Here is a 72,089-nt window from a genome sequence, read left to right on the forward strand (position 1 = left end):
GCAATTCATTGCATAACAGCATTCAGACATGGTCAAGAGGTTCAGTTGTTGTTCAGACCAATTACCAGAATGGGGAAGAAATGTGACCCAAGTGACTTTGACCTTGGAATAATTGTTGGTGCTAGATGAGGTGGTTTGTATCTCAAAAACTGCTGATTTCCTGGGATTTTCACACACAACAGTCTCTAGAGTTTACAAAGAATGGTGCAAATAACAAAAAAAAAATCTCTTAAGAGGCAATTCTGTGTGCAAAAATGCCTTGTTAATGAGAGAGGTCAGAGGAGAATGGCCAGACTGGTTCAAGCTGATGGGAAAACGATAGTAACTCAAATAACCACGCGTTACAACAGTGGTGTGCAGAAGAGCATCTCTGAATGCACAGCGTGTTGAACCTTGAAGTGATGGGCTATAGCTGTCACAACCATGGATTCAGTAGTGCAGTTGATACGGCAATTCTGCTTGTGAATTTGCACGTGTCAGCTAATTATTATTTAATTGTGATAGTATTTAACTCCATACTTGTCGTCATAGTGCTTGTCGAGACTTAGACAGAGCACAGCAACGCTTCGCTGCCTGTTTGCTTTCAGCCTTCCCTGAGAAATTAGACTTTTGAGTCAACTGATTTTGAAGACTAGTAGTATTCGTTTAATGTTTAGATTTTCTTTTCAGCTGCAGTGTAGGCTTCGTTTCCCATTTGGGAGTTTTAGTTAATGGCCCTATCTGGCCTAGCGTTTATTGTTTATTTTCCCTTTAACACTGTCCACATTAAAGTTTGTGAACTATCGACCTGCTTCAGCGTCTCTCACTCCGCACTTGGGCCATATCCAAACCTGGTAACAATAGCAGCTGAAGAACATGAAGATACACTCAATAGCCACTTTATTAGGTACGGGAGGTATCTAATAAAGTGGCCTCTGAGCGTATCTTTCAATATTTCATACTCTGATTGCCAGATATCACACAAAATGAAACTCCTGCAGACTCTAATCCTAAAGTTTGAATAGTTATCCAGTCAGTTGTTGTTCAGTAATAATCACAAATAGATCAAGGTTTTTGTTAAAGTATCATTTGCCTTCTATATTTCTGAGAGACTCTCATTACATGTTCACTTTTAGCCTGTAATACATTAATCAATGGTACTGCAGCAAAGGCTGGCATTCAGGAGGTCTGTGTTGGACACTGTTAGCCTTTCCCTCTCATTAAGGAACAGTAAGTCTCGTATTTTGCAGTTCAGATATATACAAAGCCACTTGAGCTAAAATTCTCAGTAGGATGGGATTTTACTGAGGTTGCCAAATAATCCAAAATTCTTTGTGGCAGGCCAGAGAATGAACTAGAACATATAATATTTTAAGGATGCTAGTGACCAAGATCTTGGAAATCTCAATGTACACAACCAGCATATTGACATGGTAATTACTTGCTTCTTCAGGTGAAGTCAAAACTAATGAAATTTGCAAAATCAGGAAAATGTAGGCATTTTTCTAAAGTATTACTCAGAGTTGGTAAAAGCTGTAACTGAAGCCTAGATTTTTGAGCTGTCAGACATAATTTCCAAAGCAGCCTGCTTTTGGCCAAGGCCAAATCTGCAGAGAATTCCTGACTGAAATTCCTTAGATGCACTGCCCAAGATTTCCAAGCATTAATTTTGGAATGAAAAGTAAGGAAGGGGTCTTTAAATATCTGCTCTTATAATAGGAGTGAATAATTATTTAATCCCAAAGGCGGTGGAAAATAAGACAATTTAAAATCCCATTTAAAAATACATCTTCATCCATTTAGACAAGTATTTTTATATCTCAGTGGTTGTGGGTTTTTCACCTCTAAGACATCATAGGATAAAGTAATTAAAGGAGCATTCCAGTTACAAATTCCATTGGAATAATTTAAAGGAATGTAAGTGGCAAATTGCACATGGATTGCAAGCCCCCTGTACGTGGGCTTTATGGTAAAAGAAATAAAAGTATATATTACAAGAACAATATCCCCAGAAATATCATTTTATTGCGGTCTTTTCATAAATACTGTGGTTTGGTGTCTCAAATTAATTCCAACTTCCTGTCAGTGGTAAACCATGAATATACTCCATTATGCAAGTGCAGTGCTCAGAGAGAGAACAGTACCTCCCATGTATTCAGGCCTTGCCAACTGATGATAAGCAGCATGAGACTCCCATGAAGCAAACTCTCAGCGTGAGGGCGAGGAGAGGTTGTGTGGAGGTTACAGGTGCTTTCATACAGCCACGCAAAAAGCTCCAACACCCTGCTGGTGGAAATTTGTCCACACTGCTGCCAACAAAACTTCTCTCAAAAGCCAGACGCTAAAGTCTGTGACTGGGGGAGATTTGCTGATATGATAACTTGATTAGTCCTGGACAGATGACACAGTGGCAGAGAGCCAGCTCAAAAGAAGCTGCTTCAGCTCTTAACCTCTCCTCTGGATATGACACGTTGTATCAGGGAATCTGCTCGCAATTTGACACTTAGAAGATGCCTTTTAAAAATGACAAGTGGAAAATATATAAAAGCCTACATTTAATTTTATTCAATTATCAATTGTGTTAAATCTTTATAATCTTAAATCTTGGTAATCTTAAATCTCTGAATCAGAATACATACTTTGGGTTAATTGTCTGCTAACAAGCTAGTCTGCAAAGATTTGAAAAGCCTGGTGAGATTTTATTTTGTCTAGTCAATTAATTGAGATAATCAGTACTGTAATCAGTGAATGGGGAAACAGTAATAATTTTGGTAAATAACATCTGGAGCAGGAAAGCATTGTATTTACACGATATACTTATTGCAATAAAAAGGCCCACTTCATTTCAAGTGATAATCAGACAAAATGGGTGTCATACTAAAGAAGGCAAGGCAAGGAGGGGTGGGTGAGATTGGTGGGTTACAGAGGTGAGCTTTGAGGAAAGCAAGGTCACATCACGCCTTGAGGAGGAAATTTCCGAGTGAAGTTAAATTTCAGGCAGCTGCATCAGGGGTGATGAGAAGGTGGACTGAGAGAGCAGGGAGGGCTCAGTGGAGGGGAAAAGATGCTGGTGCAGAGATTGTACTGAAAGAAGTTTGAAAGAAATTTCCTCCATTTCAACAAAACTCACATTATATTATGAAAGATTAAATAAGTATTACGTTTATGCATTAACGTTTGATGGCTCTGGGCCTGTATTCACTGGATTTAAGAAGAATGAGGGGTGACCTCATTGAAAGCTGTCGAATAGCAAAAGGCCTTGATAGTGTGGATGTAAAGAGGATATTTCCTATATTGGCGGAGTCTAAGACCAGAGGACACAGACTCAGAATAGAGGGTCGCCATTTTAGATCTGAGATTAGGAGGAATTTCTTTAGCCAGACAGTGATGATTAAGTGGGATTCTTTGCCACAGACAGCGGTGGAGGCCAAGTCTTTATGTATATTTAAGGCAGATTCGCGATTGGTCAGGACATGAAGGGATACAGAGAGAAGACAGGAGATTGAGGTTGAGAGGAAAGTTAGTTCAGCCATGATGAAATGGTGGACCAGGTCCGATGGGCCAAATGACCCAATTCTGCTTCTATATCTTATAAATGATGTTTAGATTGTACCACTTCTGTTTTGTGGTGATCGTGAGGTTTCTCATCTTCTCATATCACAACATGAAGCAGCTCTCATTCCCAGCAGAAAGTGTAAAACTGGTGCAGAAATAAAAGATACTCGGGGTATTAGATCCTTTCCTTATTTAAGTGGGGACCTGTGAAGTATCATACACAAAATGCTGGAAGAACCCAATAGGTCAGTCAGCATCTATGGAGAGGAGTAAACAGTTGATGTTTCAGGCCAAAACCCTTCATCAAGTGCTGATGAAATTGGTAAGCATTTCTCATTTGTCAAAGTTCAGTGACAAAGCAAAGATTACACTTTGGAAGAAGTTGCACCCCAGAACAAGACTTTGCACATCACTGGGCACAGGACTTCTGTCATTAATGAAAGAGTGCTTTATTGAATTTATCACTGACAGTGTCAAGGAAGGTTTAATACGAATGAAATGCTCCATATTAGATTTAAGGTGGCTAACATACACTTACTTAGGTTAAAATTCAGTATGATTTTGGTCAGAACAATAGTACATTTTGACATGAATGCCTTCATCTAAATTACTTAAAATGCTAGGAATATTGAGCAAGTTAGACAACACCTAATGATGAAGAATCAGACTTGATGTTTTCAGGTTGATGCATTTCAGATTTCCTCTATCTATAAAATTTTCCTTCTGCCATTTTGCAGTTCTGCTTATATTTGAATCATTGGCAAATTGAAAATGTGACCTTCTATCCCTTCATCTGTGTTATTAATGAATATGGTGATTAGTTGTGGCTGTAACATTCCTCCTCGGTCACATCCTGCCCATTTCCTTGCACTCTGTCACTAGACACTCAGTTAGTTTTACAGCCAATCAACTAAATTGTCTTCAGTTCCATGAGATTTAACATTTGCAAATACTCCGTTTAAAGGAACTTTATTAGATTCCTGCTGAAAAACTCATGCATCAGAATCAGGTTTAATATCACCAGCATATGTTGTGAAATTTGTTAACTTTACAGCAGCAGTACAATGAAATACATGATAAATAAATATGGAGAAAATAAACTGACTTACAGAAAACACGAGGAAATCTGCAGATGCTGGAATTTCAAGCAACACACATCAAAGTTGCTGGTGAACACAGCAGGCCAGGCAGCATCTCTAGGAAGAGGTACAATCGATGTTTCGGGCCGAGACCCTTCATCAGGACTAACTGAAAGAAGAGCTAGTAAGAGATTTGAAAGTGGGAGGGGGAGGGGGAGATCCGAAATCCGTCTCCCCCTTCCACTTTCAAATCTCTTACTATCTCTTCTTTCAGTTAGTCCTGACGAAGGGTCTCAGCCCGAAACGTCAACTGTACCTCTTCCTAGAGATGCTGCCTGGCCTGCTGCGTTCACCAGCAACGTTTATGTGTGTGACTTACAGTAAGTACAGTATATTTGTCTATTAAATAGATAAGTTAAATAAGTAGTGCCAAAAAAAACAAATAAAGAAGTGGTGAAGTAGTGTTCATCAGTTCAATGTCCATTTAGAAATCAGGTGTCAGAGGGAAAGCTGCCGTTTCTGCAATGCTGAGTGTGTGCCTTCAGGTTTCTTGTCAGTAACAATAACAAGAGGGCAGGTCCTGGCTGGACATCATCATCATAGGCATCAGTTAGTCAAATGAGACCATGGATTTGAGCCTTGGAAGGTCTCCAGGGCGCAGGCCTGGGCAGGGTTGTATGAAAGACCAGCAGTTGCCCATGCTGCAAGTCTCCCCTCTCCACGTCACCGATGTTGTCCAAGGGAAGGGCATTAGGACCCATACAGCCTGGCACCGGTGTTGTCGCAGAGCAATGTGTGGTTAAGTGCCTTGCTCAAGGACACACACGTTGCCTCAGCCAAGGCTCGAACTAGCAGCCTTCAAATCACTGGATGAACACCTTAACCACTTGGCCACGCACCTGGCTGGTGGGAGTCCTTAATGCTGCCTTCCTACGACATAGCTCCTTGAAGATGTCCTGGATACTTTGGAGGCTAGTACCCATGACTGAGCTGACAAATTTTACAAGTTTCTGCAACTTACTTCAGTCGCGTGCAGTAGCTCCCCAACACCTCCCATTCCAGACTGTGATGAGCCAGTCAGAATGCTCTCCATAATCTCTTTATCACTGATTGGCCGAATCAATTCTATTAAAATGAATATCTTACCTAAATTTATATACCCTTTTCAAGCTGTGCCTGTTTTTATTGCTGATTCTTTTTTTGACTCTTTGGATTCAATTCTTTCTTCCTATATATAGAAGAATAAAAAACCTTGTATAAATAAAGCTCGCCTTCAAAAAAAAAAAAAAAGAATGGAGGATTTGCCTTAGCCAATTTTATGTTATATTATTGGGAGTTAATATACGTAATATTACGTTCAGGATATATTACATTAACCATGAGAATTGCCCTACATGGGTTTCTCTGGAAGTCAACTCCGTTATAAAATTTTCCATTATTTCTTTACTTGGATCCTTGCTTCCTTTATCTATAAATAAACTAATTGACAATGTGGTGATTAAACATACTGAAGTGGGAGGGTGTGGAGCCAGAGGTCATGGTACATATAGGTACCAATGACATAGGTAGGAAAAGGGATGAGGTCCTGAAAGGAGAATATAGGGAGCTAGGAAGGGAGTTGAGAAAAAGGACCGCAAAGGTAGTAATCTCGGGATTACTGCCTGTGCCACGCGACAGTGAGAGTAGGAATGCGATGAGGTGGAGGATAAATGCGTGGCTGGGGGATTGGAGCAGGGGGCAGGGATTCAAGTTTTTAGATCATTGGGACCTCTTTTGGCGCAGGCGTGACCTGTACAAAAAGGACGGGTTACACTTGAATCCTAGGGGGACCAATATCCTGGCGGGGAGATTAGCGGGGGCTACTGAGGTGACTTTAAACTAGAATGGTTGGGGGGTGGGAATCAAATTAAAGAGGCTAGGCGTGAGGAGGTTAGTTCACAACAGAGGGATGGGAACCAGTGCAGAGAGACAGAGGGGTGTAAAGTGAGCGTAGAAGCAAAAAGTACAAAGGAGAAAAGTAAAAGTGGCAGGCCGACAAATCCAGGGCAAGCATTAAAAAGGGTCACTTTTCAACATAATTGTATAAGGGCTAAGAGAGTTGTAAAAGAGCGCCTGAAGGCTTTATGTGTCAATGCAAGGAGCATTCGTAATAAGGTGGATGAATTGAAAGTGCAGATTGTTATTAATGATTATGATGTAGTTGGGATCACAGAGACATGGCTCCAGGGTGACCAGGGATGGGAGCTCAACGTTCAGAGATATTCAACATTCAGGAAGGATAGACATGAAGGAAGGGGAGGTGGGGTGGCGTTGCTGGTTAAAGAAGAGATTAATGCAATAGAAAGGAAGGACATAAGCCGGGAAGATGTGGAATCGAAATGGGTAGAGCTGCGTAACACTAAGGGGCAGAAGACACTGGTGGGAGTTGTGTACAGGCCACCTAACAGTAGTAGTGAGGTCGGAGATGGTATTAAACAGGAAATTAGAAATGTGTGCAATAAAGGAATGGCAGTTATAATGGGTGACTTCAATCTACATGTAGACTGGGTGAACCAAATTGGTAAAGGTGCTGAGGAAGAGGATTTCTTGGAATGTATGCGGGATGGTTTCTTGAACCAACATGTCGAGGAACCAACTAGAGAGCCGGCTATTCTGGACTGGGTTTTGAGCAATGAGGAAGGGTTAATTAGCGATCTTGTCGTGAGAGGCGCCTTGGGTAAGAGTGACCATAATATGGTGGAATTCTTCATTAATATGGAGAGTGACATAGTTAATTCAGAAACAAAGGTTCTGAATTTAAAGAGGGGTAACTTTGAAGGTATGAGACGTGAATTAGCTAAGATAGACTGGCAAATGACACTTAAAGGATTGACGGTGGATATGCAATGGCAAGCATTTAAGGATTGCATGGATGAACTACAACAATTGTTCATCCCAGTTTGGCAAAAGAATAAATCAGGGAAAGTAGTGCACCTGTGGCTGACAAGAGAAATTAGGGATAGTATCAATTCCAAAGAAGAAGCATACAAATTAGCCAGAGAAAGTGGCTCACCTGAGGACTGGGAGAAATTCAGAGTTCAGCAGAGGAGGACAAAGGGCTTAATTAGGAAGGGGAAAAAAGATTATGAGAGAAAACTGGCGGGGAACATAAAAACGGACTGTAAAAGCTTTTATAGATATGTAAAAAGGAAAAGACTGGTAAAGACAAATGTAGGTCCCCTGCAGACAGAAACAGGTGAATTGATTATGGGGAGCAAGGACATGGCAGACCAATTGAATAATTACTTTGGTTCTGTCTTCACTAAGGAGGACATAAATAATCTTCCAGAAATAGTAAGGGACAGAGGGTCCAGTGAGATGGAGGAACTGAGTGAAATACATGTTAGTAGGGAAGTGGTGTTAGGTAAATTGAAGGGATTGAAGGCAGATAAATCCCCAGGGCCAGATGGTCTGCATCCTAGAGTGCTTAAGGAAGTAGCCCAAGAAATAGTGGATGCATTAGTGATAATTTTTCAAAACTCGTTAGATTCTGGACTAGTTCCTGAGGATTGGAGGGTGGCTAATGTAACCCCACTTTTTAAAAAAGGAGGGAGAGAGAAACCGGGGAATTATAGACCGGTTAGCCTAACGTCGGTGGTGGGGAAACTGCTGGAGTCGGTTATCAAGGATGTGATAACAGCACATTTGGAAAGCGGTGAAATGATCGGACAAAGTCAGCATGGATTTGTGAAAGGAAAATCATGTCTGACGAATCTCATAGAATTTTTTGAGGATGTAACTAGTAGAGTGGATAGGGGAGAACCAGTGGATGTGGTATATTTGGATTTTCAAAAGGCTTTTGACAAGGTCCCACACAGGAGATTAGTGTGCAAACTTAAAGCACACGGTATTGAGGGTAAGGTATTGGTGTGGGTGGAGAATTGGTTGGCAGACAGGAAGCAAAGAGTGGGAATAAACGGGACCTTTTCAGAATGGCAGGCGGTGACTAGTGGGGTACCACAAGGCTCAGTGCTGGGACCCCAGTTGTTTACAATATATTAATGACTTGGATGAGGGAATTAAATGCAGCATCTCCAAGTTTGCGGATGACACGAAGCTGGGTGGCAGTGTTAGCAGTGAGGAGGATGCTAAGAGGATGCAGGGTGACTTGGATAGGTTGGGTGAGTGGGCAAACTCATGGCAGATGCAATTTAATGTGGATAAATGTGAAGTTATCCACTTTGGTGGCAAAAATAGGAAAACAGATTATTATCTGAATGGTGGCCGATTAGGAAAAGGGGAGGTGCAACGAGACCTGGGTGTCATTATACACCAGTCATTGAAAGTGGGCATGCAGGTACAGCAGGCGGTGAAAAAGGCGAATGGTATGCTGGCATTTATAGCGAGAGGATTCGAGTACAGGAGCAGGGAGGTACTACTGCAGTTGAACAAGGCCTTGGTGAGACCACACCTGGAGTATTGTGTGCAGTTTTGGTCCCCTAATCTGAGGAAAGACATCCTTGCCATAGAGGGAGTACAAAGAAGGTTCACCAGATTGATTCCTGGGATGGCAGGACTTTCATATGAAGAAAGACTGGATGAACTGGGCTTGTACTCGTTGGAATTTAGAAGATTGAGGGGGTATCTGATTGAAACGTATAAGATCCTAAAGGGATTGGACAGGCTAGATGCAGGAAGGTTGTTCCTGATGTTGGGGAAGTCCAGAACGAGGGGCCACAGTTTGAGGATAGAGAGGAAGCCTTTTAGGACCGAGATTAGGAAAAACTTCTTCACACAGAGAGTGGTGAATCTGTGGAATTCTCTGCCACAGGAAACAGTTGAGGCCAGTTCATTGGCTATATTTAAGAGGGTGTTAGATATGGCCCTTGTGGCTACGGGGGTCAGGGGGTATGGAGGGAAGGCTGGTGCAGGGTTCTGAGTTGGAGGATCAGCCATGATCATAATAAATGGCGGTGCAGGCTCAAAGGGCCGAATGGCCTACTCCTGCACCTATTTTCTATGTTTCTATGTTTCTATACATTGAGGATTTGGTTGCAGTTTAGAAAACATTTTGGTTTATTGAGATTCTCCCTCTTTCGATACTTAGAGATTAGAGATTCTTTAAGATCTCAATTACTTACATTTTCTACAAGTCCAGATAAGAATATAATAGGTACAATTTTTAATCTGAAACCCTTTGGTAACGGTCCAATATCTTACAATTATGGTCTACTGTTGAGACTGAAAAAGGCCTCTTTAGGTAAAATTAAAGGAGATTGGGAAAAGGATTTTCACATTTTCATACCTGATGAGAGCTGGAAAATTATTTTTAAATTGATTAACTCTTCATCATCATGTGCTCATCATTCATTATTACAATTCAAAGTGATACATAGAGTTCCTATGTCTAAAGACAAGCTTTCCCGTTTCTACACAAATATTTCCCCTTACTGTGATAGATGTACTAATGGAGTGGCCACACTAATTCATATGTTTGGGACATGTCTGAGCCTTGAAAAATTCTGGAAAGATGAATTTGAAACTTTTTCTGCTCTTTTCAATGTCAGCTTTAAGCCTAATCCTTTGACTGTCATTGTTTGGTATTGTTGAGGAGAGTGCAACAAAACTGAAGCCATCTAATTTGCAGGTATTGGCCTTTATCTCTCTTATGGTCAGGAGGACAATCTTGCTCAAGTGGAAGGAGGCCGCCCCACCCACTCATGTTCAATGGCTATCTGACGTTATGTTGTGCCTTGATCTAGGGAGGATTCGTTGTTCGATTTCTGATTCTAAACATGATTTTCTAATGTTATGGGAACCCTTTCTGAATTATTTTCACAATCTTTGAACTGTTATTGAAGTATGAATCTGAGACATTATTATTATAATATCATACGGTAAGATATTCCGCTTTTTTCTTCTTTTTTTTTACCAACCAGCTCATTTTGGTAAAGGGGGTAGATTTTTTAAAATAAAATACAATTATTTTATTCTATTTCATTTCGTAATTCAATCTTTTTTTTATACATGATTGATTTGGAATATGGGATACTGTGATCATATTCCCATGATTTAAATGTAATGTAATTCGTATTATTTACTTGTATCCTTATGAATTTTGTATTTGTATTCATGTAATTTATATAATATCAATAAAAATATTGAAAAAGAATGCCCTCCACACTACATCTGTGGATGTTTTCGGGTGTTTTAGTTGACAAACCAAATCTCCTCAAAGTCCTGATGAAATATAGCTGTTGTCTTGCCTTCTTTAAAGCTGCATTAATATGTACATCCAGGTTAGGTCCGCAGAGTTATTGATACCCAGGAACTTGGAAGTGATCACTCACTTCACTCTGATTCCTCCGTAAGGATTGGTTTGTGTTCCCTCGTCTTGCCCTTTCTAAAGTCCACAATCAGCTCTTTGGTCTTGCCTCTGGGCCTCTGTAACTCCCTCTGCAATTGGATCCTTGACTTCCTAACCGGAAGACCACAATCTGAGCGGATTGGTGATAACATCTCCTCTTCACTGACGATCAACACTGGTGCACCTCAGGGGTATGTGCTTAGCCCCCTGCTCTACTCTCTCTACACCCATGACTGTGTGGCTCGGCATAGCTCAAATACCATCTATAAATTTGCTGATGATACAACCATTGTTGGTAGAATCTCAGGTGGTGACAAGTGGCCGTACAGGAGTGAGATATGCCAACCAGCCCCTTGGTATGAACATAGAATTCTCCAACTTCCGGTAATTCCCTCCCCCTCCCTTCCCCTATCCCTACTTCACTCTGCCCCCTCCCCCAGCTGCCTATCACCTCCCTCATGGTTCCGCCTCCTTCTACTACCCATTGTGTTTTCCCCTATTCCTCCTTCACCCTTCCTGCCTATCACCTCCCTGCTTCCCCTCTCCCCACCCCTTTATCTTTCCCCTTACTGGTTTTCACCTGGAACCTACCAGCCTTCTCCTTCCCACCCTCCCCCCACCTTCTTTATAGGGCCTCTGCCCCCTCCCTCTACAGTCCTGACGAAGGGTTTCGGCCCGAAACGTTGACTGATCGTTTCCACGGATGCTGCCCAACCTGCTGAGTTCCTCCAGCGTGTTGTGAGTGTTGCTTTGACCCCAGCATCTGCAGAGTATTTTGTGTTAGTGGAGTGGTGTGGCAGCAATAACCTGGCAATCAATGTCAGAATCAGAATCAGGTTTATTTGTGAACTTAGTAGTAGCAGCAATTCAATGCAATACATAATACAGAAGAAAAAAATAAGTGAATCTTATTCAGCCTACTTTATACAGTATACATATATTGAATAGATTAAAAATCGTGCAAAAAACAGAAACAACATATCTTAAAGAAGTGAGGTAGTGTCCAAGGGTTTGATGTCCATTTGAGAATCAGATGGCAGACGGGAAGAGGCCGTTCTTGAATCGCTGAGTGTGTGCTTTCAGGCTTCTGTACCTCCTACCTGATGGTAACAGTGAGAAAAGGGCATGCCCTGGGTGCTGGGGGTCCTTAATAATGGATGCTGCCTTTCTAAGACACCGCTTCTTGAAGTTATCCTGGGTACTTTGTAGGCTAGAACCCAAGATGGAGCTGATTAAATTTACAACCCTCTGCAGCTTCTTTTGGTCCATGCACCCACTACTCTCTGTGTGAAAAACTTACCCCTGACATCTCCTCAGTACCTATTGCCAAGCACTTTAAAACTATGATCCCCGTGTTAGTCATTTCAGCCCTGGGGAAAAGCCTCTGGCTATCCACACAATCAATGCCCCTCAGCATCTTATACACCTCCATCAGGTCGCCTCTCATCCTCCATTGCTCCAAGGAGAAAAGGTCAAGGACACTCAACCCATTCTCATAAGGTATGCTCCCCAATCCAGGCAAAATCCTTGTAAATCTCCTCAGCATTCTCTCTATAGTATCCACATCCTTCCTGTAGTGTGGTGACCAGAACTGAACACAGTACTCCAGTTGGGGTCTGACCAATGTCTTGAATAGCTGTAACATTACCTCACAGCTCTTGAACTCAATCCCATGGTTGATGAATGCCAACACACCATATGCCTTCTTAACAACACAGTCAACCTTCACAGCAGCTCTGAGTGTCCTATCAATATGGACCCCAAGCTCTCTCAGATCCTCCACACTGCCAAGAGTCTTACCATTTATATTATATTCTGTTGTCAAATTTGACCCATCAAAATGAACCATTTCACGCTTATCTGGGTTGAAGACAATCTGCCATTTATCAGCCCAGTTCTGCATCCTATCGATGTCCACTGTAACCTCTTACAACCCCCCAAACTATCCACAACACCCCCAACCTTTGTGTCATCAGCAAACTTCCTAACCGCTCTTCTACTTCTTCATCCAGCTCATTTATAAAAATCACAAATGGAGGGGTGCCAGAACAGATCCCTGCGGAACACCACTGGTCACCGACCTCCATGCAGACTTCGAACCATCTCCAACCACCCCTTGCCTCTGTGGGCAAGCCAGTTCTGGATCCATAAAGTAAGGTCCCCTTGGATCCCACGCCTCTTTACTGTCTGAAGTACCCTGGCATGGGGAACCTTATCAAATGGCTTGCTGAAATTCATATACACTACATCCACTGCTCTACCTTCATCAAAGTGTTTTGTCATATCCTCAAAGAATCCAATTAGGCTCAAAAGGCACAAGCTGCCCTTGACAAAGCCATGTTAACTATCCCGAATTATGTCTCTCCAGATGCTCATAAATTCTGCCTCTCAGGATCTTCTCCAACAACTTGCCCACCACTGAAGTCAGACTCACTGCTCTCTTTCTTGTAAAAGGGAACAACATTTGCAACCCTCCAATCCTCCAGTACTTCTCCTGTCCCTATTGATGATGCAAAGATTATCACAAGAGGCTCAGTAATCTCCTCCCTCGCTTCCCACAGTAGCCGGGGGTATATTTCATCTGGTCCCAGTGACTTATCCAACTTAATGTTTTTCAAAAGCTCCAGCACATCCTCTTTCTTAATGTATATATGCTCAAGCATTTCAGTCTGCTGTAAGACATTCCCACAATTGCCAAGGTCTTGATAAGTGGTGGAGAGACATGCAAATTTCCCAGTACAAGCAAGCATATTTCTGATTGTAGAGGGCTTTGGAAAATTATGGTTGGAATAGTTGCAGTGTCCTCATTTATTTACTTTAAATGTTGATGGGGGTTGTTTGGTTCTGAAGGGTTTTCACTGTCCAGTGGCATTATGTTTCCACAATATCTTTGACTGTGTCAATATGGTATCTCATCCTCACCCTTATGTCCAACGTATTATACTTTCCTATATCGTAAATACCGACCTCATGTAGTCAGACAGCATCCCCTCCTTTTACTTCAATCCATTTATGGTACCGCTGTTAACCATTTTTAAAAGAGCAGTTTGCTTCAGACACCCTCTCTGTCCTGGTTTTAGGTAGTTTTGATTTTTAATATTCTTTTCATACTCTACTTTTGTAATTCTTTCTTCCTGTTTTGCTGCATTTTGCAGTTCATTGTATCTTCCCCAGTCATTAGTGTCTTGATGGATTTTATAATTTTGCTTTACTTTGTTGTTCATTTTTACGTTATATAGGATTTTGCTTTTGGTGACAACAGCTAATACCTTTATGGACATGATCTTGTTCCGTATCACAGAGATTTCTTTCTTATTAACACCCCTCCTGTCAGTTTAAAGTAGCTTAATAAAAGAGCAGATTTGCTAACTTTACCATGGACAATCTCTGCCACATTATGTAGATCAGGCACAGAATATTTGTCATTGCTTTTTGTTCCTCCTTTTTGAATATGACCATAGTACAACTGGTGGATGGAATGGTGAAAGGAGTGGAACTAATTGTAGCATAAGTTCTGGCTTAATTTCCATGAGACCATAGGCTATAGGAGCAGAATTAGGCCATTTGGCCTATCAAGTCTTCTCCACCATTTCACCACGGCTGATGCAATTTTCCTCTCAGCCCAAATCTCTTGCCCTCTCCCAGTATCCCTTCAGGTCCTGATCAATCAAGAATCTATCAGCCTCTGCCTTAAGTATGCATAAAGACTTGGCCTCCACAGTTGCCTGTGGTAATGAATTTCACAGATTCACTATTCTCCAGCTAAAAAAAATTCTCCTCATCTCTGTTCTAAAAGAATGCCCCTCTATTCTGAGGCTATGACCTCTGGCCTTAGACACTCCCACCATAGAAAACACCCTCCCCACATCCACTCTATCGAGGCTTTTCACTATTCGATAGGTTTCAATGAGATCACCTTTCATTCTTCTGAATTCCAGTGAATACAGGCCCAGAACGATCAAACGCTCTTCATATGACAAGTCATTTAATCCTGGAATCATTTTTGTGAACCTCCTTTGAACCCTCTCCAGTTTCAGCACATCCTTTCTAGGATAAGGAGCCAAAACTGCTCACAATACTTCAAGTGAGGCCTCACCAGTGCTTTATAAAGTCTCAACATTACATCCTTGCTTTTATTTTCCAGTCCTCTTGAAATGAATGCTAACATTATATTTGCCTTCCTCACCACAGCCTCAACCTGCAAATTTACCTGTAGGGAATCCTACACATGGACTCCCAAGTTCCTTAGTGCCTCGGCTTTTTGTATTCTCTCTCCATTTAAAAAATAGTCAACCCTTTCATTTCTTCTACCAAAGTGCATGACCATACACTTGCTGACACTGTATTCCATCTGCCACTTCTTTACCCATTCTCCTAATCTGTCCAAGTCCTTCTGTTGCCTCAAAATTACCTGCCCTCCACATATCTTCATACCTTCTGCAAATTTTGCAACAAGGCCATCAATTCCATCATCAAAATCATTGACAGATAACGTAAAAAGAATTAGTCCCAACGCAGTCCCCTGTGGAACACCACTGGTCACCAGCAGCCAACCAGAAAAGGCTCTCTTTATTCCCACTCTTTACCACCTGCCAATTAGCCACTGCTTTGTCCATGCTAAATCTTTCCTGTAATGCCATGGGCTCATAGCTTGTTAAGCAGCCTCATGTGTGGCTCTTTGTCAAAGGCCTTCTGAAAATAGAACTTCCTCATGATGCTATTTATTTTTCACCCTCAGTGCACGTGTGAGGTACAGGGCATCATGCTGCATTGAGCTTTGGCAAAATTCTGCCATCAAAAATGACTCGAACTGTCTGATTAACAAGCATCTTCCTGGTTATTCTTTGGGCTGTTCATCGTGCTCAGTTGAGACATGATAGCTGCACACAGTGTCTGCCTGCTCAGTAAACATTTTCTGTAATTAATTGGTATTGCATGTTCTTGTTTTGATCTTATTTGATCTTACTGTTTGTTTTGTTTTAACCTTGTTTAAATTGTTTAAGTTACTTCTGCTTGTTTATTTCTTTAAGAAATAGTTTGGTTAAACCACCTTTTCCTCAGCTTACAGTGGAGGCCCCCCTCAAGGTGGAAGCACACGGCTGTAGTTCAGTAGTATAACAACATGAGAAACAAGAGTAGTAGAATTAGCCCATCAACCTGTTTTGCCATTTAATAATATGATCCATCCCTAGCCTAGACGTTATTTTCTACTCGCACTCCATATCCCTCAACTTCCTCGCAGTTTAAATGTGCATCCATCTCTGCCTTGAAATACTCTCTGCCTAGAAGCAACACACACAAAATGCTGGAGGAACTCAGCAGGCCACACAGCATCTATGAAAAAGAGTAATCAGTCAATGTTTTTGCCGAGACCCTTCATCAGGATTGGAAAGGAAGGGGAGAAGCCCCTGATGAAGGGTCTCGGCCTGAAACGTCGACTCTTCACTCTTTTCCATAGATGCTGCTTGGCCTGCTGAGTTCCTCCAGTACTTTGTGTCTGTTGCTTTGGATTTGCAGCATCTGCAGATTTTCTTGTGCTTATGATTTTATGCCCCCACCTCTGCTACTCACTGCAGTGGAGAATTTCAAAGCTTCACAATCATCTAAGAGAAATCTAAGAATTCCTTCTGAATTCTTGTCCCTACTTCTAGATACCCATCTAGGGGGCATATCCTCTTTGTATCCAGCTGATCAGTTTCCCTCAAAACCTTGCAGGTTTTAATAAATTCATCCTATTCTCTTGACTCCAAAGGGCCCAAGATGTCAACTTCACTTTACACCTCAACTTTTTTACCCCGGGATTCAACCTAGTGAACCTTCTCTGCTATGCTTCCAATGCCAGAATATCCTTCCTTCAAAATGGAACCAAAACTGCAAGCAGTATGCTAGGTGTGGTCTCACCAGTGTCTTGTAAAACTTCACTACCTTTATAATCGTACCTCTTGCAATGAATGGCAGTACACTATTAGTTTTCTGTATTATTTCTTGTCCTTGCACACTAAACCTGACTACAAGAAAGATGTAAATAAGGTTGAAAGAGTACAGTGAAAATTTACAAGGATTTCACTGGGTTTGGGATCTGAGTTATAAGGAAAGATTGAATAGGCTAGGAATTTATTCCTTGGAATGTCGAAGACTGCCAGGAGATTTCATGGAGGTATACAAAATTACGATGGGTGTAGATAAGGTAAATACAAGCAGGTTTTTTTCCATTGCGGTTGGGTGGGTCTTCAACTGGAGGTCATGGGTTAAGGGCGGTAAGGTGAAAAGTTTAAGAGGACATGAGGGGAAACTTCTTCACTCAGAGAGTGATGAGAGTGTGGAATGAGATGTCAGAGCAAGTGGTGCATGCAAGTTTGACTTCAACGTTCAAGAGAAGTTTGGATAAGTACATGGGTGGTAGGTGTCTGGAGGGCTATGGTCTTTGTGCAGGTCGATGGGAGTAGGCCGTTTAAATGATCAGCATGGAGTAGATGGGCTGTAGGCCCTGTTTCTGCACTGTACTTTTCTATGATCCTTATGTGTTTCACATGCTGGAACCTCTGGATCCCTTTGTACTGTTAAGTTTTATTGTCCTATTTTGTGGGGGCATGATAGTATGACAGTTAGTGCAATGTCTTGCCATTAACCAGTGATCAGCGATCAGGGTTCAATTCCCATTGCTGTCCGTAAGGAGTTTGTACACTCTCCCCTGAACAGAGTGTGCTTTCTCCAGGTCCTCCTGTTTCCCCCATTTCCCAAAGATTTATGAGTTGATTCTGCACGCATGGTGACAATTGCAGGCTCTCCCCAGCACAGTTGTGACATAATTAATGTATTTCTTAAAAATGAGAGATTATCTTTATTTGTCACATGAATATTGAAATATTGAAACATACAGTGAAGTGCGTTGTTTGCATCAAATCAAATCAATGAGGATTGTGAGGACAGTCCATGTCGCCACGAGCCTGCTGCCAACATAAATAACATGCCCATAACATGCTAACTCTGCCTGTATGTCTTTAGAATGTGGAAGGAAACCGGAGCACCTGGAGGAAACCCATGCAGTCACGGGAAGAACATACAAACTCTTTATAGACTGCGGCGGAGATCAAACCCCGAGCAGTGATCCCTGGCGCTATAAAGCACTTGCGTTAACTGCTACTCCACCATGTCACCCCTGTATGTTTTGCTGGACATGGGACAAATAATCTTCAACCTCCTTTCCATTTTAATAATAACTTCTTATTTTACTCTCCCCTTCAACCCAAATACCCTTAAATGCTCACACATTACACTCCAACTACCAACTACCTGTCCACTCACTTTAACCTAACCACAACATTTTTTTCAGGTTTCTTGCATTCTCGTCATATCTTACTATGCCTTTTCTTGTTTCATCAGAAAATTTGACAACTGTACTCTTTGTCCTTTCATCCAGTTTATTTATATAGTTCATCAATTGGTAAGGCCACAGCATCGATCCATATGACACCCCACTAGTTACTGACAACCAATCCAAAAATGACCTTTCTATATTTGTGCTCTCTGTTTCTATTGGTTAATCTTTCCCCTATCCATATTACCCATAGTTTTGTGCATTCTTTTCTTGTGCAGTAACCTTTTACATGCTACTTTATTTAAATCCTTCTGGAAATCCAGATATGGTACTTGTAATGGTTCCCCCTTGTGCACCCTATTTGTTATAACGAACTATAGCAAGTATGTCATACCCAATTTTCATTTCATAAAAGAATATATACTCTTCTTGATTGTCTTATATTTTCTAATGGTCCTGCTATGACCTTTTCTTCATAGATCTCCTTAAGGATCTATTATTATTGATTTAGCTTCTTTAATCATGATGACCAATCCGCAAGAATTATTAAGAATCTTTGCCATTTCTCTATTTCCCATTATTAATTCTCTAGTATATTCCTTTCAAGAAAAAAAAGTTTAATTTGGCTAGACGTTTTCTTTTTATGTTTCTGTAGGTGCTCTTGCTCTATGTAATTAATTATTTACTAATTTATTCTTCATACTTTATTTTCTCCCTCCAACGTATTTTCTTGTCTTCCTTTGACAGTGATACTTAAAAAAATTAGTCATAGTCATAGTCATACTTTATTGATCCCAGGGGGAAATTGGTTTTCGTTACAGTTGCACCATAAATAATAAATAATCATAGAACCATAAATAGTTTAATAGTAATATGTAAATTATGCCAGTAAATTATGAAATAAGTCCAGGACCAGCCTATTGGCTCAGGGTGTCTGACCCTCCAAGGGAGGAGTTGTAAAGTTTGATGGCCACAGGGAGGAATGACTTCCTATGACGCTCTGTGCTGCATTTTGGTGGAATGAGTCTCTGGCTGAATGTACTCCTGTGCCCACCCAGTACATTATGTAGTGGATGGGAGACATTGTCCAAGATGGCATGCAACTTAGACAGCATCCTCTTTTCAGACACCACCGTCAGAGAGTCCAGTTCCATTCCCACAACGTCACTGGCCTTATGAATGAGTTTGTTGATTCTGTTGGTGTCTGCCAAAATTAACATTCATATATGATAAAACAAATAAAAATATCAGAATAATTAAAACATGAAAATTAATAAAATAGGTGAATCATAAAATGATTTTAAAAACAATGAAAGTTTAATCATTTAAAAAAAGACCCTTTCTCTCTTGATCCACTGCCCTAGAATCTACATGAAATCAATGGGGTTTCAGATCCACCATGAGGTTGGGCTTTACTGTTAGATTCTACTTTCAGTTGTACTATCACATAACAAGTCTGAGCATCTTAGAATTCAACTCTGTGTGCATGAGGCTACAATAAAGGTAACATTTCCTACTGAAACAGTCAATCCAGCTGGCAAAATTCATCCTCTGTTAATGGCAGCTTTCCTGTGATCGAAGGCACTGATGAAAGGTGCTCGAACCAGCTGTGTTAACTATTCCACTTTTCATAGAATGCTGCTTGACCTACTGAGAATTTTCAACAATTCTTTTTCATTTCAAATTCAATTTATCAACTGTTTTTTTATTTCGACTATATATATACTGTATATTACATTTTTCTATGTTTCATTTTACATTAACAATCCGAATACATAAACTTAGGTCATTATATTATAGTGCAGTACAGGGCCTTCAGCGCATGATGTTGAGCCAACCATCGAACCTATTCAATCTAACCCTTCCATCCCACACAGCCATCTAGTTTTCTTTCATCCACGTGCCCATCTAAGAGTCCGTTAAATGTCTGTAATGTATCTGCCTCTACAACAAACCCCACCAGTCTGTTCCACTCACTGTGTAAAAAAATACACCGCTGACCTCCCCACTCTTACTTTCCACCAATCTCCTTAAAAATATGTCCCTTTTTATTAGTATTGATGCCAAGGGAAAAAGGTGCTGGTTATCCACTCTGTCTATGCCTCTCATCACCTTGTACACCTCCATCAAGTTGCCTCTCATTTTCCAAGGCATGCTCTTTAATCCAGGCATCCTGGTAAATCTCATCTGCACCCTCTCTAAAACTTCCAGATCCTTCCTGTAATGAGGTGACCAGAAATGAACACAAGATTCCAAGTGTGGTTTGACCAGAGTTCTATAGAGCTGCTACATTACCTCATGGCTCATGAGGTAGTTCTTGTAACTAACGAAGGTCAGCATTCCATCACCTTCTTAATCACCATGAACTTGCATGGCCACTTTGAGGAATCTATGCAGATGGAGCCAATGATCCCTCTGTTCTTTCACACTGCTAAGGATCCTGCCATTAACCTTGTACTCTGCCTTCAAGTTCAACTTTCCAAAGTGTATCACTTCACACTTTACCAGAATGACATCCATCTACCACTTCTCAGCTCAGTTCAGGATCCTATCAATGCCCTGTTGTTACTTATAACAATTCTTTACACTAACCACAACACCACAAATCTTTGTGTCATCTGCAAACTTACCAAACCCCCTCCACTCATCCACATCCTCATTCCAGTCATCTATAAAAGGCAAAGTGCTTAATGATTTGAATCATTACCTATCTCCAACAATAGAATGGCAAGTCAACTCATGTAAATAGAGAACAGAATATGTAGTATTCCAGTTATTTCTGTTTAATTTTCTTCCATCCAAACATTTATCTTCTACTGCCACACCAATTTTCAATTGAACTAAATAATCTGTGATTAATTTCATTCTCCCTAATCTTCTGGAATATTTACAATTCTTTGAAAAATTCTGGTGAATTATATTTCCTGTAGTTTGGCTATCATTAAATTCAGTCATAAAAATTTGTAGCTGTTCCTTTATTCCTTTTCTATATATGTCCTTTTCTAAAAATCCAAGGGATCATTAAAGCTACTGATCATCAGTATCCTTTTATTTGACATAAATAGTGCAGTGCTTTCTTTTAATGTTATCAATATTTATAAATTTTGTAGTTAACTTGTCAAAGTGCATAATGAACCTTTTTAACAAATAACTTGATGAATTACCGTGATTATTTGAGAGTTATAGAACAATACAGCATGAAAAGAGGCCCTTTGGCACACTGATCCTTGCTAGCCATTGATCCTTGCCCATGCTCAGCCCACAATGCTACAAGCCCCTGCCCTGCATGTATCTATCAAAATGCCTCTTAAATGTTGCAATTGACTACTTCCTTTGGCAGCTCCTTTCAGGTACTCAGGGCCCTCTGTGTAAAGAAGTTGCCCCTCAGGTTTCTTTTAAATCTCTCCCCTCTAATCTTGTATCAATTCTTTCTAGTTTTGTACTCCCTGTCCCAGGGGAAAAGACTATGATTGTCCATTTTCTCCATACTCATCATGATTTTGTAAACTTCTATGAGTTCATCCTTCACTCTCCAGCGAATGAAGATCCAGCATGGCCCTATAATTCAGACCTCTCAACCAGGTAGCATCCTTGCAATTCTCTTCTGCATCCATGAATGGGATGGGCTATGGAGGGCTATGGTCCAGGGTCAGGTCAATGGGACTAGGCAGAATAACAGTTTGGCATGGACTAGGTGGGTCGAAGGGCCTGTTTCTGTGCTGTAATGCTCTGCGGCCCCATGGCTCTGTAACACAGAAAAGCAAGGAAAAGGAAAGTGGGTAGCCTTACCTAACTTCAGTTTTATGCAGGAAGATTTCCATTCACCACCCATTGAGAACAGGACAACAGTGCCGACATCTGTGGTATTGGTTTCTTGATAAGAAAGTACCTTAATCTATCTGACAGAACAAAAATTAAGAAAGCAGACTGTTTACTTAGAGAATATCTGAAAGCTGGTGATAAGTACAGTAAGGGCTGTAGCTGTAAACTACAGAGTGAACATAACACTCTTTCATGATACCAAGATTTAGAGAATAGTTCAACATAGATGGGCATTGTGGGGAAATCATTGCAACTGTTACCATATTCTAAATGGGACAAGTGGTTAGAAAAACACAGAATCATACAGTTTTGAAGGAATTCAATAAGGATCATTAAATGGCTCAGAAGTTGCAAATGCCTCTTTAATTTTGAATCGTAAAAATGGGAAAGAAAGGAAGCATTCTTGTCTTAAGGAAAAATTGTGAAAATACAGCAAGGTAATGAATCTCAATTCCAGGCAATCATAGACCAGAAAATCACAGGACATGCAAGCACTGGGCATAGCATCAGCCTGAGATGAAGCCAATGTAGAAACTTCCTTTCACAGCATACACTTGTTTATTCCTCCAAAGCCCTTCCTCTGCTTTTAGAAGAGTTAACTTCTGCAGTGGATTGATTACAAGACCTTCAGTCAGCTCCTGACAATTTAGATAAGCGGTTATAATTTATCTATAATCCTTGAGAATGGTTGCTGGAACTTCCTTTTATCATAGGACAGATGATTCCCAAATCTGATCCTCCTGTAGCCTATGTGCACTGGAATTACTGGCTGATGTTCAAAACTGAGAATCAATGTTTGTTGTTTCATCATCAGACCTATGGCCACTGACACCAATTTTTGAGGCTTCTTCTAGTGTTCCTTTAGTTCATGATCAGAGAGCAACCTTTTTTTTAAAAAAAAAATACAGTACTTGCTTGTTTTTATTGTTTATCAACTTGCTGGCCCATCTGCTCAGAGTTACTGAACTGTTAGGTCCAAAGTTAGCTGGGTGGTAACTATAATTAATATGATTTTGAATTCATTCCAGGTTAATGTAGGCCAAGAAAAACAATACAATCTTTTTGGGAATGTTTACTTTCCAGTTATTGATATTCACTAAGAATGGGTTGCTAAGGACTAACATACACATTTATTTTGTTCATGTAAAATTCGGTAGGGTCCTCTCGTTTAGAGGACTTCTTGGAACAGAATAAATCCTAATATGATGGTGACAGTCTGGAAAATGATTGCACAGAGTTATGTTAGATCAGATTATACAAGTCATGGATTTCCAAAGTATATCAGACTTCTTGAATGCAAACAGGCACTCCTCCTACATTATCCTGTGCAATTTATGTTTCCACCCTGATTCTCCGTCCGATATGATATAAGTAAATAGACTGACTATTGTTTTTAGCAAATTTTGACATACTAGAAAAAACTAGCTTTGAACTTTGAGTCACTTTTGTAAATAAATTACGCTAAGCAGCTGCAAATAAAGTTGTTTTCAAAGCTAGTTTGACATATTGTATGATTGACATAAATGAATAATTCCCTTTTTATAGGCTTGGAGTGCAGAAATTCTCAAGTACTATTTTTCAAACCATCCACCCATGTAAACAACCCATAGAGACAAAGTTCTCTTCTTGGCAAATGTGGGTCCTCTATACACTGTGTCACTTCCATCGCTGAGACCCACCTTAATTCATTGGGCCTATTGACAATGCATACAATAACACAAAAAATGACGTATGATGACATCTTTTTTCCATTTTCTACAACTTTTGCCTCATGGCTTTATGGTGTGCTGGTTGGAATTTGCTAAGTACTTTGTCCAACACTAGGTGGATGATAGGAATTGCACATACTGCCAGCCTAATGCTCCCATATACAGCCATAACCTCTTTTATTTGTAAATATTAAACTGTGTTGCTGGACCCTACAAAGTCACTCTGGCCCTGACAAGTAGACTTGTTTCCAGTGACTGATTGCCCAACACTGATGGATGGAATGTAAATGGAACACAATCTTTCCACTCAAATCTTAAAACTAAATGCAGATCTGCAGCATATAGTAAACAGGCTTTTTCACCTGAAAAAGATGTTCACCAGGATTGCCTTGGGAAGGACCTCAGGAAAATAACATCAAGTCAGCTGAGAGCAAGATTAGATCATCTATGGGGATTTTTAGAATGTTTCTGAGATATGCAACACACACATCAGTGTCCTAATGAAGGGTCTCAGCCCGAAATGTCGACTGTTAACTCTTTTCCACAGGCGCTGCCGGGTTCCTCCAGCATTCTGTGTGTGTTACTTTGGATTTCTAGCATCTGCAGATTTTCTCATGTTTGTCGATCTTGAGGTAAGGCCCTTGACTTGTCCATGTGGCATTAGATTTTGCACATATTGAAAACTTTAAGTAAACAGCTACTGATGGTTGATAAAGGTATCATATGCTAGCAAGGAAGTGAGTCAGCTTCACATAGGACATAGAACAGCTCAGCAGGGGGAGAAGCGTTTTGGCCCTCTATGACTATGCCAACCATCATATCAAATTAAACTAATCCCATCTGCCTGCACATGCTCTAAATTCCTCTTTTCCTTGCGTGCTCATGTGCTTGTCTAAATTCCTCTTAGATGCCACTATCCTATCTGATTCCACAGCTGCAACATATTTTCCCAAATTTTATACTCAAAATCCTGAATGATGAAGACAAACCTGCTCTACACCTTCATGTCTATCCAATCTATTTGTGCTCCCACTTTCAGGGAATGATTAGTGTGCACCACGAGATCCCTCTACACATCAGCGCTCCCACCATTTACTAAGCACTTTTCACTTATGCGTGATCTCCCAAAAAGCAACACCTCTCATTTGTCTGGAATAAATTCCACCTGCCATTTCTCCAACTGATCTGTATGTTGCAGAGCACCACTGATCACAAACCTCCAGTCAGAGGAGCAACCACCTCCCCCCCATACCAACACCACTATCCTCTGATTTCTACGGCCAAACTAATTTTAAACCATTTCTACTGAGTCATCATGCATCCTAAGGCACCTACCATAGGTATTTTTTCAAATGCCTTACTAACGTTCATTTCGACAACATCCTCTACCTTATCCTCACCAATGATCCTATCGCTTCCTCAGAAACTTCTATCGAATTTTTAAGAAATGATCTTGCCTATAAGGAACTATGCTGACTATTCCTAATGCATCTAAATGTGAGTGAATATCATCCCTTAGAATCCTCTCCCGGTTCTAAAGGGAATTGAATGTAAGATTGTTTACAATATATATTAATGACTTGGATGAGGGAATTAAATGCAGCATCTCCAAGTTTGCGGATGACACGAAGCTGGGTGGCAGTGTTAGCTGTGAGGAGGATGCTAAGAGGATGCAGGGTGACTTGGATAGGTTGGGTGAGTGGGCAAGTTCATGGCAGATGCAATTTAATGTGGATAAATGTGAAGTTATCCACTTTGGTGGCAAAAATAGGAAAACAGATTATTATCTGAATGGTGGCCGATTAGGAAAAGGGGAGGTGCGACGAGACCTGGGTGTCATTATACACCAGTCATTGAAAGTGGGCATGCAGGTACAGCAGGTGGTGAAAAAGGGGAATGGTATGCTGGCATTTATAGCGAGAGGATTCGAGTACAGGAGCAGGGAGGTACTACTGCAGTTGTACAAGGCCTTGGTGAGACCACACCTGGAGTATTGTGTGCAGTTTTGTTCCCCTAATCTGAGGAAAGACATCCTTGCCATAGAGGGAGTACAAAGAAGGTTCACCAGATTGATTCCTGGGATGGCAGGACTTTCATATGAAGAAAGACTGGATGAACTGGGCTTGTACTCGTTGGAATTTAGAAGATTGAGGGGGGATCTGATTGAAACGTATAAGATCCTAAAGGGATTGGACAGGCTAGATGCAGGAAGATTGTTCCCGATGTTGGGGAAGTCCAGAACAAGGGGCCACAGTTTGAGGATAGAGAGGAAGCCTTTTAGGACTGAGATTAGGAAAAACTTCTTCACACAGAGAGTGGTGAATCTGTGGAATTCTCTGCCACAGGAAACAGTTGAGGCCAGTTCATTGGCTATATTTAAGAGGGTGTTAGATATGACCCTTGTGGCTACGGGGGTCAGGGGGTATGGAGGGAAGGCTGGTGCAGGGTTCTGAGTTGGAGGATCAGCCATGATCATAATAAATGGCGGTGCAGGCTCGAAGGGCCGAATGGCCTACTCCTGCACCTATTTTCTATGTTTCGATGTTTCTATATCAATAACTGTTATATGGGTAACAGAGTGGCAGGGATATTGTGAGCTAATTGAACTTGAAAAATCACCGGCCAACCATATAGCACATCTTAGTGAACAGTAAACAAGGCTTAATATTTTTATAATGACAATGTCTCATCGGTCAAATTTGTCTTAGCTGGTAGAGCAAAAAATAGTGAACTAACTGTCTGTTGAAAATTTCTACAGATGTACGCTGGAGAGCATTCTGACTGCATCACCGCCTGGTATCGGGGTGGGGGGTACCACTGCGCAGGATCGAAGTAAGCTGCAGACAGTTGTAAAGTTAGTCAGCTCCATCATGGGCACTAGCCTTCATAATATCATACACATCTTCAAGGAGCGGTGTCGCAAAAAGGCAGCATCCATTGTTATCGACTTCCACCCAGGACATACCCTCTTCTCATTGTTACCATAGGAAGGAGGTACAGAAGCCTGAAGGCACACACTCAGTGATTCAGGAACAGCTTCTTCCTTTGCCTTCTGATTTCTAAATGGACATTGAATACATGAACACTACCTCACTACTTCTTTAAAATTTCTGTTTTTGCACTACTTATTTAATTTAACTATTTAATATACATATATACTTACTGTAATTCACAGTTTTTTCTAGATTTATCATGTATTGCATTATACTGCTGCTGCTAAGTTAACAAATATCATGACATATGCCAGTGGTATTAAATCTGATTCCAAGTCCAGCTCTGGTATCACTTCCCCCAATAACATTCCCATTGGAATTCGCCGCTTTATTATTGACTGTTTTGCATGACCAGCCAATACTAATTCCACTCCTTCAATAACTAGCAGGTAGATCAGACAGGAGCGAGTTGAGAGATGGGTAGGAGGGAACGTGTAATTCATTTCATCAGCTTGGGCTTGATTAAAACTCAGAGGTCAAAAGCCAGGGCACTAACCAGCTGTGCTACTCAAGCCTCCCTGTAAATCTTTTCCTCAAGTCTGGAAAATATTGTTGAATTACATGTCACTTTTTCAGGCAATGCCCATTTGCTGAGTGAAATGATAAATTCACATCCTCTACATGTTAGTCTGTATGTGACTACTTTGGGCAGCTGTGTATAGGTCTGAAAGGTCTAATAAGAAAAAAATATAATTAAAATATCGAACTACACAGCTGTTAATCAAGAAATGCTGTCTTGTTTGCATTCAATTCTAAGTTTCTCATATTAGTTTGAGCCTTTGAATTCATGCGAAATGAATGAATATCCCACTGAGCACACTGCAAGCTCTGTCTCCTTGGTGTTATTGCATTTTGCTGATGGAGTCGGGAAAAACAACAATATTTTAAGACAGCAAATCAAGTGGTAATGCCGTCACATTCCAACAGATCCTAGCAACTAACATTTTTGAGGAAATAGAAACAAAGTCCAAGCAACATTTTGTACATCTGATTACAAATTGGAATCCACTCATGTTTAGAACTTTCATCTTTCATTATATCACTCAACACTAGCTACTGCTGTCTATAAACAGCCTTCTTCACTGAGGGAAGGTCCTGACACTGAGAAAGAAATAACCTGCAGATTTCATTCTAACTTTTTGTTTAAATTATAGCAGTTATTTTGCTTATTGTCATGTCAAAATTAAATGCAATACTAGATAAATATGCAGATTTTGAAGGAATTATTTGGCATCATTTCTGTGATTTTTCTGAAAATATATAGATGTATGGGCAGAACATTTATCTTTAGTAGAGGCAAAAGTGAACAGTATTTTGTAGACAATTAATTAAGTGCTGCTCAGCCTTCAATTTGATTGACTCTCATGGAAGGAAAATCAGATAACTGCGTTCTTCCTTATTTTATGCTCTGGGGAATTGAAGCTTTTGTCCCTGGTATAAATTGTAACTTCACAGGGCTAAACTTTTAAGAACCAAAAGTATGCAAACTGGATAAACTGGCAATTTTCACCTTGCATGATCAATTGCAAGATCAATCTCTGACACTTCTGTTTGTTCGGCTCTTTATCTCCATCTCAGGGGACAGGGCAGTGACCAATGTCCCATAGACTTCCACAATTATCCTGGTTATGCCCTCTTCCGCTCTGCTTCTTGAAAGAACTCTCCACATCCTCAGTTTTTGTTGCATATCTTTTGATGATGACACTAATTCTCCTCAGTTGTCCTTCCTATTCCTTAACAGCCATTTCCTTTGCATTATAGTTGAAAGGGCTCTCAATGACGTCCATTTGCACTTCTTGCACTTCTGTAGTCACCTTATCATCCCCTTTCCTAAACAGGAATAGGGTTCCCTTTGTTCTCTCCTTCTACACCAGGACCCTCCATAATTAATAGATTAATTTCACCAGTGTACAACTGTACCATCAATAGCATATTTTCCTCTCTTCTCCTCCTACAATATTTCAAACTGACCTTGGCAAGTAATGAGGCTAAAGGCCAACAAGTCATCTGAACCTGCTGGCTTATATTCTAAGGTCTTAAAGAAAGTGGCAGCAGACACAGTGGATGCATAGGTTACAATCTACCCCAAATTCCAGAAAGGTCAGGGGGGACTGGAAAATGGCAAATGGATACCCACTATTTGACAAAGGAAGAAGGTTTTGATGGAACTTTGCACAGGAATTTAGAAGACTAAGGGGTAATTTCAGCTTTTCCGATTTGTATCAGAACTGAATAGTTCTGACAAAAGGTCAGCCACCTGTAGCATTAACACTGCTTCTTCCCTTTTATCAGAATTCATGCTATAAATTTGTTACTTCCCAAACAACATGTCTGATTTCCGAATATCTTAATACTTCAATTTCAGCTTCTATGTTTCCCCCAAGAACTTGTAGAGAACTTTCAATTTAATCCATGTATACTGAAAACATAGTTTGAGAGATTTCATAAATATTATCAGATTTTTATGACCAAGAATACTTTGACATTTTGCTTCTCATGCTTTCTGTGCATCAATCAGCACCTGAAGTAAAAAGTTTTGTTTCTCTATCCCACAAGGGTTTGAGGGTTTATTTACCTTTACAAGGGATTTAGGAAAGTGATGACTGAATTGACGAAGCTTATTTCATGCTCATCTTTCATTTGTCACAACAGGAGCTTGTGAGTAGCAAGGTCTATAATCATTGCTTTCTTGGGAAGGTTGTAAAATAAACTGTGAAAGTGCAAATGAAAAATCAATTTTTGTTTACTGTTGTCAACAATGTAATTAACCATTTTCCAGTATGGTATTTGAGAGTTAATGAAGATTTATCTTATGCACAGAAACTTGAGAAGCTGTATAAGTAATAGCTTTAGAGCATCTTACATAATCAATCTGAATTGTGAAAATTGATGTTAAATGAAAAAATTGCAAATTGTTAAACCCAAGCAATTGTGGTCATGACACCAAAGGGAACCATCTGTCCATAATGTTCCAGCACTTAATTCAAAACAGCAGAAAATGCATGCAGAAATGCCTGAAGAGATTAAAGGCAGGAATTATTTAAAAATGAGGAAAGTGGTGACATGGGTACCTGAGGATTAAAAAGAATCATAAACAAGTTCAAAAAGGTTTGGACTTGTAGAGATAAAAATTTGTCTGGATTCTAGTCTCCTACACTCCAAAGTTTTCAGTCCTGTTCTTCGAGTCACCATATTCCAATAAGATCAAGTACTTCTAACCTCCCTCTGCAGCTCTTTCGAAGATTAGAAACCCTTTTCATTCTCTGACTCCTGAGAATAATTCTCCCGAGAGATTTCTTCTCCATCCTCAAGAATCTCGAGGCTATTTTTGCAGTGCTTCTCACTTAAAAGCCACCTACATTAGACTATTGTTTATTGACTTCAATGCTATAATTCCAAGCTAACTCAACACAAACACTTCAACCTGGGACTGAACACCTCCATTTGCAAACGGACCTTTGCCTTCCTGATGAGCAGACCACAATCAGTAAGGATGGGGAACAACACTTCAATCACAATTATCCTCAACACTGATGCTCCACAAGGCTCACCCAACTATGCCCTGTCCATTTACCACTGCATGGCCACATTCTGCTCCAACTCCATTTACAAGTTTGCAGATGACACCACTGCAGTGAGCCATATCTCAAATAACGATGATTCAGAGTACAGAAAGGAGATAGAAAGCCTAGAAGCAAGGAGTCATGACAACACATTACCTTAATGTCAGCAAAGCGAAAGAGCTGGTCACTGACCTAAGAAAGGGAGGCCATGTGCATACTACAATTTGCATCAATGATGCAGAGGTTAGAGGGTTGCAAGCTTTAAGGTCCTAGGAATGAATATGTTCTGGTCCAGCCACATTGATGCCATGGCGAAGAAAGCTCACCAGTACCTCCTCTTCCTCAGGAGACTAAAGTAATTTAGCATATTCCCTTTGACTCTACCAGCTTTTATTGATGAACCATAGATAGCATTCTATCCAGGTATATCATAGCTTGTATGGTAGCTGCCCTGCCTGTGACCACAATAAACAACAGAGTGTTGTGGATACAGCTCAGCACGTCACGAAAACCAGTCTCCCCTCCATGAACTCTGTCTATTCTTCTCGCTCAGTAAATCAGCCGGCATAATCAGAGACCCCACCTACCCAGTTATCCTCTATCCTCCCCGCCCATTGGCAGAACACACAAAAGCTTGAAAGCTTATACCATCAGGCACAAGGACAGCTTCTATCCAGCTGATATAAAAACATTTAATGGTTTCCTGGTATGGTAAGATGGACTCTTCACTCACAGTCTACCTTCTGATGACCTTGCACTTGTCTGTCTATCTGAGCTGCATTTTCTCTGTAACTGTGATACTTTATTCTGCATTCTGTTGTTGTTTTACCTTGTACTACTTCAATGCACTGTTTTAATGAATTGATCTTTCTGAACAGTAGACAGTTCCTCCATACACATGACAATAATAAACCTGATTACCTTAATTCTCTGTAATTATTAGCCAGCTATCAAACATATTTCCAAAATACAGTACTATGCAACAGTCATGGGCACATATATAAGCAACACGCCCACAATGCTGGAGGAACTCAGCCGGCCAGGCAGCATCGATGGAAAAAATTAATAGCCAACATTTCAGACCGAGACCCTTCATCAAAACTGAAGAAAAAAGATGAGCAGTCAGATGAAGAAGGTGGGGGAGGGAAGTAGGAAATATGAGGTAGTAGGTGATAGGTGAAATAAGGAGAGAGGGAAGGCTGAAGTAACGAGCTGGGAAGTCGATTGGTGAAATAAAGGGCATATAGAGCAAGGGTGCCTACGACTTTTGTACTGTATTGTACTTGTCAATGTGGAGCGGAGAGCTAATATGTAAATCTGGTGGGAGCAATGGATGTTGGGTATGGTGATAGTGGAGGTGCCATGGGATATATGTGGGACAAATGGCAGAGAAGGAGTGTCAGGGGCGGGGGATTGCGTGGGTGAAGACACACCCAGCCCTGAAACACCTGGAAAGGTTATTTGATTCCAAACAATTGATTTATTGATCGTACAGAATGTCTCTCTGGTGGTTCCTGCTTCCTCCCCTCTCCCTTCCCCTTTTCTCAACCATGATTCTCCTCTCCCTGCTCCCTTCCCACTCTCAGTCCACAAAAGAGACCCATATCAGAATCAGGTTTATCATCACTCATATAGATCATGACTTTTTTTTACGGCAGCAGTACAGTGCAATATGTGAATTTATTACAGTACTGTGCAAAAGTCTTAGGTATGCATATATGGCTAGGCACCCTAACTATATATATATTTGTCTAAGTCTTTTACACATTATTGTATAAGGTACCTTACAAGTTAGGGAAGATAGCATTTACCTTAAGTTATATTTGGATAATTGCTGAATATCTCGTATTGGAAGTCTTAAAAAACATCATAAGTAGCCAAAGGCCAACAGACTTGTCCACAGGCCAGGATGTACTGCATAAGGCCCATCTGAACAGGGCAGCTCATCCTTCTACATACAGTGACTCTTGAGAATCGTTTCTATGTTTGTAAACAGTTAGTATAGTCCATACGTTAGATAATGGTTGATCCTGCACCTTCCAGATCCTGGGACTTACCTCAGAGTTCTCAGAACGTTCCCCTCTGTAATTCAAGATATTTCAAATTCTAAGCACTAGCGATACTGCAGAGGTTGAAATCCTGAGTAACACACACAAAATGCTGGAGGAACTCAGTAGGTCAGGCAACATCTATGGGAAGGAATAAAGAATGGACGTTTTGGACTAACTTCCCAATGAAGGGTTTCAGTCCAAAACATCGACTCTTTATTCCCTTCCATAGCTGCTGACCTGCTGGTTTCCTCCAGTATTTTGTGTGTGTTACTTCAAATCCTAGAAATTATCCAGACATCTCCACCAACACTTTAACGCTTGTTGCAAATAAACAAATGGATCATTCTCATATCAAATTGCAGTACCAAAATACTGTTGAGATTTCTTATAGCAGTTCATTTCAGTGCAAGTTGGAATGAAGCTTTAAATGATTATCCAGTATGAAAGAAGAAGGTGGAATGCTGAGTCTTACATCCTGTCTTAACTGGTTCTAATTTTCATTGCTTATATCAGTCAGGTCATTGACCTGTCAGATATAAAAAGACATAAGCAAAACCAAGCCATGTGGCCTTTAAGCCTGCCTGCTGTTTAATAAAATCATGGCTGATATGACTATTGGCCTACACTCCACTTTCCTGCCAATTCTCACAATGTTCTCATATGAAAGTATGGAAAAAGAGAAATAGATGTAAGAATAGACCATTTGGCCTAACTGCTCCACAATTAGGTATGTTATGGTTGATCCTCGAATTCAATGCCTTATTTTAGTATTCTCCTCTTCATACCCATAGATATTTTTTATGTCCTATCTCTTTAAGTATGTAATAAGTGTCATAGGGATCAGTGCTGAGGTCTCACATATTTATAAACCATCCTAATGATTCATATGAAGGGTCAGACAGCACTGTCGATAAATTTGTTAATCAATAAAGCTGTGAAATAATGAGGATATAAAGAATCTGCGGGGTATATGGACAACATTTAAATAAGTGAGCAGACAGTTAATGTGAAATTATCCATTTTGACAAGAAGGATGACAAAGTAGAAGAATAATGCTTAAATGGAGAGAGATTACAGCCTGTTGCATTCCAGAAAGACCTGGGGCCTTGTAGATGGAACAGAGAAAATTAGCAAGTGATGGAGTGTTGCTTGATATGAAATGTTGCAGTTTTGAGGAGATATTGGATGGGTTGGGTTTGTTTTCTTCAGAGTAGAGGAAGATGGGTGGATGAAGTGTTTCTGATACATAGTTATGAAATGTTGCAGATGAGGTAGGGAGTAAGAAACCATGACAAAGATGCCTGAAACCAGAGGATCTAAATTTGAGGTAGGAATAAAAGTTTGGAGGAAATTTGAGGAGGAATACTTTTCAATCAGAGGGCAACTGCAATCTGAGGTGCTCTGCTTGAGAAGATGTTGGATGCATAGACTCTCAAAATCTATGTCTCTATCTCAATCATTGATAGACTTATTACTGGAGATCCCCAAAACGTCATGAATTTAAGCGGACATATCAGTGGGATCTTGGGTGCAGTTAACCTAGGTGTGAGGAAGGAAGATATAAGGAGGGATAGAGGCAGTCTTCAAAATAAATAAAGGAAATGTTACTGCAGGAAGAGAAGGGCCAATCCGTAAGGAAACCTCCGAATCCTGACTTCCATCTTCCTAGTGGCCACACTGCCACACTGTACTTGCCCAGTGGCAAACCCTTCTTTGCTCTCCTGATCTTCATGTCCCTCTCGCAGACAATCTGCCACTTTCCTCCTGACATCAGCAGGGAAGGAATTCGTGAAATGCAAACAAGATCTCGAACTAAATTGTCCTGGGTCCCAGTCTTGTGCTAGCACTGCATTAAAAGCAATCACTAACACTAATTCACTAATAAATATTTTTAGGCAAACTAAGAACTCATAAAAGTAAGAAAAATAGGTTTGGTCAACTGGCATTTGAACATTCATAAACATAAGATAATTTTAAAGGTATTTGGTAATAAAATACATACAGTAGGATAAAGTAAAACGAAAATCTATTCAATGACTTTTGTCCTAGTGATGTACTAGGCCATAGGTTCTGATGATCAGAGCAGGGTGTCAAATTTTCTGGTTGGAACACCAGAAAATAGAAATAGGAATAGGAACAGGAATATGCCTCTTGGACACTCAAGCCTGTCCTACTGTTCTATATGATCATAGCTGACTTAATCCAGGCTTCATCTCCTCTGCTGTCAGCTCCCCCATAGCTCTCACTTCTGTAATCTTCCAAAATGTATCTGCTTCCTCATTGACTAACTCCAAAGACCTAGCCTCCTCAATTCTCTAGGCAGGGAATCGCAAAGATTCACTACCTTCAGTGGAAAGAAGATACTGTGCACCTCAGCTTTAAATGACTGTAGCCTACTCCTGTAACTACGTCCCTTCATTTGAAATTCTCCTTTTAGTGGAAGCATTTTGATGTCCTCTCTGTCATGCCCTCCGTATCCTACATGTTTCAACAAATCATCCCTCATTCTGCGAAACTCCAAATAATAAACGTTTAATTTATTTAACCAGGACAACCCTTACATGCCAGGAATTAGCTCAGCGGATCTTTTTTGGACTACCTCCAATGCCTGTATATCCTTTCTTAATTTTGCACGGTAGCCCAATTGCGGTCTCACCACCTGCCAGTGAAATTATAACAACACTTCCCTATTTCTAAACTCCAGCTCTCTTGCAGTAAGCAACATGTCATTTGCTTTTGTAGCTGCTTGCTCAACTTGCCTGCAAAATTGCTGTGGTTCGTGCACAGAACACCTAAACCCTTCTGCATCCACTCATCCAATGTGGAAAGTGAGAGCGACAGTCGCTTCTAGAATCTTCCCTGAAAGAAGACATTTCAAGTGGTACATAGCAACAGGAAAGACAGCTCAACGCAAAGAATGTAACATTTTAAGTGAATGATGAGAGACAACAGAGACTGAAAGCAGCAGCTTGTCTGCTGCCTGTGTGATATTTTCCACATGACTTCAGCATTCACTTAGCATGTCGACACAAGGAGTCAATTAATAAGGCTCCTACAGTGCAAAGGAGGAACTAATAAAGTTCTGTTTAAAGAAATTTGCATGACCTTTCACCTGGCCAAAAAAGGTATTAGATGATGAAAAAGGCATTTGAAGTTTAAACAATACAAACAGGAGCAAAATTCATTTTAATCAGTACACTGCAAATATCACCAAACATTTTATTTTTCAAGATTTAATTGTTATACAAAGCTGAGTTTACCTTGGAATCAAAAAAGTAATTTATTCAGGGAAATACAAAATTATGTTGATTACAGACTTGAATCTGTTATTTCAATTTTCCAACCGTAATCAATGGAACAATCTGTGCCATTGAACACTACTCTCTTTGTTAACCTAGTCATCGGAAAGGCTGTTCCATTCTTTAAACGAAGTTTTAAATTACCACTAGTTGCACAACATTTGAATTTCACTATCATTTGAACTTCAAATGCCTTTTGCTTCATCCACTTCTGTTTTTTTTTTGGCCAGGTGAAAGATCATACAAATCATCTTCTGTGCTGTCTTGGAATGGGAGCTGCTGTAGGAAAATTTATCTAATGGTACAGAAGGGGTGTTCTGCTAAGACTGGAACTGAAGCATATTATAAGGGCTTTATTATTTTCCCAGTTGAACTAGGAAAGTTTGATGCTACAAGTGGATCCTTGATATGAAAGGTTCTTTCTGTAACCTAAATATTCCACAATCTGAGGAAACAAGATGCTGAGAAAGCAGGCACTTGCAATTCTCTTTTAAAACATAAGCTCATAAACCATGATACTGAATCAAACTAATGTTAGTAACAAAATTGCATAAAATGTAGGCTGGTTTTATTACAATATTATTAAATACAGCACAAAGAAAATTTCAATTGTAAAATACCAGGAAGTATTCAAGGACCTAGTGCTTTCCTTGCGTATATGACGAATAAACTCTTCTCAGGCTTCAAGCCAGATACTGGTATCAATTATAACCAATGTTTTGATGACAAACTCTGCCATCATATTCAGGTATGATGCCTGGGTATGTCTAGTCCAGTAGAATTTATACACTTGTTTTCCATCCGTCCTGATTGTTTAGTCCTCATCCAATAAAACTAGAGGAAAAGAATTTTAACAAAGACAAAAGGTCTCGCACTAATTAAGAACTGGAATTCGATTGCAAACAAATTGGGAAAGCAGGAATCTAATTGGATGAGGAGTAACCAATCAGGAGGGAGGGAATACAGGGACATAAATACCACCGGACCAGACATGCCCAGACATCATCTCTGAAGAAGATAGCAGAGCTTGTCATCGAAAGGTCGGTTATAATCAATACCTGTACCCAACTTGAAGTCCGAGAAGAGTTTATTTGTCAGGTAGTATTCAGTTCACTTTCTCTGATTTCCACAATGTATTCAAAGAGGCTTCACTCTGAAAACTTGCTCTAAAAACCATGCTTGTGGCCAACCAAACAAAAACATGTCAAGACAATATGATGTCCAATATTTAAAACACCTTACACCCAAGAGTCTTATCATTAGTTAAGCAAGCATCTCGGTTACACATTTCCACAAAGGCAAGCTAATGTTTTCAAGACACTATAGAATTAATAATTCTCAAGGAATATATTGGTAAATTCATATCAACTGTGCTGGTAGTGGCACAGCTTTCAGCATGGGTAAAGGCAATAAAGTTATGGCATTTGTTCTGATTACTTTTGGGGGATTATGTGTTTTACTGTCTTGGGAACTCTGTTCAAACATAGCTCCTATACATATGTTATCAAACTGGTTGCTATAAGTTTGCATTGTAATTGGTAATGCCACTTGGAAAAATTTGAAGAGTTGATCAGTGATAATTCTGAAGATAATCCCACCAGGCAGAATTTACGTCTAACAATAAATATTACTGGGACTACATGAGGATTGGATCTCCAATGGAGGAACCAATTATTAAGAGACAGGGATCTTAGAGGCCATTGAGGGAGTTAGTTAAGAGTTACATATCAATTACAATACTGAAGCAGTCCATCCAGCCCAGCAGGCTCCTGTTGATGTTAATCCTCTAAATGAGTAGCAGAATAGACAAAGGAGAATTTGTTGGTATTGTGTACTTGGATTTCCAGAAAGCCTTTGACAAGGTGCCACTCATAAGACTGCTTAACAAGCTACAAGCCCATGGTATTACAGGAAAGATTCTAGCATGGATAAAACAATGGTTAATTGGCAGGAGGCAAAGAGTGGGAATAAAAGGAGCCTTTTCTGGTTTGCTACTAGTGACTAATGGTGATCCACAGGGGTCTGTATAGGACTGATTCTTTTTACATTATATGTTAATGATTTAGGTGATGGAATCAATGGCTTTGTTGCAAAGTTTGTGGTCAATATAAATATAGATGGAGGGGCAGGTAATTTTGTGGAAATAGGGAGGCTACAGAAGGACTTAGACAGATTAGGAGAATGGACAAAGAAATGGTAGATGGAATACAGTGTCAGGAAGTGTATGGTCGTGCAATTTGGTAGAAGAAATGAAACGGCTGAGTAATTTCTAAATGGAGAGATAATAAAAAAAAAAGCTGAGGCACAAAGGGACTTTGTGCAGGATTCCCTAAAGGTTAAGTTGCAGGTTGAGTCTGTGGTAAGGAAGGCAAATATGATGTTAACATTCATTTCAAGAGGACTAGAATATAAAAGCAAGGATGTAATGCTGAGACTTTATAAAGCACCAGTGAGGCCTCATTTGGAGTATTGTGAGTAGCTTTTTGGGCCCCTTATCTTAGAAAGGACGTGGTGAAACTGGAGAAGGTTCATAGGAGGTTCACAAAAATGATTCCATGATCGAATGGCTTGTCATTAAAAGAGAATTTGATGACTCTGAGTCCTGTATTCACTAGAATTCATAAGAATGAGGGGTGCCCTCATTGAAACCTATTGAATCGTGAAAGGCCTTGATAGAGTGGATGTGGAGGGATATTTCCTGTGGTGGGAGAATCAAAGATCAGAGGACACAGTTTCAGAATAGAGGGGCATCTTTTTAGAATGGAGATGAGGAGAAATTTCTTTAGCCTGGGAGTGGTGAATCTGTGGAACTCTTTGCCACAAGCAGCTGTGGAGGTCATGTCTTTATGTATATTTATGGCAGAGGTTGATAGATTCTTGACTGGTCATGGTGATAAGGGATATGGGGAGAAGGTAGGAGACTGGGGCTGAGAGGAAAATTGTATCAGCCATGATGAAATGGCAGAGCAGACTCAACGGGCCAAATGGCCTATTTCTGCTCCTATATCTTATGGTCCTATGGTCCTATAATTGATCAGTTGGTAAGGCTATGGGTTGAAGTTACAATTCAAAAATGGAGAGTACAAAAATCTGAAGGAATACCGAGGGAATGAAAGGAGCGACAACATCTATATAAGATACCAAACTCTGACTCCAGCATCCGATCTCAGTGTTATTACTGTATATATTTCAACTTTTACTGGAACATGTGCAGAAGTCCAAAACAAGCTGAGCTATGAGTGCCTGATGGCTGGAATTTCCCTGCTTATATGTCAGGTGCATATCACCTTGACTGATAATTTATTCCTCACCAATGTTATAAGCAGATTTTCTGATCATTACTTTAATTCTGTTAATGGAAACCTGTCGTGTATAAAGATGCTGTATTTCTGACATAAACACGAGGAATTCTGCAGATGCTGGAAATTCAGGCAACACACATCAGGTTGGAGGAACAACACCCTATATTCCGTCGGGGTAGCCTCCAACCTGATGGCATGAATATTGACTTCTCTAACTTCCGCTAATGCCCAACCTCCCCTTGTACCCCATCCGTTATTTATTTATATACACACATTCTTTTCCTCTCTCTCCTTTTTCTCCCTCTGTCCCTCTAACTATACCCCTTGCCCATCCTCTGGGTTCCCCCCCCTCCCACTTTTCCTTCTCCCTGGGCCTCCTGTCCCATGACCCTCTCATATCCATCTTGCCAATCACCTGTCCAGCTCTTGGCTCCATCCCTCCTCCTCTTGTCTTCTCCTATCATTTTGGATCTCCCCCTCCCCCTCCCACTTTCAAATCTCTTACTAACTCTTCCTTCAGTTAGTCCTGACAACGGGTCTCAGCCCAAAACGTCGACTGTACCTCTTCCTAGAGATACTGCCTGGCCTGCTGCGTTCACCAGCAAATTTGATGTATGTTGCTGTATTTCTGACAGTTTAACAGGAGACAAACATCAGATGAAACGCCAAACTAAAATCCTACCTTTCTCAGAGATGATAAGGAGTAAACAAACTTTTCTAGTGTCCTGTCCAATTTAAACCTCCTCTTGTGGTTACTAAAGAGTTAAGTAGTTTCTTCTCCCTGTTGCTCCTTGATCTTGTTCCACAGAAACTAGTTGCCACTCTTCCTACAGAAAAAATTCCTTAGCCAAGAAATAAAACACATCTGGATCATTGAAGTTGTAAAAGTCATTGAACAAATGTAAGTTTATTTTCTTAAATATGTTCACATGTAAGACATCTGATTTTCTTTTATAACGCTAAGCAGACTTATGAACACAATACTTGTTAAGGGGACTCACTTCATGATTCTGTTCCCTACTGTTAATTTATACAAGGGGTCTCCAACCTTTTTTGCACCGCAGACGGGTTTAATATTGACAATATTCTTGCGGACCGGCCAACCGGGAGTTGGGGGTGTGGTGTTCAAGTTCAACAGTGCGTGACAGGGAATGAGGAAAGGTGCAGCTGACTCATATCGTTTCATATCGCCAAATCATATTGTTTCCTCGCGGCCTGGTAGCACATGCTTTGCGGCCCGGTGGTTGGGGACCACTGATTTATACTGTTTGGCACATTAATGAAAAAGCAATTGAAAATTCCTCTTTGGAATAATTTAATTATTCCCTTCCATAAGGAAAAAGTTACAAACATGTGAAATTCTCATTCTCATTTGTTACTAAGCACATATTTTATTTTAAGGAAACTTGCTGTGGCTCTAATTTCTGAACTGCAACATCATTTGTTCTGGAGTATGTAACAATCAAGCAATCAATGTGAGCTGGTACAATCAATGAGAACATGAAATGAAGAGGCCTGGAACATGAGTCCATTGGTTCTGGGAACACTTCAGCGATGGGGGCGAGTGAAGTTATCCCCCACTGGTTCAAAAGCCTGATAGTTGAGGGGTAATAGCTGTTCCCCAACCTGGAGGTCTGGGTCCTGAGGCTTCTTCCTGATGACAGCAGCGAGATGAGAGCACGGCCAGGGTGGTGGGGGTCTTTGATGATGGATGCTCCTCCGTGTAGACCTGCTCAGTAGTGGGGAGGGCTTCATGCATAATGACCGGTCCACGTTCACTACTTTTTGTAGGACTTCCCATACAAGGCCATCTGTGTTTCTATACTAGGCCTCAATGCAACTTGTCAATATATTCTCCACCACACATGTTTGTCAGGGTTTAAGATGTCATGCCAAATCTTTGCAAACTTCTAAGGAAGTGGAGGTGCTGCCGTAGCTTTGAATGCTGAGCTATAGCTGATAAAGAGCATTCTGATGTCTGCGCCTCTGTTGTCCGTGTGTTTAATTTGCCAAATAATGGCATTTGTTGTGGACCTGTCATGCAGATTCAAATCACTTCTCCGGCAGGAGGTGATATGCTTCATCACTAACCTCTTAAATCGCTTCATCACAGTGGATGTAAGTGCTACTAGACAACGGTCTCTGAAGTAGGTTACCAGGTTCTTCCTAGACAGTGGTATAAGTGAAATCTGCTTGAAGCAGGTGGGTACCTCAGACTGCTGAATTGAGAAGTTAAAGATCTCAGTGAACACTCCTGCCAGTTGATCAGCACAGGTCTTTCGAACTCTGCCAAGTACCCCATTTGGGCTGGATATTTTCTGTATGTCCACCTTTCTGAAGGATTCTATCACATCGGCCTCAGAGATTGAAACCAAATGGTCATCAGCAGCTTTGGGAGTGTGTGAAGGTTTCTTCATGTTTTGACAGTCAAAGCGAGCATAGAAGGCACTGAGTTTATCTGTGAGTGGAGCCTTCTTGTCACCTATGGTGCTTGATTTCACTTTCTAAGATGTAATAGCATTCAAGCCCTGCCACAGCTGTCAAGCATCCTTCAGTGATTCAAGTTTGTTCTGGAATTCCGGGGGAAGCGACAGTGGCCCTGCCTCCGGCACAGAGTCTGGCCCTGTAGCTCAGAAGGGTAGGGCAAGGAAGAGGAGGGCAGTTGTGATAGGGGACTCGATAGTAAGGGGGTCAGATAGGCGATTCTGTGGACGCAGTCCAGAGACTCGGATGGTAGTTTGCCTCCCTGGTGCCAGGGTCCGGGATATTTCTGATCGTGTCCAAGATATCCTGAAGTGGGAGGGTGAAGAGCCAGAGGTCCTGGTACATATAGGTACCAATGACATAGGTAGGAAAAGGGATGAGGTCCTGAAAGGAGAATATAGGGAGCTAGGAAGGGAGTTGAGAAAAAGGACCGCAAAGGTAGTAATCTCGGGATTACTGCCTGTGCCACGCGACAGTGAGAGTAGGAATGCGATGAGGTGGAGGATAAATGCGTGGCTGAGGGATTGGAGCAGGGGGCAGGGGGCAGGGATTCAAGTTTTTGGATCATTGGGACCTCTTTTGGCGCAGGTGTGACCTGTACAAAAAGGACGGGTTACACTTAAATCCTAGGGGGACCAATATCCTGGCAGGGAGATTAGCGGGGGCTACTGAGGTGACTTTAAACTAGAATGGTTGGGGGGTGGGAATCAAATTAAAGCGGCTAGGTGTGAGGAGGTTAGTTCACAACAGAGGGATGGGAACCAGTGCGGAGAGACAGAGGGGTGTAAAGTGAGCGTAGAAGCAAAAAGTACAAAGGGGAAAAGTAAAAGTGGCAGGCCGACAAATCCAGGGCAAGCATTAAAAAGGGCTAAGAGAGTTGTAAAAGAGCGCCTGAAGGCTTTATGTGTCAATGCAAGGAGCATTCGTAATAAGGTGGATGAATTGAAAGTGCAGATTGTTATTAATGATTATGATATAGTTGGGATCACAGAGACATGGCTCCAGGGTGACCAGGGATGGGAGCTCAACGTTCAGGGATATTCAATATTTAGGAGGGATAGACATGAAGGAAGGGGAGGTGGGGTGGCGTTGCTGGTTAAAAAAGAGATTAACGCAATAGAAAGGAAGGACATAAGCCGGGAAGATGTGGAATCGATATGGGTAGAGCTGCGTAACACTAAGGGGCAGAAGACGCTGGTGGGAGTTGTGTACAGGCCACCTAACAGTAGTAGTGAGGTCGGAGATGGTATTAAACAGGAAATTAGAAATGTGTGCAATAAAGGAACAGTAGTTATAATGGGTGACTTCAATCTACATGTAGACTGGGTGAACCAAATTGGTAAAGGTGCTGAGGAAGAGGATTTCTTGGAATGTATGCGGGATGGTTTTTTGAACCAACATGTCGAGGAACCGACTAGAGAGCAGGCTATTCTGGACTGGGTTTTGAGCAATGAGGAAGGGTTAATTAGCGATCTTGTCGTGAGAGGCCCCTTGGGTAAGAGTGACCATAATATGGTGGAATTCTTCATTAACATGGAGAGTGACGTAGTTAATTCAGAAACAAAGGTTCTGAACTTAAAGAGGGGTAACTTTGAAGGTATGAGACGTGAATTAGCTAAGATAGACTGGCAAATGACACTTCAAGGATTGACGGTGGATATGCAATGGCAGGCATTTAAAGGTTGCATGGATGAACTACAACAATTGTTCATCCCAGTTTGGCAAAAGAATAAATCAAGGAAGGTAGTGCACCCGTGGCTGACAAGAGAAATTAGGGATAGTATCAATTCCAAAGAAGTAGCATACAAATTAGCCAGAGAAAGTGGCTCACCTGAGGACTGGGAGAAATTCAGAGTTCAGCAGAGGAGGACAAAGGGCTTAATTAGGAAGGGGAAAAAAGATTATGAGAGAAAACTGGCAGAGAACATAAAAACGGACTGTAAAAGCTTTTATAGATATGTAAAAAGGAAAAGACTGATAAAGACAAATGTAGGTCCCCTGCAAACAGAAACAGGTGAATTGATTATGGGGAGCAAGGACATGGCAGACCAATTGAATAATTACTTTGGTTCTGTCTTCACTAAGGAGGACATAAATAATCTTCCAGAAATAGTAAGGGACAGAGGGTCCAGTGAGATGGAGGAACTGAGCGAAATACATGTTAGTAGGGAAGTGGTGTTAGGTAAATTGAAGGGATTGAAGGCAGATAAATCCCCAGGGCCAGATGGTCTGCATACCAGAGTGCTTAAGGAAGTGGCCCAAGAAATAGTGGATGCATTAGTGATAATTTTTCAAAACTCGTTAGATTCTGGACTAGTTCCTGAGGATTGGAGGGTGGCTAATGTAACCCCACTTTTTAAAAAAGGAGGGAGAGAGAAACCGGGGAATTATAGGCCGGTTAGCCTAACGTCGGTGGTGGGGAAACGGCTGGAGTCAGTTATCAAGGATGTGATAACAGCACATTTGGAAAGCGGTGAAATGATCGGACAAAGTCAGCATGGATTTGTGAAAGGAAAATCATGTCTGACGAATCTCATAGAATTTTTTGAGGATGTAACTAGTAGAGTGGATAGGGGAGAACCAGTGGATGTGGTATATTTGGATTTTCAAAAGGCTTTTGACAAGGTCCCACACAGGAGATTAGTGTGCAAACTTAAAGCACACGGTATTGGGGGTAAGGTATTGGTGTGGGTGGAGAATTGGTTAGCAGACAGGAAGCAAAGAGTGGGAATAAACGGGACCTTTTCAGAATGGCAGGCGGTGACTAGTGGGGTACCGCAAGGCTCAGTGCTGGGACCCCAGTTGTTTACAATATATATTAATGACTTGGATGAGGGAATTAAATGCAGCATCTCCAAGTTTGCGGATGACACGAAGCTGGGTGGCAGTGTTAGCAGTGAGGAGGATGCTAAGAGGATGCAGGGTGACTTGGATAGGTTGGGTGAGTGGGCAAACTCATGGCAGATGCAATTTAATGTGGATAAATGTGAAGTTATCCACTTTGGTGGCAAAAATAGGAAAACAGATTATTATCTGAATGGTGGCCGATTAGGAAAAGGGGAGGTGCAACGAGACCTGGGTGTCATTATACACCAGTCATTGAAAGTGGGCATGCAGGTACAGCAGGCGGTGAAAAAGGCGAACGGTATGCTGGCATTTATAGCGAGAGGATTCGAGTACAGGAGCAGGGAGGTACTACTGCAGTTGTACAAGGCCTTGGTGAGACCACACCTGGAGTATTGTGTGCAGTTTTGGTCCCCTAATCTGAGGAAAGACATCTTTGCCATAGAGGGAGTACAAAGAAGGTTCTCCAGATTGATTCCTGGGATGGCAGGTCTTTCATATGAAGAAAGACTGGATGAACTGGGCTTGTACTCGTTGGAATTTAGAAGATTGAGGGGGGATCTGATTGAAACGTATAAGATCCTAAAGGGATTGGACAGGCTAGATGCAGGAAGATTGTTCCCGATGTTGGGGAGGTCTAGAACGAGGGGTCACAGTTTGAGGATAGAGGGGAAGCCTTTTAGGACCGAGGTTAGGAAAAACTTCTTCACACAGAGAGTGGTGAATCTGTGGAATTCTCTGCCACAGCAAACTGTTGAGGCCAGTTCATTAGCTATGTTTAAAAGGAAGTTAGATATGGCCCTTGTGGCTACAGGGGTCAGGGGGTATGGAGGGAAGGCTGGGTTCTGAGTTGGATGATCAGCCATGATCATAATAAATGGCGGTGCAGGCTCGAAGGGCCGAATGGCCTACTCCTGCACCTATTTTCTATGTTTCTATGTTTCTAATTGCCACGTTGCACTGAGATGGCTTCCCAGAGGTTGTACCTGGACCTTGGTCGCCAGACCTGAATGTCACTGATCTGGCTCTTGGTAGATTGCGGGCTTCATGGTTCATTCAGAGCTTCTGGTTGGGGAAGACTCTACATAACAACATAAGAAGTGGGAGCAGGAGTAGTTCATCCGGTCTGTCGAGCCTGCTCTGCCATTCAATATAGAAACATAGAAACATAGAAACATAGAAAATAGGTGCAGGAGTAGGCCATTCGGCCCTTCGAGCCTGCACCGCCATTTATTATGATCATGGCTGATCATCCAACTCAGAACCCAGCCTTCCCTCCATACCCCCTGACCCCTGTAGCCACAAGGGCCATATCTAACTTCCTTTTAAACATAGCTAATGAACTGGCCTCAACAGTTTGCTGTGGCAGAGAATTCCACAGATTCACCACTCTCTGTGTGAAGAAGTTTTTCCTAACCTCGGTCCTAAAAGGCTTCCCCTCTATCCTCAAACTGTGACCCCTCGTTCTAGACCTCCCCAACATCGGGAACAATCTTCCTGCATCTAGCCTGTCCAATCCCTTTAGGATCTTATACGTTTCAATCAGATCCCCCCTCAATCTTCTAAATTCCAACGAGTACAAGCCCAGTTCATCCAGTCTTTCTTCATATGAAAGACCTGCCATCCCAGGAATCAATCTGGAGAACCTTCTTTGTACTCCCTCTATGGCAAAGATGTCTTTCCTCAGATTAGGGGACCAAAACTGCACACAATACTCCAGGTGTGGTCTCACCAAGGCCTTGTACAACTGCAGTAGTACCTCCCTGCTCCTGTACTCGAATCCTCTCGCTATAAATGCCAGCATACCGTTCGCCTTTTTCACCGCCTGCTGTACCTGCATGCCCACTTTCAATGACTGGTGTATAATGACACCCAGGTCTCGTTGCACCTCCCCTTTTCCTAATCGGCCACCATTCAGATAATAATCTGTTTTCCTATTTTTGCCACCAAAGTGGATAACTTCACATTTATCCACATTAAATTGCATCTGCCATGAGTTTGCCCACTCACCCAACCTATCCAAGTCACCCTGCATCCTCTTAGCATCCTCCTCACTGCTAACACTGCCACCCAGCTTCGTGTCATCCGCAAACTTGGAGATGCTGCATTTAATTCCCTCATCCAAGTCATTAATATATATTGTAAACAACTGGGGTCCCAGCACTGAGCCTTGCGGTACCCCACTAGTCACCGCCTGCCATTCTGAAAAGGTCCCGTTTATTCCCACTCTTTGCTTCCTGTCTGCTAACCAATTCTCCACCCACACCAATACCTTACCCCCAATACCGTGTGCTTTAAGTTTGCACACTAATCTCCTATGTGGGACCTTGTCAAAAGCCTTTTGAAAATCCAAATATACCACATCCACTGGTTCTCCCCTATCCACTCTACTAGTTACATCCTCAAAAAATTCTATGAGATTCGTCAGACATGATTTTCCTTTCACAAATCCATGCTGACTTTGTCCGATCATTTCACCGCTTTCCAAATGTGCTGTTATCACATCCTTGATAACTGACTCCAGCAGTTTCCCCACCACCGACGTTAGGCTAACCGGCCTATAATTCCCCGGTTTCTCTCTCCCTCCTTTTTTAAAAAGTGGGGTTACATTAGCCACCCTCCAATCCTCAGGAACTAGTCCAGAATCTAACGAGTTTTGAAAAATTATCACTAATGCATCCACTATTTCTTGGGCCACTTCCTTAAGCACTCTGGGATGCAGACCATCTGGCCCTGGGGATTTATCTGCCTTCAATCCCTTCAATTTACCTAACACCACTTCCCTACTAACATGTATTTCGCTCAGTTCCTCCATCTCACTGGACCCTCTGTCCCTTACTATTTCTGGAAGATTATTTATGTCCTCCTTAGTGAAGACAGAACCAAAGTAATTATTCAATTGGTCTGCCATGTCCTTGCTCCCCATAATCAATTCACCTGTTTCTGTTTGCAGGGGACCTACATTTGTCTTTATCAGTCTTTTCCTTTTTACATATCTATAAAAGCTTTTACAGTCCGTTTTTATGTTCTCTGCCAGTTTTCTCTCATAATCTTTTTTCCCCTTCCTAATTAAGCCCTTTGTCCTCCTCTGCTGAACTCTGAATTTCTCCCAGTCCTCAGGTGAGCCACTTTCTCTGGCTAATTTGTATGCTACTTCTTTGGAATTGATACTATCCCTAATTTCTCTTGTCAGCCACGGGTGCACTACCTTCCTTGATTTATTCTTTTGCCAAACTGGGATGAACAATTGTTGTAGTTCATCCATGCAACCTTTAAATGCCTGCCATTGCATATCCACCGTCAATCCTTGAAGTGATCATGGACTCATCTCCATCTACCTGCCTTTTCCCCATAACCCTTAATTCCCCTACTATACAAAAATCTATCCAACCTTGTCTTAAATACATTTACTGAGGTAGCCTCCACTGCTTCATTGGGCAGAGAATTGTACAGATTCAATGATTTTGTGTGGACACACTTGTCTACAACTGATGGGTTCTTGAACACAGCCCTGTCCACCGACTTGAAGCAATCCTGTAACTGCTCTATTGCCTTCTGTAACCACTTCTTTGTTGTGCTTATCTCTGGAGCCATGCTTTTTAGCCTCTGTCTGTATGCAGGTAGGAGAAGGACAGCCAAGTGATCAGATTTCACGAAACGCGATCTAGGAATGGACCGATAGGCATTGGTCCATATAGCAGAGGTCGAGTGTGTTGTTACCCCTGGTGCAGCAGGTTATATAATGATGAAAATTGGGCAGAAATTTCTACAAACAAGCCTGATTTAATTCCCCAACAATGATTTGAAAGGAGTCAGGGCAAGCTGTTTCTTGTTTGCTGATGGCAGCTTTCGACATCTTGAGAGCCTGATTAACATTGGCCTTTGGTGGAATGTAAACTGTAATCAGGATCATGGAGCAGAGCTCTCCTGGGAAGTAGAACAGTCGACACTTATTCATTAGATGTTCTAGGTTAGGGGAACAAGAGTGCCACAAGACTGCTGCATCTGATCACCACAAACAGTTTATTATGTAACTTCTTTTGCCTCCTCAGAATCATCAGTTCAGTCCATCCTGTGTATCTAGAAGCCATCAAGCCTTAATAACATATCCTGCGTGTCCAGAGTGAGCCATGTCTCTCTGAAACACAGAATGCAGCAATTTCTCATTTCTAGCCAAGTCAGCAATCTTTGCCATAGGTCCTCAATCTTGTTCTTCAGCAACTGTACATTTGCTAATAAAGTTCTGGTTAGGGGAAGTTGCGTCCCCCTATGTTTCAGTCCAGCTTGGAGTCTTCCCCTCCTCTCTCTCTTAGGGCCATTGCAATGTACTTTCATTGACTTAAAGTTGTCATACCTGAATGCTTGTGAGTTAAGTCTGCCAAGTCCTTCAGATCACGAAATCACTAGTTTAATAATAAGGTTCAAAAGTACATTACTTAAAGGCAAATTACAGGCTGCAGATTGCAGTGAGAGAAGTTCAAAAGAAGTATACGCATAAGTTTTGTAAGCTGCCCACAACACATCACCGTGATTCACCTATGCCCTCTTGCCATCTTTTGTTCCACTAGCCAAACTGGCCTGCTGGCCTTGTGAACTTGGCAATGACTATATGTGGTGGATGTGGTGCAAGGTCTTTGACAAGGTCCCTCTTGGGAACATAGTCAAGAAGGTTCACTTGCTTGGCATTCAAGATGGGGTAGTAAACTTGATTTGACAGTGGCTTTGTGGGAGAAGCCAGAGAATGGTAGTAGAGTGGTACACCATAGGGATTGGTGATGGGTTTGTTGTTGTTTGCCATCTATATCAACGATCTGGTTGATAATGCAATAACATGGAACTGGGGCAATCTAGTCAGTGAGGACCACCTGGAGAAATGGGCTGAAAATGGCAGATGGAATTAAATGTAGACAAGTGTGAGGTGCTGCACTTTGGGAGGACAGCCAAGGCAGGACTTACACTGTGAGCAGTAGGGAACTGATGAGTGCAGAAGAACAGAGGGATCTTGGAACACAGAACCATAATTCTTCGAAAGTGTATCACAGGTAGATAAGGTCATAAAGAATATTCGGGATATTGGCCTTCGTAAGTCAATGTATTGAGTACAGGAGTTGGGATGTCATGTTAAAATTCTATAAGATGTTGGTGAAGCCTAATTTGGAGTATTGTGTACAGTTTTGGTCATCTACCTATAGGAAAGATGTCAGGATGCAGAGAAAATCTACAACGATGTTGCTAGGACTTGAGGGCCTGAGTTATAGGGAAAGTTGGAATAGGTTAGGACTTTATCCCCTAGAATGCAGGAAAATGATGGGAGATTTGATAGGGGTACACATAATTATGAGGAGTATAGTTAGGGTAAACACAAGCAGGTTTTTTCCACTGAGGTTGTGAAAGACTAGAACTAGAGGTGATTGGTTAAAGGTGAAACATTTAAAGGGAACATGAGGGAGAACTCCAGTCGGAGGGTGGTGAGAGTGTGGAAGAAGTTACCAGTGGAAGTGGAGGAAACGGGTTTGATTTCAACATTTAAGAGAAATTTGGATAGGTACACGGTTGGTAAGGGTATGGAGGGTTGTGGTCCATGTGCAGGTCCATGGACAAGGCAGATTAATACTTCGCATGGCCTAAGTGGACATCGGGGCATGTCTCTGTGCTGTAGTGCTTTTTGTCTCTATAATTCATTCACAGGAAAGCATTGGGACCAGATGGTGTGAACCCCAAAGTCCTGAAGGAGTGTGCTGAGCAGCTGTGTGGAGTTCTCCAGCACGTTTTCAATCTGAGTCTCAGCCTGGAAAGGGTCCCGACTGTGTGAAAACAACAATGTGTGGTCCCAGTACCCAAAAAGGGCCGACCGAAAGTCTTGAATGACTTCCATCCAGTGGCCCTGACCTCACACATTATGAAAACCCTAAAGAGGCTGGTCCTGGCTCCCCTCTGACTCCTGGTCAGATCAGCCCTCGATCCCCTGTAGTTTGCCTACTGGAGTATATTGGATGATGGTGTCACCTACCTGCTGAACAGAGTCAAATTCCATTTGGATAAGCAGGGCAGCACTGTGAGGACCATGGTTTTTGATTTCTCAAATGCCTTCAATACGATTGCCCTCAGTGCTGGAGGAAAAGCTCCATTCAATGCAGGTTGCCACTTCCATTGTATCCTGGATAATGGACTACCTGACTGGCAGACCACAATTTCTGTGGCATCAGAGCTGTGTGTCAGACATGGCTATAAGCAGCACTGGGGTCCACAGGGGACGGTATTGTCCCCCTTCCTATTTACTCTGTAAAGACAATAGACAATAGACAATAGGTGCAGGAGTAGGCCATTCAGCCCTTCAAGCCAGCACCGCCATTCACTGTGATCATGGCTGATCATCCACAATCAGTACCCTTTTCCTGCCTTCTCCCCATATCCCTTAACTCCACTATTTTAAGAGCTCTATCTAACTCTTTCTTGAAAGAATCCAGAGAATTGGCCTCCACTGCCTTCTGAGGAAGAGCATTCTACAGAGCCACAACCCTCTGTGTGAAAAAGTTTTTCCTCAACTCCGTTCTAAATGGTCTACCCCTTATTCTTAAACTGTGGCCTCTGGTTCTGGACTCCCCCAACATCGGGAATATGTTTCCTGCCTCTAGCGTGTCCAATCCCTTAATAATCTTATATGTTTCAATCAGATCCCCTCTCATCCTTCTAAATTCCAGTGTATACAAGCCCAGTCGCTCCAATCTTTCAACATATGACGGTCCCGCCATCCCGGGAATTAACCTTATGAACTTACACTGCACTCCCTCAATAGTTAGAATGTCCTTCCTCAAATTTGGAGACGAAACCTGTACACAATACTCCAGGTGTGGTCTCACCAGGGCTTTGTACAAATGCAGAAGGACCTCTTTGCTCCTATACTCAACTCCCCTTGTTATGAAGGCCAGCATGCCATTAACTTTCTTCACTGCCTGCTGTACTTGCATGCTTACTTTCAGTGACTGATGAACAAGGACACCTAGATCTCGTTGTACTTCCCCTTTTCCTAACTTGACACCATTCAGATGGAAATCTGCCTTCCTGTTCTTGCCACCAAAGTGGATAACCTCACATTTAGCCACATTAAACTGCATCTGCCATGCATCTGCCCACTCACCCAACCTGTCCAAGTCACCCTGCATTCTCATAACATCCTCCTCACATTTCACACTGCCACCCAGCTTTGTGTCATCTGCAAATTTGCGAATGTTACTTTCAATCCCTTCATCTAAATCATTAATGTATATTGTAAATAGCTGCGGTCCTAGCACCGAGCCTTGCAGTACCCCACTAGTCACTGCCTGCCATTCTGAAAAGGACCCATTAATCCCTACTCTTTGTTTCCTGTCTGCCAACCAATTTTCTATCCATGTCAGTACCCTACCCCCAATACCATTTGCTCTAATTTTGCCCACTAACCTCCTATGTGGAACCTTATCAAAGGCTTTCTGAAAGTCCAGGTACACTACATCCATTGGCATTCCCATGTCCATTTTCATAGTTACATTCTCAAAAAATTCCAGAAGATTAGTCAAGCATGATTTCCCCTTCGTAAATCCATGCTGACTCGGACCTATCCTGCTACTACTATCCAAATATGCCGCTATTTCATCTTTTATAATTAATTCCAGCATCTTCCCCACCACTGATGTCAGACTAACTGGTCTATAATTGCTTGTTTTCTCTCTCCCTGCTTTCTTAAAAAGTGGAATAACATTAGCTACCGTCCAATCCACAGGAACTGATCCTGAATCTATAGAACATTGGAAAATATATACCTCAGACTTTACATGCAACACTGAGTCATGTCATCTGCAGAAATTTTCTGATGACTCTGCAATAGCTGGGTGTATAAAGGAAGGATGGGAGGATGAATACAGGATCCTGGTGGAGGATTTTGTCAAATAGTGCAAGCTGAATCATCTGCAGCTCAGCATCAGTAAGACAAAGGAGATGGTGATGAACTTTAGGAAGGCTAAACCTGTGCTACTCTCTGTTACTATTTATGGTGAGGATGTGGATGTGGTGAGGACCTACAAGTACCTGGGGGTGCACCTGGATGATAGACTTGAGTGGAGCACCAATGCAAACGTTGTGTACAAGAAGGACCAGAGTCACCTCTACTTCCTGAGGAGACTGAGATCCTTTGGAGTATGCAGGCCTTTCCTTCACATGTTCTACTAGTCTGTTGTTGCCAGTACAATCTTCTATGCGGTGGTGTACTGGGGCAATGGCATCAACACGGGTGATGCCAACAGGGTCAATAAACTGATTAGAAAGGCCAGCTCAGTTATAGGAATCAAACTGAACACACTGGAGGCTGTGATATAACAAAGGACCATACGGAAAATCCTGGCAATTCTGGACAATGTTTCTTTCTTTTTGCATGCCATCTTGGCTGAACAGACGAGCATTTTCAGTCATCGATTAAGACAACTGCACTATTCTAAAGAGCGGTATCTGAGGTCATTCTTACCGTCGGCCATTAGGCTCCATAATGAATCAACCTATAGCCAGGGAAATGATGACCCCCCCCCCACCCCCGCCCCATTAGCCTGTTTGAGGTAAATTATTTTTTTATTCTTTCTTACTTCTTTTCTAATATTTGCATGTCTGTGCACTTGTAATGCTACTATGACACTGTAATTTCCTTTGGGATCAATAAAGTATTTATCTCTCTATCTATCTCAATTGGATGGTGTGGTTATATTTTGGACTTGGCCCAAAACATCGACTGTTTATTCCTCTCCATAGATGATGCCTGGCTTGCTGAGTTTCTCCAGCAATTATCTGTGCATCACAGTGTATTTATGGGAGTGGATTTAGTGCATCATTGAAGCAAGCTCATTCAACAATGTCTTACTGACAATATTTGATGTATATTTGGAGGTCCAATATACTGTTGCTGTGTGTTCAGTCATCAGGTTATATGAAAATCACTAATCCCTCCATTTACTGCAAAGGCCCCATGCTTCCAATAGATTGTGTACATAAACATGCAACTAAGCTATGCAGATCAGGAAGATTCTGTTTTCATAATTCTTAAATTTTTTATTCACAAGACCTTGTTGGCAAGGCCTGCATCTACTGCCATCCCTGACCACTATACAGGAAGTAGTGGAAGTGCTACGTTCTGAACTGCGTCAAGCTGTATGATGAAAGGATATGGGTACAGTGCTGGAAGTACTGACCTCCTCACATTGAATCTGAAACCTTGACAAACTTCTATAGATGTGTAGTGAAGAGTATATTGACTGGCTGCATTACCGTCTGGTATGGAAACACCATTGCCCTTGAACAGAAAATCCTACAAAAAAGTAGTGGATATGGTTAGTACATCACGAGTAAAGCCCTTCCTACCATTGCACAGTTCTACACGGAATGCTGTCACAGGAAAGCAGCATCCATCATCAGGGAAGTCTACCATCCAGTACATCTCACTGCTGCCAAGAGGAGCCACAGAACTCACACCACAAATTCTTCAACCATCGTGCTCCTGAACCAAAGGGGGCAACTTCACTCAACTTTATTTGCCCTATCACTGAACTGTTCCCGCAACCTAAGTACTCGCTTACAAGGACTCTTAATCTCATGTTCTCGATACTTACTGTTTATTTACTTATTATTAATATTACTACTGTATTTTTCTTTTTTCTTAGCTCAAGCTGGTAAAACATGAGGTACAGGCATAGCCAAGTACACAAATTTTTCAATTGCTAGAAATTTACAGCCTATTCTATGTTAATGCTATTTTGTAATGACTTTGGGATGATGCCAGTTGTAGATAATTACTATTGGGACAATGTATATGCTATTCATGTTCCACAGTGCTTCAATTTCCTCTTTTAGTTCAGCATATTTCTTGTGTTTTTCACTTACTGATTTCTGTATGTTGCGTGTGTCTGGAATGGCTATACTGTATCTATTAAGAAAGTTGTTCTAGTTTGTTAATCCTGGAATATCATATCCGGATGGCTATTATGGATTATCCTATCTGTAATAATGGATCAGTTGTAATACAACTTGTTGGATTCTGATTTATAAAACTGGATCAGGTTTTTATTTGTAGTAAGGTATGATGTATTTTCTGAGTTTGCATTTTAAAGCAAGAATTTGGAGAAAGATGTTTGCCATGTAATTGTGCCTGTGTAAACAATCAGATTGAGTTAAACTGCTGCAAGATGCTGTAACGCGTTGGATTGTTTCTAGTTTCTCCTGGCATTTTTTACATTTATCATCTTGAACTTGTTAGTATTTTATCACGTATTTTTATAGTTATTTGTGTTAACCGCCTTGTCCTCTATTGCTGCAAGGAGCCTCTGTTTCTAGGAGGAAGTCTCCAACTCTGAGCCAGGTGTTTGATGCTCCCTTGTTGGCATCTAGTCTGCTCAGATCATGGCGATGTCTTCTATGGAGGGTCGTGCTCTTCCATTGGTTAACGCTTTCTTTTATAGTGATAATTTCTTCACTTTTCTGGGTTGTGCTTTCATTTAAGTTTAGTCGCATGTACTTATCAGAATTGCATATGATCACATGAAGTGCTGAATCCTGTTATCATTGATGAAAATATATTCTTATAAGCTTTATCTGATAGTTCTGTAATTATTTTATGTCTGTTGGTCCTCTTTGTCCTTCTGTCCCAGGTAATGTTAATCTAAATATGATCAAGTGTACATAGAGTTTTATTAAATTTGTCATTTCAGTTCTTATTTTTCTTTGTAAATTTTCCAGATCGGTTTTGGACAAGATATTACGTGAAAAGAATATGTTAATATAGGTATAGTGAAAGTGTTTATTGCCTTTGTTATACTTTTCCTATTGAGCTCTGTTTGGTGGATTTTCTTAAACCTTGAAAGAAATTCTGCAAATGATTTTCTTTTATCACAATATGATCTATTTTCCTTGCTTGTTGATATGCCAAGTACTTACAGTATATGTTTCATATTCATCTGTCAGTTGTGTTGTATCCTTTTGCTCTGTTTTATATTCTACTAGCTTTTTTGTACCTTTCTTTATGTTTAATGTTCTGCATTTACCCAGTCCAAATTTCATGTTTATATCTTTCAAAAATAGTTCTACTACTTGAATTATTTGCTTTAGCTTTACTGATGAAGGAGCATATAATTTCAAATCGTCCATGTATAGAAGGTACAGTGGGATGCAAAAGTTTGGGCAACTCTGGTCAAAATTTCTGTTACTGTGAATAGCTAAGCGAGTAAAAGATGAACTGATTTCCAAAAGGCATAAAGATGACACATTTCTTTAATATTTTAAGCAAGAAAACTTTTTTTATTTCCATCTTTTACAGTTTCAAAATAACAAAATAGGAAAAGGGCCCGAAGCAAAAGTTTGGGCATCCTGCATGGTCAGTACTTAGTAACACCCCCTTTGGCAAGTATCACAGCTTGTAAACGCTTTTTGTAGGCAACTAAGAGTCTTCCAATTCTTGTTTGTGGGATTTTCGCCCATTCTTCCTTGCAAAAGGCTTCTAATTCTGTGAGATTCTTGGGCCGTTTTGCATGCACTGCTCTTTTGAGGTCTATCCACAGATTCTCGATGATGTTTAGGTCAGGGGACTGGGAGGGCCATGTCAAAACCTTCAGCTTGTGCCTCTTGAGGTAGTCCATTGTGGATTTTGAGGTGTGTTTAGGATCATTATCCTGTTGTAGAAGCCATCCTTTTTTCATCTTTGGCTTTTTTACAGACGGTGTGATGTTTGCTTCCAGAATTTGCTGGTATTTAATTGAATTCATTCTTCCCTCTGCCAGTAAATGTTCCCCGTGCCACTGGCTGCAACATAAGCCCAAAGCATGATCGATCCATCCCTGTGCTTAACAGTTGGAGAGGCGTTCTTTTCATGAAATTCTGCACCCTTTTTTTCTGCAAACATACCTTTGCTCATTGCGGCCAAAAAGTTCTATTCAAGGAACATCTAAACAAGCCTGATGCATTTTGGAAACAAGTCCTGTGGACTGATCAAGTTAAAATGGAATTTCTGGCCCTTTTCCTTTTTTGTAATTTTGAAACTGTAAAAGATGGAAATAAAAAAGTTTTCTTGCTTAAAATATTAAAGAAATGTGTCATCTTTAACTTTATGCCTTTTGGAAATCAGTCATCTTTTGTTCAAACAACAGGAATTCTGCAGATGCTGGAAATTCAAGCAACATACATCAAAGTTGCTGGTGAACGCAGCAGGCCAAGCAGCATCTATAGGAAGAGGCGCAGTCGACGTTTCAGGCCGAGACCCTTCGTCAGGACTAACTGAAGGAAGAGTGAGTAAGGGATTTGAAAGCTGGAGGGGGAGGGGGAGATGCAAAATGATAGGAGAAGACAGGAGGGGGAGGGATAGAGCCGAGAGCTGGACAGGTGATAGGCAAAAGGGGATACGAGAGGATCATGGGACAGGAGGTCCGGGAAGAAAGACAAGGGGGGGGGTGACCCAGAGGATGGGCAAGAGGTATATTCAGAGGGACAGAGGGAGAAAAAGGAGAGTGAGAGAAAGAATGTGTGCATAAAAATGAGTAACAGATGGGGTACGAGGGGGAGGTGGGGCCTTAGCGGAAGTTAGAGAAGTCAATGTTCATGCCATCAGGTTGGAGGCTACCCAGACGGAATATAAGGTGTTGTTCCTCCAACCTGAGTGTGGCTTCATCTTTACAGTAGAGGAGGCCGTGGATAGACATGTCAGAATGGGAATGGGATGTGGAATTAAAATGTGTGGCCACTGGAAAATCATAGATGTAAGATCTTGCGATCTTTGCCTAACATGACAAAGTCAAAAAAACGGCGATTGCAGTAAATCGTAGATGTAAGATCTCCCAGTGGCCACACATTTTAATTCCACATCCCATTCCCATTCTGACATGTCTATCCACGGCCTCCTCTACTGTAAAGATGAAGCCACACTCAGGTTGGAGGAACAACACCTTATATTCCGTCTGGGTAGCCTCCAACCTGATGGCATGAACATTGACTTCTCTAACTTCCGCTAAGGCCCCACCTGCCCCTCGTACCCCATCTGTTACTCATTTTTATGCACACATTCTTTCTCTCACTCTCCTTTTTCTCCCTCTGTCCCTCTGAATATACCTCTTGCCCATCTTCTGGGTCACCCCCCCGTCTTTCTTCCCGGACCTCCTGTCCCATGATTCTCTCGTATCCCCTTTTGCCTATCACCTGTCCAGCTCTCGGCTCTATCCCTCCCCCTCCTGTTTTCTCCTATCATTTTGCATCTCCCTCTCCCCCTCCAGCTTTCAAATCCCTTACTCACTCTTCCTTCAGTTAGTCCTGATGAAGGGTCTCGGCCTGAAACGTCGACTGCCCCTCTTCCTATAGATGCTGCTTGGCCTGCTGCGTTCACCAGCAACTTTGATGTATATTGCATCTTTTACTCACTTAGCTATTCACAGTAACAGAAATTCTGACCAGGGGTGTCCAAACTGTTGTATGCCACTGTATGTCAAGGTATACTTCCTTTGATTGTTTCTGAGACCCTATTTTTGTCCCATTTAGTAAATTAGAGAGTGGGCTTAAAACAAGGCAAAACTATAGTGGGTTAGAGAGTCACCCAGAAAAGTGCTTCGGTTTATTTTGACAATGATGATTGTTCTTTTTGTTTGTTAATAGACAGGGTGATTATAATATGTCAATGCTTCATCAAATACTGCAGGAATTTCACAAGTATTGGGTATAGTTTATATGTATTAATAACTTTGATTAACCATGAGTCAAATGGGACAGAATCAAATGCTTGTTGGTTGTCAATGTAACAACATGAAAGATTTCTGTTTTTTTCTGCTTTTCATCCGGGCTTGATTTAGAATTACAGAATCTATTATCAAATGCTCTTTGCATCTTTTCATACCTTATGGAATCTTTTATGCTCTTCTCTAAGTATATGATGGTTAAGTTATCTAAGTGTGTGTTGATTCCTTGCGAGATGCATGGTGTTACAATTTTTTATATAGTTAACGAACAGGTGATAAGACGATATTTTGATGTCATTTGTAATTTCTCCTTAGGTAAGAGATACTTCTACTTTTTGTTGAAGATTCGGGCAGTTTTTCAGGACTTGTAAGAAAAATGTTGATATGTATTAATAAGCACAAATGAAAGCAAGGAACTTTTTAGACAATTAGTTATTAATATTATCACTGCTGGTAATTTTCCAGTTGTGGGTATTTTATATAGCCGCATTTAGCATATCCATTGTAGTTTCAGGTGTTTGCATTTCTTCAACTGCGTGAGTGCATTTTTTTTCCTCCCTAATCCAGTTTACTTCTTGATTTTGTGTTACCCTGTTTGATCAGATATTAGACCAAAAGTTCATTATCTCTGTGTTTGCTGGTAATTCTGTGCTAGGGTTGGAGACAATTTGGTGCATCAAATTTAGTTTTAATGTCCCGTTTAAACTTTTTTCATTGTTCGTGAACTGTAATTCTGTTTTCTTCATCTGGTGCATTTTGTGTAACAATTTAGTTTGGCTTTGTATGCACTAAGCTTTTGTCTTAGTGTATCTATACATTCTACAATGCTTTCGTTAGGTTGATGGTATCTTGTATGGACCTTATATTTCCTTAGTATTTCCTTAGCTTTTCTCTTAACTTCCTTGCTTGGGTTATCTATTTTATACTCCATTAGCTGGGCTATTTCTGCTCTTAATGTTTCAATTTTGTTTCTTAATCTCTTCTGCCATTTCGATGTTCTCATTTTATTACTCAGTTATGGGTTTCTATTAGTGAGTGCCTCTATTCTGGACCCATTGCACTGCACTGTTTTAAAGCTGCATGGTATGTCATTGTGTGTAGTTCTTCAAATGTTTTAAGTTTTCCTGAATATTAAGAGTATTATCAATCTTGACATGTTCTGTTTTGGTATGTAGTGTCTTTTTGTTAGGTCAGTGCCCATGTATTCTGTTAGTGTGATGTTAAATGTTAGGATAATTTTGTCGGTAAGATCAGCTTCCTCATCTGTATTCTGTGGTGGATCTACATAGAACCATAGAAACTACAGCACAGAAACAGGCTTTTTGGCCCTTCTTGGCTGTGCCGAACCATTTTCTGCCTAGTCCCACTGACCTGCACACGGACCATATCCCTCCATACACCTCCCATCCATGTATCTGTCCAATTTATTCTTAAATGTTAAAAAAGAACCCGCATTTTCCACCTCGTCTGGCAGCTCATTCCATACTCCCACCACTCTCTGTGTGAAGAAGCCCCCCCTAATGTTCCCTTTAAACTTTTCCCCCCTCACCCTTAACCCATGTCCTCTGGTTTTTTTCTCCCCTTGCCTCAGTGGAAAAAGACTGCTTGCATTCACTCTATCTATACCCATCATAATTTTATATACCTCTATCAAATCTGTGTCATCTGTGTCATTTCTATCAACATCAGGCTGTAGAGCAGTTCTTGAATTAATTCTATTTTCATCTTTGCTTTGGGATTAGCATCTTCATTATGCTGTTATATTGCACTGTCATGGTCTTCAGATTGGTTTCTTTCTGGCTCTTGTGCAACTCCATGTTTTATTTAGTTTAATACGTCAATAGGGATTAAGTTATTTTTATTATCACGCGACATTGATCTACAATTATTGTGCATTTACTTGCATGAAGGGGTATTGTGCTATAAACTGTTGATGAAATTTGTCCCTGTATGCCGTCGTCAGTCTCAAGTTCCATTACTCAATAATGTACACACATTATGAATGAGTTTACATCTAATGACCACTTCATGCATGCCTTTCTTCTCTTAACTGTTTGAGTAGCCGCAGTTGTAAGTGGATGCTACCCTGAGAAACACTTGCAGCAGTCGCTGCCTGTGGTGTTGGTGGACAACTTTGAATGCTGGCTGTATCTTTTTTTGGGTTTCCTGGTGCCTGCCGGCCTATTCAGCAGTGCACCACAGGTAGTTCACTTACTGTCACACCCAGTGCTAGCTCCAGGCATGCCCTGGCAATCCCCTGGCAGTGGCTGTATTGCTCTTTTCCGTAGACATCTCTCTGTTTCTAAAGTGAAAGCATATTGCTTTTTATACCTGTAGCCAGGTTTTGATTCAGCCACCCCTGATGCTGACCAGAGCACTGCCCAAAGTGGGTAGAGGCGTGCCCGGATTTGTTTCTGCTTTGCTCTGCGTTTTATTTCCTACCTGCCCTGCATATCAGCAGAGCTTCCCCAATCCGCCACCTGAGGAGGAACCCGATGGGGGGCAGAAAACCCCTCTTCGGTTATTATTATTTGCTTTTTTTCTTTCTTTTTGTACTTGCACAGTTTGCTGTCTTTTGCACATTGGTTGTTTGTACTGTTGATACAATCTTTCATTGATTCAATTATGGTTATTGAATTATTGAGCATGCCCACAAGAAAATGTATCTCAGATATATATATATATCTGAGATACACACACACTTCTATATATATATATATACACACACACACACACACATAAATAGATATATATCTAACCATATACAACTCTGAGATTCATATTCTTGTGGGCATGCTCAATAATTCAATAACCATAATTGAATCAATGAAAGATTCAATTCAGAGTTGTATATGGTTAGATATATATTTATGTGTGTGTATATATATACATTTTCTTGTGGGCATGCTCAAAATATGTAAATTTACTTTGAACTTGATTGACTGAATCCTGTAAATCTAGCAACATTATACCATGCCAATGTCTCTGAATGCAATCCTGTTAAATTTAAAAGGTGGTTAAAGGAAAAGAAGAACACAGACTGAAAATTGGAGAACTGATCTATTTTATTCTCTCAGCCATGAACTACTTCAGGAGGAAATACACTTTAAGCTTTTTGTCGTGGCTATCCCTCGAGGTCGAAGATGATGGTCTTCATTCCATTGATCTATTTATGGGCTCTCAAGTGGCTTATGAGTCCAATCTTGGCTTTGAAAGTTCTTCTGCATTCAGGACAGGTAGTTCCAGATGGCAGATTGGGCTTTGGTTGTTGCTGCCTCTCTTTCCATTTTCTTCTCTTTTCTTCTAATTCTGCAAATCTGTTGGCTTCGAAAGTTGCTATTCTCTCAAACTACTACTTCAGGAGGAAATACATTTTAAGCTTTTAACATCTCCAGAGTCATTAGTTCAGATCAAGTCAGTGCAGCACTGGAAACACTGATCATTTACATGAGTGCACATTTATGCAAAATAAATAAAAGTGAAGTTGCAATAAAGTGTTGATCTTCTGAATGTCAACTCTACATGTGCAAGGTCAGAATAATGATTCAGCTGCATACAGCTGTAAGGAAATCCGGTATATAATAGCACTTCAAATAATCATGGATGAAGAACAATGCGATGTCTGTGAAGAGCAACTTTTAAGTGGATAACTTCCTTGGAAATTTTTTAACCTCAATGAATATTTCAGAAGAATTGTCCGGAATTATCAAATTCTGATATTTAATTATATATATCCAACATCAGTTGTTTTTCCAGATTTCTACGATTCATTAATATTTAAAACTACACTATTATTTGACCTTTTAAAATATTTGTAAACCCTTCTGCTTGAAATATTAAAAGGCAGAGAAGTTCATTCCCCTGTAGGCTGTTATTATTTTGCCTCAGTTGATAAATAAACCCAGACATGTAAATGTTTTTTAAAGCCAATATTGACAGGAATCCCCTTGTTTATATACTGGAACCTGTGTCTGTCTGAGAAAAGAGAAGATATTGTCTTTGAACTGCAGGAGCCAACTGAGGGGGAGAGGAAACAATAGGAACCCAAGGTAGTTTATACTCCCACTGCTCACTGCAGACACAGCTCTCCCTTATTTCCATCTCAGAAAGTTAAACCAGCTTTGAAGTCATCAAGCTTTACAATTTGACAACCAAATCACTTTAGCTTCACTAAATGGTCACAACAGACTACAGCAATCAGCAGTTTGTTTGATGTTATGGTTAGCCCCAAATATCCAAATGCTTTAACTCCTGTGGACCTGATCTGGAACCCGAAAAAAGTGGTGTAAGAAGTTCAGTAAAAAGGTCGGGTCTTTGTTACAAAGGCTTTTAAATTTAGTAATCTTGCATGTCAGTTAAGTAATATTAACAAGTAATTTATAAAGGTAACATATTGAAAATGGTTATGATTAATGGATATGCAGAATTGCAGCCACATTTGCTTGGCTTACTGCTAAACTATTCGCAATGATTGAATGTTATACAACAATGAGCAAGTACGCATCCAAGTGTATTTAACTCATTGTAACATGCACATGGTATGTATTAAATTACTTGCTTTGCTTTAAAACAGGGTGTTCCAACCTTTTTTATACCATGGATCAATACCATTAAGCGAAGGGTCCGTGGACCCTGTTTTAAAAGTAGCTTGATGAGGGGCCACTAAGGGGTTAGCAGTGGAAAATGTGAGCAGTGTTAAATTCTTGGGTGTCATCATCTCAGAGGATCGGTCCTGAGTCCAACACATTGATAGAATCACAAAAAAAAAGCATGCCAGTCACTCTACTTTGTTTGGAGATTGAAGAGATTTAGTATGTTACCAAAAGCTCTTGCAAATTTCAGTAAATGGCATGCCAATTGCTTGCATCACAGCCTGGTGTGGAGGCTCCAATGCAGAGGATCGCAAGAGGCTCAGTCAGCTCCATCACACGCACACCGTGGAGGACGTCATTCAGAGGCAGTGCCTCAGGAAGGCAGCATACATCTCTGAGGACCATCAACATGCAGGACGTGCCCTCTGCCTGCTGCTAGAATCATGGTGATCCTACTCATACTGAAAAATTTAATAATAGCTTCTTCACCTTTGCATCAGATTTCTGAATAACCCATGAATGTGTGAACACTACCTCATTATTCCTTCTTTGCACTATTCATTTATTTTGTAATTTATAGTAATTTTATGCCTTTGCACTGTGCAGCTGCCACAAAACAACAAATTTCAAATCATATAGGACAGTAATAACAAACTTGATTCTGATGCTATAATACTTTGAAAGATGTTAAGAATGTTTTCTTTTTTTCAAGAAGATAAACATGCATTTCAGTCCTTCTCTTGAATTCAGTAGCTAATTAGACTGTATGTATGAACCCTTCCTCGCAACAGAGTTCTTGAGCTAGACCTTGGTGATTGGACCAACTTGCAGGCAATGGTTGAGAAAGCAGCAAATCCCAGATGTCTGTCAAAAGTGGTAATCTGAGAGTTAATGATGGATTCGGAAAGCCGAACCAGTCAGCTTGCCCACTGCTGTATTCCACGTGGAGTCCAGCAGCAGTACTCTGTTTTGCATGGATTTTCCAGCATTGATTTGGTTATGGGGGTTAGGTGGGCAAATAAAGTAGAAGCTATCTTATTTAGGTTAGAACATTAAATGACATAGGAACAGAATTAGGCCATTTGGCCCATTGAGTCTGCTCCACCTTTCCTTTATGGCTGTTTTATTATCCCTCTCAACTCCATTCTCCTTGTAAATGTTGACACGCTTACTAATCAAGAACCTCTGCTTTAAATATACCCAGTGATGGCATAGAAAGCCATCAACATTGGTTTCACCAATGGAGAAAGTAAAGTAATATTGTTTAGCTTACTTTGATGATTTTCTGAGTTTTTTTATTTTACTTTATAGTGGCGTCAGCACTAGACTTCAAGGCCAATGGTCCCGGATTTGAATCCAGCTGGCTCCTTGCACGCTTTCCAGCTCTGCTGGGTTGAATGTCGAGCCAGCAACTTGTCCTCGTAAAAAACAGACAAATGCTAAGGAAACGGCAAAAAAAGCTGCCCGATGCGCCACAAGGTGCAAAAAAAAAACACAAAAACAAAATATATTATAGCTTTCCCAATTGGTACAGCTATCCGCAGCTTAGCAGGCTACCAAAGGCGGCTGGGAAATTGAAGGCAAAACAAGCACACTCAGATAAAGCAAACTGCTAGTTGTAGGCAGCCAGCAGGACTGACTGAGCCTTATAAAGAAAATGTATGAAGGCAGCTTGGTACATATGTCTTATATGGACTTTAGCAAGGCTTTTGATAATTGATAAAAATGGACCACACTATCAGGACACATAGAATTCAAGAAGTGTTGGAAAACTTGTTCCAAAATTGACTTGGTACTAGGAGGAAGAGGGTACTGGTCAAGGGGTGTGTTTTTTTCTGACTGTAACTAGTAGTGTACCACAGGGATCAGTGCTGGGACCTTTGTTATTTGTCACACATATGAATGACTTGGATCAGCATATAGGTGGACTGATTGGTCAGTTTGCCGTGTCACAAAAATAAGTAGAATACTAGATAGTAAAAAAAGTTTGTGTAAGTGCAGAGAGGAAAATGAATCAGTTGGAAAGCTGTGCAGAGCAGTGATAGATGAAAAGTTAATATATGTGAGTGTGAGGTAATACATTTTGGTATGCCAAATAGAAACCAAACATACACTTAGTGGCTACTTTATGGGGTACACCTGTACACTTGTTCATTGATGCAAATATCTAATTAGCCAGTCATGCGGCTGCAACTCAAAGCATAAAAGCATGCAGAAATGGCCGTGAGGTTCAGTTGTGCTCAGTCCAAACAGAATGGGGAAGAAATATGATCTGAGTGATTTTGACCGTAGAATGATTGTTAATGCTAGATGAGGAGATTTGAATATCTCGGCAACAGGTAACCTCCTGAGATTTTCAAGCACAGCAGTCTCTAGAATCTATAGAGAATAATGCCAAAAAGGAAAAATCATCCAGTGAGTGGTATTTGTGTGGGTGAAAAGCCTTGTTGATGAGCGAGGTCAAAGGAGAATGGCCCGACCAGTTCAAGCTGACAGGAAAGTGAAATTAACTCAGATAACCACATGTTACAATGATGGTGTGCATCTCCAGATGCACAACATATTGAACCTTGAAATGGATGAGCTATAGCAGTAGAAGACTGCATTGTGTTTCACTCCTAATAACGTGGAAACTGTGTGTGCATGGTAAATGGCAGGGAACTTGGGGAGTGTTAATTATACAGGGGGATATTGGGTTGCTAGCTCTTTAAAAATGGCAACACAAGTGGACCGGATAGTGAAGAAGACATTTGGTATGTTTGCCTTTATATGCCAACGCATTGAGAATAAGAGTAGGGATGTCATATATGAAACGTTGCTCAGGCCACACTTAGTATATCACATACGGTTCTGGCCGCCACCCCACAGGATGTAGTAGCTTTAGAGTGCAGAAGAGATTCACCAGGACATTGGATGCAATCTTGTACCCAAATCAGAAGTTTCCCAGTCTAATTCCATGCCACAGATTAAGCTGACATTCGCACACTATCAGAGGTGTCCATCTTTTAGAGGAGACATTAACCCACAGTCTGTCCATTCTCCCATGTGGACTCTTAAATTCTCACCTGTCTTATTGGAATTTAGAAGAATGCGGGGGATCTCACTGAAGCCTAGGGAATGTTGAAAGGACTAGATAGGGTGGATGTGAAGATGTTTCCTATGGTGGACGTATCCAGAACTAGAGGGTACAGCCTCAAAATTGGGGGGAGCCCTTTATAAAAGAGGTAAGGAGAATTTTTTAGCCAGAGTGTAGTGAATCTCTGGAATGCTCTGCCACAGATTGAGGTGGAGGCTAAGTTTGTGGGTATATTTAATACAGAAGTTGATCTTTTCCTGATTGGTCAGGGCATCAAAGGATATGGTGAGAAGACAGGTGTGTGGAGTTGAGTGGGATCTGGGATCAGCCATGATGGAATAGTGAAGCAGACTCGATGGGCTGAATGGCCTAATTCTGCTCCCATTTCTCATGGTCTTATGGACATTAAAGCTTTTCGGAAGAAAAACAGAGAGTTATCTCTGCTGTCTCATGCAATATTTATTCTTCAACAAACAAAGTCAGCTAAGGCTAATGTCCTTTATGGAAGCTTGCTGCTGTATTTCCTGTATTATAAGTTTCAGAGTACTTGATTAGATGTAAAGTGTTTTGGAAAATTGTGAAAGGAATCTTTTATTTGAGATAGGGAGATGTGTGTTAGATGATGGTACCAGGATTGGTCTAATCACGGAGCACGTTTGAATAGCTGAAGAACTTAAAAGGACTTATGATCAAGTCATTTTGATGTTCCATCAAAATATCATTTTTGTAAGATGCTGTTCACAGGAGAAACTCCGGAAATCTGGTACCAATGGGAATACCACTTATTTAGGAACAATACATGTTTCAGAGCTGAATTGCCATGAGCTCCCAGTGATAGCAATAAACATTGCTGGCTGTAAACTTAAAGTAGAAATATTTAAATCAGTGTTCATGCGAAAAGATGTATTTACTTACAAAATGTAAATATAAGATACACATCAGGGTCTACCAGTGGTAACAGTTTACAGTACATATGTTTCTTATCAGGTATCTATCTACAGGAACTTTTCTTCTGCCTTTCTTGATGAAGAGAACTTCAAAGATTCTCACCCCTCCAAGAGAGGATATAAAAACACCTCAGAGTCTAAAATGGGTGGATACTTGTTTTTAAATTATGACTGCTAATTCCAGATTCTCTTATAAGAGAAAATATCTTCTTCATATTCACATTCTGAAGACCTTCTCAGGATTCACATTTTCAATCAAATCACCCCTCACTCTTTTAAACCCCAGTGAATGCAAGACTGTCCTACCCAACCATTCCTCTTGTATTAACCTGCCACTCCAAGTATTAGTCTAGTACACCTTCTCTGATGCTGAATGAAACCAAGAGTTCAATACTGAATCTACTCTGGATGTGATCTCATTAATGTCTTGTGTAAGGTAACAAGCATCATGATTGTTGAAAACAGTCATCATACATTGATTCATCTATATCAATGGTCAAATTACACTGACCCAGCCAGTCCTGATGGCAGAACCCATTGTAAAGGACAGAATACAGTTCTGTGAAGATGCACTTGCTAATTCTTTGAGTTCTTTGAGGAGGTGACCAGGCATATAGATGCGGGTAGTGCAGTGGATGTGATCTATATGGATTTTAGTAAGGCATTTGACAAGATTCCACACGGTAGGCTTATTCAGAAAGTCAGAAGGCAGGGGATCCAGGGAAGTTTGGCCAGGTGAATTCAGAATTGGCTTGCCTGCAGAAGGCAGAGGGTTGTGGTGGAGGGAGTACATTCAGATTGGAGGATTGTGACTAGTGGTGTCCCACAAGGATCTGTTCTGGGATCTCTACTTTTCGTGATTTTTATTAATGACCTAGATGTGGGGGTAGAAGGGTGAGTTGGCAAGTTTGCAGACGACACAAAGGTTGGTGGTGTTGTAGGTAGTGTAGAGGATTGTCAAAGATTGCAGAGAGACATTGATAGGATGCAGAAGTGGGCTGAGAAGTGGCAGATGGAGTTCAACACGGAGAAGTGTGAGGTGGTACACTTTGGAAGGACAAACTCCAAGGCAGAGTACAAAGTAAATGGCAGCGTACTTGGTAGTGTGGAGGAGCAGAGGGATCTGGGGGTACATGTCCACAGATCCCTGAAAGTTGTCTCACAGGTGGATAGGGTAGTTAAGAAAGCTTATGGGGTGTTAGCTTTCATAAGTCGAGGGACAGAGTTTAAGAGTCGCGATGAAATGATGCAGCTCTATAAAACTCTGGTTAGGCCACACTTGGAGTACTGTGTCCAGTTCTGGTCGCCTCACTACAGGAAGGATGTGGAAGCATTGGAAAGGGTACAGAGGAGATTTACCAGGAAGCTGCCTGGTTTAGAGAGTATGCATTATGATCAGAGATTAAGGGAGTTAGGGCTTTACTCTTTGGAGAGAAGGAGGATGAGCAGAGACATGATAGAGGTGTACAAGATAATAAGAGGAACAGATAGAGTGGATAGCCAGCGCCTCTTCCCCAGGGCACCACTACTCAATACAAGAGGACATGGCTTTAAGGTAAGGGGTGGGAAGTTCAAGGGGGATATTAGAGGAATGTTTTTTACTCAGAGAGTGGTTGGTGCGTGGAATGCACTGCCTGAGTCAATGGTGGAGGCAGATACACCAGTGAAGTTTAAGAGACTGCTAGACAGGTATATGGAGGAATTTAAGGTGGGGGCTTATATGGGAGGCAGGGTTTGAGGGTTGGCACAACATTGTGGGCCAAAGGGCCTGTACTGTGCTGTACTACTCTATGTTCTATGTTCTATGTTCTATGTTTTAATCAGACACAGCTCACCTGTTCTAAGAGCTCTTCCCTACAGCATACATAAATACATGTAATATCAAGGATTAAAATGGTTAATTAAGAATTGATTAGGAGTGAAGGTGTTTATAGAAAATTATACCACATGATTTTTGGTGAAGCTTTTACAAATATGATTAGAAACAGATAAATCTTGGGGACGTTGTTGTTGTTGTTGTTCGTCCATCGTTGACGTCGATGAGGACCTCAACACCATAATGATGGTGTCGAGACTAGCGCGTGATTTGGATTTAAATGAGGGAGAGATGCGCAGCGTCAGCCTCACTCTCTCTTCCCAATTCCCATCTGGATCCAGTGGCAAGACAGAGTCTAGACGGCTGGAGATGGGACTAGGCGCAGTGGATGACCAGGACATCTTCTGTGTCTTGTCGTGCTCTACACGTTCCACGACGCTTACAGAGACCGCCTTCTTGACCGTTAGACCTTCCATTGGTCTCGTCCACTCAATCCGCCGGAGTCTGTCTTCACATGCTGGGATAGACAACTCCCTATCTCACCGAGGGTTTGAGACCCGTCGGCTACCCTCACCTGGTTTAGCCGGCTTGTCGAAGCCGTTGCCCGGGGTGTGGCCGCTGTCGCATGCAAACAGTACAGGGAGCCACAGGTGAGAGCTGAGTGCCAGGTGGGGACCAAAGGTGGACTAACTGCCCTGAAAAGGATGCGACATGTTCCCCCACCAGAGGTGCTACCCCTCCCTGACACCCCATATACCCCAATCTTGGGGATAATTCCTACAGGAAAGTCAAATCCAGATAGGACTTGCACAGTGCAGGGGAAGTGTAGAACAGAGGGTTCTTGGAGTACAAATACTTGATTCCATGAAAGCAGTCACAGGTATATAGATGATGAAGAAGGTATATAGATGATGAAGAAGGCCTTCATAGGCTGAGACATTGAATGTAAAGGTTAGGAGGTCATTGTGCAATTGCACAGGACGGAGATGAGTACTTGGAGTATTGCATACAGTTTTGGTCTCCCTGCTATAGGAAAGATGTTATTAAACTAGAAAGTGTGTAGAAAAGATTTGCAAGGAAGCTGCCAGGCCATGAAGAACTGTTATAGGGAGGGTTGGCCAAGTTAGGACTTAATTCCTTTGAGCATAGGAGTTTGGGAGATGATGAAGTCATGTACAAAGTCATGAAGGGCATAGATATGGTGAATGTACATACAGTTGGGGTATCAAGAATTAGAGGGCATAGGTTTAAAGTGAGAGTGGAAAAATTTAAGAGGAACTTGAAGGGCAACATTTTTCTTTACACAAATAGAGGTATCAATGTAGAATCAGCTACCAGAGAAAGTGTTTGAGTCAGGAGCAACAACAACATTTAAAAGATGGGTACATGGATTGGAAAGGTTTAAAAGGTTATGGCCAAATTCTGCAAATGGGACTAGCTTGGATGGGGCAACTTAGTCACCACAGACCGATGGGCTGAAGGACCTGTTTCTGTTCTGTATGGCTCCTTCAGTATCTGTTGACAGTGCCCACAGTGAAACTTCCTGCACCATAACTTACTTACATGCTCACACTACAAGAATGGATAAGGCAATTCCCTGGAGTTGTACTCTTGCTAAAGTTCTCCCACTTTAATTTGGAAAACAAAGCAACAATTTTAGTGTTTTATGGAATACTATAAAGATGTTTTCCTACAACTCACCTGTGGCTTTAGGATTTAAACACAACAGAGCTGATGAACACCACCTCATTGTTCCTCTTCTGTGCTATTTATTGTTCATTGTAACTTACATAATTTTTTAATGTCTTGCACTGTACTGATGCTGTGAAACAACAAGTCTCAGGACATACGTCTGTGTTTAATTCTGATTAAACACTTCCTGTTTGGGGACGACCAATTGATAAATTGTTATGGATTTGGAGTACACTCCATAAATCCAGGTTTTCTATGAAGGTCAAATTTAACAACCAGTAAAAAACTGATTAACGAATAGATCAGGGAAATATGGACTAAATATATCATTTGGCGTAAGCAGTAATCCAAGCTAGAAAGCAGATGCAGAATGCATTCAGTCCTGATGCTCTACAACATCCCAGCCAACTGAGCAGGCATTTCTATCATTTATGTTAATACATAAAAGAAGAATCACAAGACTGGCTCCTGCTTTATCCAGATATAGACAAGCATAAATCTTGTTTTCGGGAAAAGAAATGAAGGAAGGAATAAAGTGCAAGGTGGACAAAATGATTAAGATTGAAGTAGAAATATGCATAAATGAATGGCGGGGTTAAGCAGGATTGATGGAAACCATTGAAGCTTTTAAGTATTTTTCATATCAGAAAAATTCAGGAAAACATGATTCAGGAAATTCTGAATTACCAAATGTTGTGTTATCTGCCCAAAGATTCAATTAACTTCAAAAGAAATGTAATATAACAATGTTCTATTCATTATGCTTCCTATTTTTCAAATTGTTTTGCAGAGAATGATCACTTCAGGAATTCTTAGCTAACTATATTAATTAAAATAAATTGGTACAGTGTGCAGCACGTATAATGAAAACTGAGAGCCAATGTAACATCTGTTACTTCTAAGTAGGAAACACTTTAGCTGCAAATTTCATGGTAAATTTCTTTCTATCACATGGTGTGGATATTGCTAGCAAGAAGATGAAAGCAGTTTTCTTTGATCCAAACTCAATGTATGGCTACCGAGGAAAATAGGATTTACCCAGAAAAGCCTCAGGGAGTGGCAGGAGGTGGGAGACTTTTGGGGCAGGATGAGATGAAAAGATGAGCTCAATTTACCAGTCAATGTCCTTAATGCTAAGTTAAGTAGTTAGACAAGTTAAACAGAGGAAAGATTTAATTTAGTCATGGGATGGGAGAAATTGTAGCTAGCTAAAAGAAAATGTGAAAGGAAATCTCTAGAGTTATGATAGTTATAAACCATTTTATTTTTGAGTCAATTGAGTTGGTCAATTTGAGAAATAAGTATCTGATTCAACATCAGTGGACATATCCTCTCAAGAAATTTAAATAGATGAAATTAAAAACAAAACATGTGAATCTCTCCATTTCATGGCAGTTTTTTGAAAATAAATTCATCATTACTTAATCTATATTGCTCTATTGCTCTACATGTTGTTGCCATTTATTTAACTTATCCCAAAAAATGTTTATTCTCTGTCTGAATTACTTTCATGTGTTTACCAACTTCACATGACTTTACTTTTTGTTGGTACTTCAATGTACTTTCTGTTTTCATTCTCTCCATAGTCAAAATCTTAAACTGAAGAAGCTTGTTACAGACACTGGAAGGATTTTAAATCATTAAGAATTAAGGTCAGCACATGTTTACCAAGCAGAGAACATTGGTCAGAAGGAGGCAAGGCTGAAGGTTTCTTCTTAGGAGTGATTAATATCAATAATGATTCCACTTTGCCAGGTCTGGAGAGTGTATTGGCAAACTTTGGAATAGGTTACATGAGAGCAGTGGGCATTTCTGAGAGGCCATCAAATGAGGAAGTCAATGATTACCTATGACTGTAGTATCAAGCTCTGATGACTTATCCTAAACAAGAAGTG

Source organism: Mobula hypostoma, chromosome 4 (assembly GCF_963921235.1).
Source record: "Mobula hypostoma chromosome 4, sMobHyp1.1, whole genome shotgun sequence".
Lineage (NCBI taxonomy): Eukaryota > Metazoa > Chordata > Chondrichthyes > Myliobatiformes > Myliobatidae > Mobula > Mobula hypostoma.